Source organism: Carex rostrata, chromosome 21 (assembly GCF_964058835.1).
Source record: "Carex rostrata chromosome 21, lpCarRost1.2, whole genome shotgun sequence".
Taxonomy (NCBI): Eukaryota; Viridiplantae; Streptophyta; class Magnoliopsida; order Poales; family Cyperaceae; genus Carex; species Carex rostrata.
The window spans coordinates 4,205,151-4,277,239 of NC_135938.1; the positions used below are offsets into that span (position 1 = coordinate 4,205,151).

The window sequence follows — 72,089 nt, forward strand, 5'->3', positions numbered from 1 at the left end:
TTGCTCTCATTGGATCCATCTGATTCTTTGCTAATCTATGAAATCCAGTTTGTCTTTAACCCGCTTCACACTAATATACACGAAGCATTGAATGATATGACCACGTGCATAAAGAAAAAAAATACATAGAAATAAATTAATGGTCCCAAATGTGCATGGTTTACGTTTGTTAGGTCCCAATTAGGATCATTTTACAGTGAAAATGATTTTGAAAGTAACAGCAATTAATGTTTCTCCTATTTAAGTCAACAGTTACCTTTGTTCAAGGAAAACTGCACAAGGACATCTAACCTAATTTGGATCATTAGAGGATTGTTTTGTATTAGTACAAATATTACGACGAAAATTTATATTTTGAATTTAAGCAATACAAAAAACCAAAAAAAATTTAAGTACCATAATAAAAAAAAAAAAACCAAAACACCTCCGTTTTGGGGGAATTCTAACTTTACCCAAGCCACAGATTGGCTCTGCGACACCTCTTACGGCCTGTTAAGTGGCTCTGTGGCCTAAAGTTGGAATTCCCCCCCAAAAAAGTGTTTTGGTTTATTTTTATTATGGTATATAAAAAAAAATCCGGTACAAAAAAAGCATACATTTTTGTTACTATTACGTAAGAACGTCTGATCTAATATGATTATTTGAAGGTAAATTTATATCAATACAAAGATTACAAAAATGTTTAGATGACATTTACATTGATATTTATTTATTTCGGATGTAAGCAATGTAAAAAGATCACATACATTTTTCTTAACATTTGTCACAACAAACATATAGAAAATCTCATGCATGAAATTTTAATGAGAAATTTTTATGGCATTAAGAATTCAAACTGTATTCTTTTTTTTTCTTCCAAAAAAAGTGAACTCACTAATTTTTTTTCTTCATTTTATCTAAAATAAGGAATGATTTAACATTTGTCTTTCTTTAAAAATAAATGAGATTCATTATAATTTATATTAGACTTATGCTTCATATAAACTCGCTTATAATAAACAAGATTATTATTAAAATGATTGGAGAAAATAGTCGGTGCCAAATTGTAGGCATCTTGGCAAAATTTATATATGAACAAATAATGTTCCACCAATTGGATAACTCATAACAGAGACTTGACCTCAAGGGGCCAGATAGAGACGCACAAGTGTACAAAATTTTACGCAAAAGTCCAACTAATTACTTGATTTTGTGAACTCTAATAGATCTTAAACAACCTCTATGTAGCGAGTCGTTGATCACTTGCCACTTGTCAGCATAGTAACAAATGAATTATTCAGGTTCGGTCCGGTAATGTCAAAAATCTGTGATTCGAAAATAATTCAGGTAAATTCGGGAATGATTCAAAATTATTCGGATCAGAGATTTCAGTTCTACAAGATAGCAAAAAAAAAATTTATGGGAAAAATTCGTAAAATTTGCGAATTATTCGGGTTTAATTCGGTCAAATTTTGGTCAATTGAATAATTCGGCGTTCGGTTCGGCATCAAAAAAAATTATTTGGATTTAATTCCCGAATCTTGTGACTATGCTTGTCAGTAAGTCACCACACGGATTGAAGCATAACGTCTGGACACAATGAATCAAGATTTAACGACAAAGAACAAGGTACCTTAAGAAAAGGAAGAACCTTAACCTTTCTTGTTCTCAAAGGTCAGTGCGCCTAAAGATGGGGATTCAATTGTTGAAAAGAAAATTTAGGTGAACACTTTTGGCTCCATTTCACATCCCAATCACAAACTTATTCTCGTATCCTCTTCTTATCTTGATTGGGTAAGCTTCTTACCCAAAAGCACACGGATCTAATGTGGCGCATAGTTTATAACATTTTATCTTGCTGTTCACCCCATAAATTGGTTTTGACTTTAATATTATGAGTGAGTCTATGGTACTATGCATATTACGATTTGGCACCGTGCTACAGTTCTATATTCGAGTTTTCAAATCCTAACGGTCAATCCGAACCGTTCATTTTGTTCTCCATATTAATATGTGTTTGGAGACCAAATTTTACATTTTTTGAAATTTTTTTACTATTTTTTTAGATATTTAAAAAATCACTTGATCTGAAAATTCTGGACCATCCAATAACAGTGATTTTCAATCAATTTCAAAAAATAGTAAAAAAATTTCAAAAAATGTAAAATTTGGTCTCCAAACACATATTAATACGGAGAACAAGATGAACGGTTCGGATCGACCGTTAGGATTTGAAAACTCGAATATAGAACCGTAGCACGGTGCTAAATCGTAATATCCATAGTACCATAGACTCACTCTTAATCTTATTATTAACTTCACAGTATATAGGAGAACCAATCTTCAGTCTAATAGAAAAGACAATACTCTCAGGGATAGAATATTCCCAGCCGAGTAATTTTATTTTTGAACCTATTTCAAAATATAAATGTCTGCTTTAAAATTTATGTCAGATTAAAATAGATGATTCGGATCTCATTATATACAGTGAAATATAGATTGCACTGGATTCATCAAATTATTAATCTTTATCCAACTCACTACATAGATGTTTATAGACTATTTGACATTCTTATTAAAAATTAATATACTAAATCTAAAAGTAAATTATCTACATAGATTTTTATAGACTATTTGACATTCTTGTTAATATTAATACAACAAGATATAATAAATATAAAATAAATTATCCATCCCTACGTACATAATATATATTTTATGCGACGATCACATAATTTAACAAAGTCAAACAATTAGGATCATAGTTCATAATTAGGCAAACTAAAAACGATGATGATGTTGCATATCGAGCTGACTAAATAAAAAAAAGGACCAAATTATTGGTCTTGATGGTCGATTTTGCATATAACATTATTTTCTTATAATTCAAACCCTTGTTGTGGTTTGATTATGCGGATAAAACGGCCGATTAATCTACAAACAATCGACATATCAGTCTCGATAATCAATTTGTCATTTAAAAATGAGCGAGGCTATAGTACTTACTATACATAGCACATGTTGATTTGTACTATATATATATTAATATGAACTATTTAACATGATCTATATATGAAAATCTACAGGCAGACTAAATATTATATTTTTTTTATAATTTCATTTTTTGTTTTTAGATAGGTTGATAATCACTGCTTTTGAATGATCTAGAATTAAAAAAAAATCTTCTACCTATCTAAACAAATAGTAAAAAAAATTATAAAGAATGTAAAATTTTATCTACAAATACATTTTTTTGGAAATCATATTGAATAGTTTAGATTGACCATTTGAACTTTGAAAATAAGAATATTGATATATATATTATGGACCAATCTGCTATGTATAGTACCATAGCCTCAGTCTTTAGAGCATCTATATCCCAGCAACTCAAATGAATTTTTAAATAATTGTTAACAACTTTTTAAAAATTAAGGTCTTTTAAGTTTCTAAACTCTTAATTTTAGAGTTTCTATTAAGTCATGTCAACAATAAATTACAAAGAAGAAATAATTTGAGTCAATTATTTGACCTTAATTTGGAGTTTATAAATATTTTTTTAATGTAAGAAACTTTTATGCATAGTTTCTAAATAAGAAAGTTTATCACATCTCTGAAATTGTCATCTCTAATAATATCAGATATGCAGATGCTCTTAATAATCACAAAATAACATTGTATATATGATATAACATAACCTTGTAATAACCTGTCAAATACTGCTAGAATTAAAGCTAGAATCACAAGTCTTATATGTACCAATCAAATGAATTATTTAATTAATTCAGACATTAACATTGTAACAATTATGGGACTTTATTTGGTCCCAATTTAATGAATAGATAATGTTCAATAGGGAAGACCCATTCAAGAAAAGAGGATTAAAAAAACACGCAAGAGGAAAATAAAGACTAAGATTCCACTAGCAGCTAGCCTTATATTGGATAGAGATGAAGAAGTAATTTGATGGTCTATTAATAAATAAAAACAAATATATCATGGTCTAGGTCTCTCTCTAGTTGCGAAAATTCGAATGACATGTTATTCTCAATTCACCATCATGCCAGGTAAGATATTTTTTTAAACATATACTAATTATTTGTTATCTCATCATGGCTAGGGGTGTTCAAATTTAAATAGTTCAGTTTTTTTAGTTCAAATAAATCGGTTCGGTTGATTTTTTAAATTATTTTGGTTTAAATGAATCGGTTCTGGTTTAGACTTCTCAAAACCGACTAAACCGAACTGACCAAATTATATTGTTCAAGTATGGTTTATATTACGTTTGGTTCAATCATTGCTTCCTTTCTTTTATTTTAGTTTAAATATTTTAAAATATCTACATATTTTGTATGGAACTGAACAATTTGTGCATGAACATGTGTAATTTTCATTAATAATGGTACTAATAGATTTATTTCGGTTTGAACCGAATAAACTGAATTTACTTCGGTTTGTTCGATTCGGTTCTTAATCGGTTTATAAATTTAATCGGTTCGGTTTAGTTCAAATTTTGAAAACCAATTTTTTTTTTTTATTTCGGTTTTAATCTAACCGACCGTTTGAACACCCCTAATCATGGCCTAATATCACATATACCAGTAACAAATTTTGAAATTTCTTAAATACGAGACAAGTCAAGAAATATATAACATGGAACTGTAGCGTTTCTTATAAAAGACCAATCATGGAAAATTTCCCAAAAGAGAAGCTCTACACAAACCTTAAACTATACAACATTCTCTCTCAACGGTACGAATTTTCTCTCTCTAGTCTTCTCCGTTATGGGGCTTTTTGGCACGAAGCTAAAACTACAGGACATGAACCGTCTACTGCCGGTTAACCGGTCGTTGTCCTGATTTTAATTATAACCGAAAATGACTTGTTTCTTTCAAAAGATTATTATTGTCATCCAAAAAAAAAAACAACTGTTCAATCCCGGGTTTATACAGAAACAGACAAACTTTACTGTAAAATTACTGTAACGGGTCATAAATGACTTTGTACTTGAGCTTGAACACTTGTACTGTGAGAATCAAGGAATAGGTACGCCCACAGAAGAAAAAACAAATTAGAAAAGAGGGCATCTTTCTGATATTATTATTATTTTTATATATATATAAAAGATGGAGAACAGAGCATCTCATAACAGTAAGGGTCCGGATTCCCTAAAGTAACTCAATTTTTGGTTTTGGATTGGGATCATCCGATTCGAATTCGTCGCTTGAGATCGTCTTGGGATTCATATTCGTTGCTCGAGATGTGTGCGCTCCACTTCAGATGGGTTGTCACGGATTCGAATCGGATGGTTCCGATCTAAAACCCAAAAATTGGGTTAGTTCACTGTATCGAATTCAGTTTCTAATTCGATCTAGATCGTCTTGGGATTCAGATTCGTTGCTCGGGATGTGTGCGCTCCACTTCAGATGGATTATCGCAGATTCGAATCGGATGGTTCCGATCTAAAATCCAAAAATTGAGTTACTTCACTGGATTTGAATTCGGTAACAGTGTGTGTATTGTGTACTATGTGGGTCCTGAATGTTAGGAGACAAAAACACAACGAATTTATCCTATATACCCTTTTAAGTTGCTTAATATAATTACAAAGTTGTAATTATTGTCAAATAAATTTATTACTAAATTAGATATGTTTTTTTTCCCTTGAGTTTATTGGAAGAGCATCATGTAGAAGAGGTGATGATAATTGATAGACAAAGCAAACACAGGGGAAAAAGACATTTGGCCCAATGAAAGAGAGACATGCATTATAATAACTCAAAAATCAGGACATTTTTTATAATAATTTGATTTCATGTCTGTCATCTCTCCTACTAAAAGTTGTGGCATGTGGGTACCTTGAATTGAAAGCTCACTACCTCTTTATCCGGGTTTAGCTCCTCTCTGTTTGGAATTCAGATCCAGTGAAGTAACTCAATTTTTGAGTTTTAGATCGGGATTTTTCGATTTGAATTTGTGACAATCCATCAGAAGTGAAGCGCACTTTCCGAGCAACGAATTGGACGGTCTCGATCCAAACCCCAAAAGTTGGGTTACTTTGGGAGGTTCGGACCCCTCCGATTGTACATAGTCCACTGCAGTCTTAGATGAATCATGGCCGTTTATTTCAGGAAAAAAATCAAATTCGGTGTGATGTTCGATTGGAATTGTTCGATGTGCATCAGAATACTAGAATATGTACGTCCCTGATTTACATGGATGTTAATGATTTTAGTGTGAATCTTAATACTGATTGAACGGTCTGATCGAACATTGGACTGAATTTGATTTGATGATATCCATCGAACCGCCTCTAATTTCTTATATTTGATCATATTTGGTCTTAGCCAATAAAGCTTTTTAGTTTTATAATTAGGCAAAGTTTGTAGTATGCAATCTGTAGATTTTGTAAATGAAAAAAAAAATCTAGTTTTTTAAGGTAATTATTGATTAAGTGTTAGGTGAGAAAGAGGCAACGTGACTCTCATGCATTACTAATATTTTTTTCTTTAATACATTAAACAAATTAGGTGCCCTTTCTTTCAGCTTTAGATATTGTGAAACCTAGGAAATCACATTTTGATTTTGCATTAGGTGATTGAGAAGTTTCCTTTTTGTTATTGACTTCTTGATTTTTATTTTCAGTAGATATTGTATATCTTTCCATCCTGGTTCTTGGTTTTAGATACACTGTTTGTTTGATTATGTATTGGTATATATATCTTCTTCTTTTTTAAAGTTAGTAGCTTTAAGTTTTAACTAACAATTTCATTAATAAGAAAAACAAACTTATAATGAGTCAAATGACTTTTCATACAAAATCTAATCTTTATTCTTACAAAATTTTAAAAAATACTCAAAATAACTCTAATCTTCTAATCTCACTTGTATATACTCATAATTACTCTATTACCTTAAATTCTATCGCTCTCTACGATCGGATCCGCTCTTTAGACCGCCATCGCGCTCCGACGTCCGGATCTACTCATCCGCGCTCTGATCGAGAGGGCATAGAGATTCAATATTCCGAGCTTTAACGATACCTCACTTTCGGCTCCACTCAGCTCCGGTCCCTCCCCTCTCTCTCATTCTTCTCTCCGCTCAAAAAAATAGAGCCGAGAGAGAGAAGGAGCTATGTCAAAGATGAGATACAGAAGAGTGAGAAGAATGAATTAGAAAGAAAAAAGAGAAGTGGAGTCGTATATCTTTTTCTATGAAAGGATTGGCATGTTTGTCACCATACTTTTGCTTTACTTGATAATTAAATTTAAATTGAGAATTTTTCTATATTAAAAATTAAAACATATCCGTGGATGTTTATAAGAAAATAAAATCTATTGTTATTCAAATTTGCTGCTCTCCCTGCTATTCTCTCTATCTCTCTCCTCTTTATCTCTCTATCTTTTCTCTTCACTCTCTCTCCTCCTCTTTTGAAGAGAGAGATAGACACATAAACGAAAAACACGAAGCTGCTATTCTTAGAATAATAGCAGCAGATTCGTATCCGTTTATAAGCACGAACCAAATCATTATATATGACATTTGTTTTGGGTATTTGTTCATGGAAAATATGCAAAATAAAAAAGAAAACGACAAGAAATTAAACAAGGAAAATTACAAATGATAAAGTAGCTGAGATGACAACTGATTTTCATAAGATGAGACTTGTGAGATTTTTCTAATAAATGGAAAAAATATTTCTCATAACACGAGCAATTGATGTGATGTGTGTCCTTAATGAGTCACTTTTTCAAAAGGAAAAAAAAAACATATCACATCATTGGACAGGTTTTGTTGATAGTTACAAATATTAATTATTAAAAAAATTAATTTGACAAGAGTTGGCACCACAATTTATTTCAAGCCTGTCTACGTCTTAAATAATTGGAGGAGGATATTAACGACCTTACTTAAAAGAAGGTTATTAAATTTTTGAGTAAACGTGTTATGAGTGGCATAAGACTTTCTGTGTTACGGTATCATAAATCTATAGTATAAATTTCAAACTTCGATTTAAATAGCTCAATAAATTGGTCATATAATGAACTTGTAAAATATCAATTTTACTATTTTTAATTATTTATGAAATATAACAAAAATGGCCTAAAACATTGGCATTTTCTTTTGTTTTTAAGTCATTTTTATCATCTTTCATAAATCATAAAAAATAGTAAAAAAAATTAAAAAATTTGTATTTTACAAGTTCATTATATAACCAATTTATTGAACTTCTTAGATCAAAATTTAAAGTTTATACGGCCATTTTTATTAATATCCTAAAAACAAAACTTAATTTTAAAAATAACCCTACATTTAATTTTTTTTTAAAATGCCCCAACCGCCAGGCCCACGGGCGGCCCAAAACACAAACGGACCGCCCGTCCCACGGGCGGGTCACAGCACTAGCAGACCGCCCGTGGGACGGGCGGTCTACTGTTCATTTTTTTTTTTTATATTTTTTTTTTATTTAGAGAGATCTCAGTATTTTTATTTAAATAATTTTGTGAAAAAAAGTTTTCTTATTTAGAGTGTATGCCAAAAAATAAAATATTTGATATATTTACGAAGTGATATCATAAATCTTTATAACTTTGATTTTTTTTTTTTGGGTCAACTTTGATTTTATACATATATATACATATACATATCTACATATCTACATATATACATATACATATACATATACATATATACATATATATATATATACATATACATATACATATACATATACATATACATATACATATACATATACACATATACACATATACACATATACACATATACACATATACACATATACACATATAAACATATAAACATGAGGAGGGTTCAAATGAATTCATAGTACTGGTTGATCCGCATGTTTCTGACTTCTATTGTTTTCGAACCCCCATGTTCTAAACAAGAAGCTCTTTTTTTGGTCTGTGATCCAGGTGCTCACCCACATAAAAAAATTGTTTTAGTATATTTAATTTTGTTCACTAACATGTGTCTTTAAGTTACAAATATTTATTTTACTTTCATAATGTTACTTTTTTTTTTCCTGATATGTGGCTTTAGAACTAGCCATGTATTTTTTCTGGGGGAGGTTGTAGAGATCTTTCAAATACTCTCATGAACATCCATTTATGTTGAATTTTGGATGCCACAGAATTTATAAGCATTCTTTAATTTCGGTCAACCTTGTTCATTTTTAACCGATGAAAACAAAGTAATTTGAAAAGAGCATATCTATTCTGATATTATATCCATAGAGCACTATTGTTGGTTTTGTACTCTACTCATACTCCGCATATTTATTTCCGTTTCCAAAGTCTTAATAATTGATTTGAATCGCTCAACATTATATCAATATGAAAATGTGGTTGGAGATCCAATTTTATATTATTTGAAACTTTTTTACTTTTTTTTAGATAGGTACTAAATCACTTGCTTGAATGGTCTAGAACCATCATATAACAATGATTTTATACCTATCTAACAAAAATAGTGAACAAAATCCAATCAAAAAAAAGTTACAATATATCAGTGTATTTTTGTAAATTTCTGATTCAATTAAAACAAAGTTGAAATATCAAAATATTTTATACAAACATAGAGAAAATTGATAAGATCTAACGGTTTCATTTTAATATTTAAGTTTTAAATTTAATAATAAATACATAATAAAAACATAAAAATAAAGATATTTGTACTCTCTCATTGTCATATTAATATTTATAATTTCTTTATTAAAAATGATTTTTTTTTTAATTTCTAATGGATTCACATAATTTTTGCCTGTCATTGAAGATCGCTTATTTTGCGAGACATCAACTAACTTTGTTTTACGACATCACTTCGTAAATATATCAAATATTTTATTTTTTGGCATACACTCTAAAGGAGAAAACTTTTTTTCACAAAATTTTTTAAATCAAAATACTAAGATCTCTCTTAAAAAAAAAAAAAAAATGAACAGTAGACCGCCCGTCCCACGGGCGGTCTGCTAGTGCTGTGACCCGCCCGTGGGACGGGCGGTCCGTTTGTGTTTTGGGCCGCCCGTGGGCCTGGCGGTTGGGGCATTTTTAAAAAAAAATTAAAGGTAGGGTTATTTTTAAAATTAAGTTTTGTTTTTAGGATATTAATAAAAATGGCTGAAGTTTATATGATAAGTTTTTGAAGCTGTAGCACGGAAAGCCTTATGCTATCCATAGCACCTAAGCCTTATTCTTAAGTTTATTATATTTAGGATGTGTTTGGATGTAGTAAGAATAACACTATTCTTTTGAGCTATTCGATATTTGGATGGAGCAAGAATAACACTAACCCATTATCATTTGTTTGTCTTATATGGGTAATTAGCTCACTATTATACTAACCCAATCAAAAATTGAATTAGCTTTTATTCTTGTTCTATTCTTTGTTTCATCTAAACGTACTAAGAAGTTGGGGTTAATATGGTAGAGAGAATAAGACCCTGTTCGGCATATTACTGTTCATGTGGAAAAAAAAAAATTCAGTCACACTGATGTTTTTTTTCTCACGGTAAACAGTAAAAATTAGTTTAAAACTTTTGATTACTATTCCTTAACAGGCTGCGGAACATGACCTAAGTCATATATAAGTCCACAAAGTTAGCTCATTGGTGCTTTAAACGACATGACATGCATGACCTATAAAAATGCTTAAATTGAGATCTCATCTTTTTTTTGAAGGACAGTTGACCAGTAGTCAGCTGACAATATATTAAAATAAAAAAGAATATTTACATAATATTTTTACATACAATCACTTTAATTCAACTCGTAAATGGCACACTAAGCCAAGAAGTGAAGGAACAGATCTGGTCATCTGTGCCCATTATCCCCCTTACTAATCTAATTTAACAATTATTTTTCAAAGGGATCGTTTCTTGTACTGCTTCATCTATAAATTGAGGTCTCATCAAACAGCCAAATTTCTCAACGATAAATTAATTACTGAAGTTATCATTAAGATTCGTGATTCACAATTAAACCACATTATTAAATTGGCTTCATGTCATATGATGCAAGCCACAAATGTTGACAGATCATAAAAAAGACAAATTAAGATTATCTTATGAGATCTGATAATTTAAATAATTCAAAACATATCTGCAAATTTTCATTATATATGCAAACAATAAAAATAAATAGAGGAGGATCAACATACATTTTTTTTTGTGACACCGAATTGTACTCTATATTTTTAAAGTTCAAGCAGTCGATCCAAACCATTCAACACGATGGATATATTAAAATGTACTTGAAGATCAAATTTTACATTTTTTTTACATTTTTTTTTACTATTTATTAAGATGGGTACAAAAATTCAATGGCTTGAAAACAACGATTTTGTAAAATACTTAATAAATAGTCAAATAAAAATAAAAAAATGTAAAATTTGATCTGCAAGCACATTTTAATATATCTATCACTTAGAAAACTTTGAAAATATAGAATGTAATTCGGTGTCATCCTTTTTTGGATGCAAGTGAATCCTCTTCAAATAAATAATGCTCATACGAAGATGTAAGTTCAAAATAATTTAGATGAATTCAATCAGATATAAAAATGATAGCTCGAGTCTTCATATTAACTAAAAAAATATATATATATGCAAGGACAAGGACTTGGTAAGGTATTGCTGTATAAAAAATTAAAAATACATATACCGTACCACGACAAAAGAAAAATGGGATAAACATAAGATAATTTGTTTACCTTTTTTTGGAGCTTATAAAAATTAAAAATCTCCGTACGTAATAAACTAAAAAAGGTTCAAGTGGTCCAATTTTGTATTAGAGAATTAATTATTTGAAGATACACTAATAATCTTGGGCTTATCCTATAGGTTGAGCCGTCTTTATTAAAAGATGCGATCAAACGTTGGACCTCCTAGATTATTAACAATTAATGTAACCCAACATGTTTGATTTATATTATTCCAACGAGGTTAGTTTTGGGCATTATTAGTGGTTTGTGGGGCCTTCTTATAATTTATGGTTTCTTATAGCAATTGAATGGGTACCACAAACAAACACCTAAAAGTATGTAATTATTTTGTGTTTTGTTCTTTTTGGGAAATTTTAAAGTGTTTTACCATGGCCTCCTCTACCGTTTATGTCTTTCTTCTGATGGGTGTTGGACTGAAGTAACGGATCAGTCACGAGTGCCTTCTCCTCTTCAGTGATGGAAGGGCGAGTTGTCTCCCGTCTGTGTACAATAGGTATACCTTCCGTTTTTGGTATAATGTTTGTGTGTTGTTTTGTGATACTTTCTGCTTCTTCTTCTGCCTCTCTTTTTCTATTTCTGCTTAGATGCGACTGTCATGGACTGGTTGATTTAGTTCTCAGTTTGGTTTGATTCAGTACCTGCTCGGCTGATGGGTGACTATTCTGGTCCGATTGATTCAGTTCCCAGTCCAGTTATTCAGTAACTTCTCAACTGTGATATGTGTACAGAGGAAAACATCAAATTGTGTCCACAAGATACGCATACCGCTGTGCGTTTTCAGTTTTATTTAACTGTATGTTTTTGCAGACACTCATTATCTAATCCTATATAACAACTACTTGTACCTTTCTATCAATATAATTACCTACAGCTTTAAACCAAAAAAAAAAAATTAAAGTGTTTTTTTTTTGTTGGTGATTGTTATTTGGAAAGTTTAATCTTGTCATGAGAAGTTGTGCTTGTCAAAATTATGGTTGAATTTAAAGGATGCATTAGATAAAGAAGTTCAATATATGGTTGAATGGAAAATGTATTAAAATTATATATTGTGGAAAACAACAAAATTATCTCATTATTGTAAAATATTTTAGCAAAACTATGATTGGATTTAAAAGGTGGAAGAGTAAAATGTTAGGTGATATAAGATTTATCAATGCCAATAATCTTAGCTTTATTTTAAAAATTAGCAATCTATAAATTAGCCAATGGCAAAAAAAAAACATTAAAGACAAAAATAAATTCAAGCTCGTAGTCATGCAAGAAGGAAAAGTAGGCATCAATGGGCAATTGCGTTCATGGCAATTTTATGGTCATTGTAGAGGCAAAGAAATGAATATATCTTTCGAGGGGTTAAATTACCAATAGTAGTTGTGGTGAACCGGGCAAGGGAGGATGCGATACGATGGAGTAGTTATTGTGGTAAGAGGGGTGTCGGCATGAAGTATGAATGTCTTGGAAGAAGTTCAAGAGCGGGTCATGTTGATGCTATAGCAGATCAAATATTATAATACATTAGAGCCAGTTGTTGTAATCACATTTATTAATACAACCTTAGTAGCAACTACTAAGTTTAAAATAAAAAAATAAAAAACACATAAAAAAGATGCCATATCTTATCAAACCTATCCTTACCCAATGAAAGCTATCTCCATTGAAATATTAATAAAATAAAAACACATTAAATCGTGCTCAGGTTGAGTCTATTTGATCGCTCTAAATTAAACCTAAACTATAATTAGTTTATAGTTTATACAACTAGCCCTTATAATGACAAATAGCATCAAAATTGAATTAATTGAGAGTCTTTCTCAACTCTAACTACAAAAGAAAAACCAATAACAATCAAGTCAAAAAAGGTTTACTTCAGGTTCTGATTGAACAAATAGATTTTTTTTTAATTTAAGTTTCCATATCATTTGCAACTTGTTTTAGAGAATGCTTTCTAGTGGACATGTAGCATTCTACAAACAATTAAATAACAAAGTGGTTGCCTCTTTTGGATGATATAAATATCATTATGCAATAAGCCTTATAAAATTCTCAACATTTTTTTCTAATCCCTGCAAGTTGTTTGCCAGTATCAGGTGATCAGTGCTGGTATCAATTTGTTTAATTCGTGCCAACTAATACTAGGTTCTCTCTCTACGTATTGGGTGACGTGGATTGTTTGCATCCATTAAAAGCGAGTATTATTTTAACGAAAATGAAAATAGAAATTTGTTTACAGAAAAGTCCCGTAAATTTTAGTTTATGCAAAAGTAGTCCATTCATTTTTCTCAAGTCATTTTTTCTCTTAATAAAAAGAAAAACAATTGTTTTACATAAAAGTCCCATAAACTTTAGTTTATGCAAAAGATGTCCATTTATTTTTCTCTCGTCTTTCTTCGTTTCTATTGATGGGATTTTCTCGACATGTTTAAACATCGTATTGTGTATCTGAAAATAAATTATTTTTGGTTTATAACAGGAAGGATCTAAAGCTTAATTAAAGATGACTAAGTCATCTCTATGAATTAAAAACTGGCAACTTTATCCGTTATATTTCATAATTTTTGTAGGTATTTGTATTTTTAGTCCTTATAAAATAAAATTATACTATCATAACTTATTCAGTGTCCTCAATCTTAAATTTTCAATTACATCCCTAGTTTACATACGAGAAAAATAACCAAATATAAAATATAAAGGAAGTTTGTCTAGAAAGGCAAAATAGGTAAATAATTTTCGACCTAGAGAAGCGGGTCAAAACCTAACCTCTACGTTGTGCTTACCTTAATGCTTAGTTACTATATTAAGCAATAATCTGGCATTGATTCTCTCCTGGTCAACTTGTTAGAATGAGATAACTTAACTATAATATATCGTCTCTTCAGGAAAAGCTTGCATTTTTCTTTCTTTTTGGATCTGCGATGATCACGAGATGCAATAAATTAATTTTGTATGCTCAGTTTGCTCTTCTTTAAGATAAAATGATATCCAATGATGGATCAAGTTCATGCGACCAGTTATAAAATATTAATGTTTATAAACTATATATATGTAAATGGTTGCCGTACAGCTGTATCTGGATGAAATATACCTCTTTGTTTCCCCTTGAAATACATGTCTGATATTTGACAGTTATAGATAATCTAGTTTCTTTGGGCCCAATCTTAATAAGTACAGCCCAGTTACAGCCCAGTTATAACGGTTTTGCTTATTCCCAGATAACAAAAATGGACATCTCCAGCCTTATAATTGACGGATGAAAAGCCCAATTTTTATCTGCAGCATTTTAAAAAAAAATTAATTCACACCTATAATAATAATATGAGAAATTTAGATATATACCCATCATAACTTCATCAATTAGATATTTTCCCATCAACACTTCAAAATTAGTTATTCGCCCATTTAAACTTATCAATTTTGGATATATCCCCATTGAATGTTTTAATCAATGAAAAAAACTGATTAATATTATTAAAAAATAATATGACATTTTTGCCCTTCTCTTCAAATCTGATATGACGTTTCCCTTAATATTGATACGCCTGATGACTCTAGTTGAAGAAAAGAGAAATATAATCCTTCTCAGTTTCGTCAGGCCATGTCATCGTTCTCATATTTCATTTCTTGTTTCTCTTTGCTTTTGATTGTCCAATCAATTGATATTCTTGCTTGCTTGATTCTTTGCCTGGGCTTATAACAATATTTAAATCGCACTAATGCATTCTTCAGTTCTGTGTTAAAGGTTTCATTACTAACGTAGGTCTTAATCCACATTACTGGGACTCATGTTTGGAGAAGCAGCTGACAAGGTTTCTTTGCATTAGAGACCAATATTCTGAGGGATTTTCATTGTCCAGCAATCCATTTTGACAACACCCTCTCAAATTGATTGGGTAATCCAATAAATAAGAAAACAAAACGGAATGAATAAGAAGGTATGAGAGGAAAGGGCAAAAATGTCATATTATTTTTTTAATAATATTAATCAGTTTTTTTTATTGATTAAAACATTCAATGGGGATATGCCCAAAATAGATAAGTTTAGATGGGCAAATAACTAATTTTCAAGTGTTGATGGAGAAATATCTAATTGATGAAGTTATGATGGGCATATATCTAAATTTCTCTAATAATATTAAATATTGGAAACTTACAGATATAGGTTAAACGTTGTTATTGACAGTGTTTCACTAACTGTTTTGATTTATCAATGTTTACTTTACGGGTGAACGCTGTCAATTGTAAATTTGTAATGCTTCTTTATTCAAAAATGCCAACGACAGTATTTTTAATATGTTAATTTTTTTTTGATAATTTGGTGTCAAAATTTTGATTTTTTTTAACTACAAATCAAACTAAAAAATATCTAGTCTGCTGACACAATAAAAAGGAGTACTAAAATACTGTCGTGTAAAAGAAGCATCCAGGGATAGGAAACCGTCAAATCGAATGGAATAATAATAATAATATTTCCAAACAATTCGACTTTGAAATTTTCATGAGAAAACACGAGCTATATAATAGTCAAATTATATGAACAGTACAAAAAATAATATAAAAACCTCGTCAAAATATTTCACATAACAGATCGCACGTTGTACGGTCCAGCCGTCCAGGTGATTTGATTGTACTTAATATCAATTGCACGGCTTTCATAAAAAAAAAAAAATTTCTGAAGAAAAACGAGTGAATGGATAGTTTCCTGTGACCAGCTCTGCAAATTAATTCTTAGAAAAATAACGAATAATAATAATAATGACAAGAAAACATTGAAAAGTCATTCAATTGTTCTTAATTGTTATTTTCAAATTTTAGCAATTTTCTCAATTCTTTTGATATGCTTTCTCACTTTTTCTCAATATATAACGGTGATGGTAAGGTACTTGGCTGAACAAGCAACTGAAATCACTAGTCTCCAAATGGAGGCCTCCATTCCAAGCATGAAAAGGAGAAATGCTGAGCCCTTGGTTGAACAGTGCTCCAAAAGGACTTCCAACCTATTAATACTTAAAATAATGTATCACATGAGTCATGATATCATTAAATAAGTGAAAACGATTAAGGATCTAGAAATAAGAAAAAGACTTTGTTAGAAATCCAAGGCAAATTGGAATTAGTTAAAGAAAATCTACTAGAAGTATTGTCATGTTAATAATTGAGCATAGTAATTATGGGAGTTTGTTTCCATAAATCTCCTAAAAAGAAAAAAAAGTGAATTTTCAGGATTTATTTGATTGATGATGGTAGAAAGGCATTCCAAATTATATACTCTGGACGACAATTGCCAAACTAAGTTTTAAGAAATTATGAGAGACTTGAATATTGATTATTGTTGAATTACAGGTGCAAAAATCAGTTCTAGTCGAAAACCCCATTTTTGCCAAATACCATACTTTCAGAGGAACTAAAGCAATAATATGAGCTAACAAAAGAAACGGAGTGAATGTTCCAGTGTAACCCCTGCAAAATGAAATAGCCCATGGCCAATACAATCATCGCATTTTATTAGGTAAATTACGTAGATGGTCCTCAATGGTACTCAAATCGCATTTTGGTCCCTAAATTTCAAAAGTAACTTCTGCTCCATAAAGTTTATAATTTGTGATTTTGTATTAAAATACTGCTATTACAGTCACCAATAAAAACAATGAAAATCCACATTAGCACCCATGTTATGATGACGACCATGATGAAATGAATGTAAATGTTTCTAATTAATTTATGGTAACATCGACATCCATACTAGTATCCATTTAATCGATACATGATGATGCCCTAGATAATAATGTCAGTATATATATCATCAATGTTACTTGTATAACGTGGATTGCATCATTGTCATTTGCATTGCCAAGATGACTGGGGATGGATGAAAACATTGTTTTTTAAAAATGTTATTGACAGAGAACCAAATTGGTACAAAATAGAAACTTAAAAGGATCAAAATGATACTTTTAAACTTTTTAGGACCGGAATGAAGAGCAAGTGGCAGTTAAGGAGTAAGGAATATATATTTAATCTATTCCAAATTAAATTAGCAGGAATTGCTTTCACATTGAAACTACTAAACAGAACGAAAAAAAGACAACTTACAAAGGTTGTATAACGCAGACTCTTGGATTTCATTGAGCAAGAACATTGCAACCTGAGTATGTATAAGAAAGAAAAAATAAACACAAGAAAGCAGAAGCCTTGAAGCTATGTTACATTTCCCAAAAATCAAACCTTGGCACCGTATTGAATTAATCTCAGAGCCTGCTACACCAAAGCCTTCTTGGTTTAGTAAAGTAATTCCTGACGTCTCAACAACAAATGGATATGCAACTGGAGGGGAAATTGGCGATTTCGCCACCTTAATAAATCTATGACCTATAATTGGATTTCATATAGAAAAACAAGTTTTTTTAAATATATCCAATTTCAAATTTTCATATTTATGTCAAGTTCAAAGATTTAAGTAAAAAGAGTAAAATCAGACCTATTAGATTTCTAGTTCATTCTTAGACCCATTTAAATTCCATTTTTAAACTTACTTAGACGTGCATTTATTTATGTGAAACATCACTGGTGTGACCATTTTTGTAATGCAGTGTAAACGACTTGTAAATATTGTTCACACTTCATACTTCCAAAATTTTGAGATATACATGTACCATGTTCAGATAGAATAAGGGCTGCATCTTGGTAAAACACCCCACTCTCCCAAGGGAGATGTGGGTTCGAACCCTGCCAAAGGCAGGAAAAATGTGTGAGTGTGTGGGGCCTATGGGCAATTCTCAAAAAAAAGAATAAGGGCTGCATCTTTTGATCTTTCATTCTATGTATTCATTACTTATTTGTTACTTTCTCAAATTGAGTTTACCTGAATGGGCCTCAAAGATGAGACGGATAGTGACAGCATGAGCCCACTGGATCCCTAAAGCAGCTGTTAGGTGTGATTCACTCCTTTCACTACCGCTAGTACCCTTCTTGTGCCCTTTAATGATACAGAAGAGATTAACGCAAGTTTACAAGGATCTGACACTATTTAAGAATAGAAAGGAAAAATGGGGTCATGTACTAGACTTCTAAAAATTCCATTCTGTACTAGATGGTTTTGTTAGGGTGCAGTGATAAATGCCTCGTCGGTACTTATAACCTACCAGCTGATATGATAACAGCATATAAAAGGAAAGGGAAACATTAGTGAAATTTCATGTGTATTGCCGCTGACCCAAAAACATAGTATATAGAACCGTAACATGTGAAATATCGTGGATAACCCTGGAGACCAAGAAAATAACCATGATGCCTCCTAGTCCAACTATGTCCACGGGATGTTAAATTTATCTTTAATACGACATTCTGAGATTGCTTCTCTTTATTATCTCTTTGTCCGTCTCATTTTCAGATATGCAACATCTGTCTCTTTTGCAAAGAAACATTAAGGAATATGAAGGAAGTACTGCAATTCAAGTTCTTTTTGAGAAGATAAACTTTGTTATTTTCTCATGAAGGTAAAATAGCTCAAATAGTTTTTTCTTTTGCCAGGTCTCTATATAAATTATTATATGGCCGGGGTTCAAATGTGTTATATTCTGGTTTTGCGGGTACACAAGAAAATCCACCAACAATATATGTCAGAGAGGATAGACCTTGGAAAATATAATGAAAGGTATCATCATTGCTATGGCTTCTTACTTGGTTTGTTACCACCACAGGTATCTGTGAGAACTCAGCAATGGACCTATATGAATAAATATCATCATGTAAATATACTGGGATAAAAATAGGGGAAAGTAAATATTGATTTCTGGATGAATTCTCACTTTAGGAATGAGAGGGACCCTCTTAGAGGAGATAGCCTTGAGGAAATGTTACCTTTATCATTATCCCTGCCACATACATTGCACATTAAAAGGCAAAAGGCTAAACACACAGGTTGAATTTTTACAGTAGTGACAAATTTGTAGGACCCACCAGGAGACTAGGGCAGCCATGCTATCTACAATAAGAAGCTTCACCTCATTTTGGAGCAGTGTCAATTTCATCTGTTGCAGGCTACATTTAGAGTTTAGAAAAAAATTAAGCTTTATACGCAATACCAGGATATCAGTACACATGATCAGCAAGCTAGATGATCCACTGTACCAGTTAGTTGAACAATAACAATTCCGAAAGAATGTCCTTTATATTTTTTGTGCGCTCTGATGTTATTTTCTTTTTGAGATAAAAAGATAGTGTATTCTTCCAGTTCTATTTAATGTCCATAAAGGACCTCCCATCCAGGTTTCAAACCCACGATCTCCCATGTGCTCTGATGTTATTGCATGCTTTTTAGTGCTAAAGGTTGTCAAGGAACAGATGCTACTACACTTTCATGAGTACAAAAAGCATAATAAGGAATAACTTATTCAGACCTATCATTAAATTCTGATATTGATGTTGGTCTTACGACTATAATACTTCCAGCCATCTGCAAAACCACAAGATACTAAGGTTTAGGATCAGTATTATTCCATTTTCAGGTGTCAAAACACAAAAAGTCTATGATGTATGGTTAGGTACTACTCTATTTTTAGTATTCACTATCATAATTGATCAGCATTCGAGCCTTTCAGGTTTGGTGCTGTGCTCATATTAGTTGTGAACAAGAAAGGAGCAAGGTTTAGGACAAGCATGTACTACCTGTACCGGTATAAGCCATCCATAATTGTAATATGCTGTTTGCAGTATATACTAAAGGAAAGAAAGGAATAAACCTTTTGTGCAAGGCCTTGTAATCTAAAAATTTGTGGAAAGCTACTCTCACCAATCTCTATCATCCTGCAAAATAAACAAATGATGTACCAATATTTTCCTAAATAATCTTCACAACAATGCGAAGGACCAACATAGTACCTTCTAGAAGAAAATTTAGATTCAGTGTCAATGTATATGACCCGACCATTCAAACCACCATAGCATTCAGGTAAGGCCGCCAACAAAGCAAGCTTGAGACAGAACTACATAAGAATAACAGCATGAGGCTCAAAAACAGATATTATAATAAAATCATCCATGATTTCAGATGTTTTAGAATATGCAGCAATAACTAACATGAGCTTTAACTGGTAGTTAACAAAAGATAACAAAAACCCACTTTTCCTCAATTTAATTCCCATTTGAAACTCATATTGGAGTTAGGAAAAATCATTGTTTTTCCTTTATTTAAGTTGCTTCCTCGTGTTTTCATCTTTCATTTTTTTTTTCCCTTTGCCTCATTTCTCTGAAACCCTAAATTTTCCTCTCGTTTATCAGAAACATTTGATGAATAAATGGATTCTGCAAAGAAAGTGAAACGCCAACTTTGTCCAAGAATAATAATTCTAGACCCACAAAATAAATTTTCCTGCCTATTTAAACCCAGAAGAATTTGCAAAACACGCAAGCGCACACTTGCATAAGTTACTACTTACTTGGGTCTTCCCAATTCCAGAGGGCCCCACCAACTCAGTGAGAGCACCAAAGGGGATGCCACCACACAAGGCATTATCAAGGCCTGGAAGCGATGTGGACAGATAGCCTCCTGATTTCATCTTTTCCTCCATTAATGCCAGTGCCTGAAACAAAATCTCAATTCCCGACTTGCTCAATAAAAACACACACAATTTAGTCTGGCATACTTTCCTCCAAAATGCACACACAAAATTTAGTACATTTGAAACAAGTTAGTAATGCCCATCATCGAATTACACTGTATGTAATATAATACTTTAGTATCTAAACAACTATTCAAGTTAAACAAAATTACTTGCAAAATAACAACGGATTTTCACCCAGAAAAAGCTGCCATTGTTGCTTCCCTAAATTTCTAGAACTACTAATGAGCTGCATAACTATGACCAGTTCCATATTATGTAATGCATAAGCTTACGGTAGAGAAACTTCATAACTCCAATTAAAAAACTCACTCCACAAAAAATAGAGTGGATTTTACTGAGCAAAGCCTCCAACTGATGCTTCCCTAGATCCCTAAAAACCACTAACAGCCCAGGTAAATGATCTCGAGTTCCATCCAGGGTAGGCGTATGGATCTAATTGGCTGCAGGTGAGACCAAAGATTTAAAAAGAACTTAAAATAGGGGATATAGAGAGGGTTCTCACAGTTTGAAATGGAGGGCATGTGGCCTCACTGATGCGAGCCACAGAGGCTCTGACCGATGCAATTTCCATGTCTAAAAGCGCCATGAGATCGAGCTCGGGTAGTGACAGCGCGTCCTGTCATGAGAGAAAGAGTAGGGTTGGACATCTAGGCTATTCTCCGACTTTCTACATAGAAAGAGAGATGACGTTGTAGCAGTGTACCTTGGAAGTGAGGATGTTGCGAGCGGAGAAGACGTGAGAAAGGGAAGGAGGAAGCCCCATCTGGCTGATCAGCTTGTTCGCCATTGTCGCGACCGCGTGCTCTTCCTCGCTCTCCACACTCTCTCTCTTTTCTTCTCTTTTTATTTTCTTTAGCGCCTCCTTTCTCTCTCTTTTTCCCGCCCTGCGTATTAAAAATTCGTGTCCCCTCAGGTTACCTGACTGAGTAGCATTGAATCGGACGGTCCGAAAATGGATTTCCACGCATCTCAAAGCACAAATAATCCTGCCCTCTGTCATCCCGAATCCCGACCGTCTGAGAGTAAATATGACCCGTCCGTTTCAATTGTGTTGAGTCAGGTACCTGGGAGGATACGAATCCGGGTATTAATGTCGAAAAGTAACGCGACTGCCTCCGAATTCGCATCCTCTGTGATATCTCATATTTTGCGTGACTTTTTGGAAAATTTCAACTGTTGCAATACATTTTGCGCGAATCTCAAAGATCAAATAATACTGGCCCCCACGTCATCCCCGAATAGGCACCGGACACGTCGGTCACGTAAAATTTGAGATATCTCAGAGGATACGCACTCACTGCCTCCGGGCTCGCACCTCGCAGTCTAAGAAAAAACAAAAAGTCGATTGCGATTGCACTTCATTGTGGGCTATAATAAAAGGCCCACACGGCTATACCTTCCCTTCCCGGCCCATATGCAAGCTGTACCCACCAAATTCAGCATTATATAGTTCAGTAGTTTGTTTTTAGGAGTGAGGCTATGTTACCTACTGCAGATTGGTATGTATTACGCATTTTGTTTTTCTTTCAAATCATATTGTCATATTATCGAATTAGAACATTAATTTTGAAACCATCCAACTACATAAATAAAATCTCGCATGTGGTGCGGAGGGGACACACAAAATCACCCTCAAATCAAGCTGGAGGAGTTGTGTAATTTTTAATTTAAATGAACGCATTTACAACAGTCCAATCTGAAAGGGATCCCATTGGTACATGATTCTTACTTTAATACAAATCGTTAGTGAGGATTTTTCTCCCTAATTAAAAAAAAAACTACATGAATTAAATTAATGTTCATATAAATAGATTGAAAGATTAAATAGTACCTTCATTATGTAATCTAGCAACTTTTTTATCTTTGTAAAGTGATTGAAGTTCCAACCAACTTTGATCAAATTCTGCTTCGGTTGAAGAATAAACTACTTTGTTCCAGATAGAAATATATCATACTCCTCTTTGAAATTAAAATATTTTCAACAATTCGTCATTAAGTTCTTTTCAATATGCCACACACAGAGAAGATGTATAATAATCAAAAATACCACATTTACTGTATTTATAAATGCTTATTGTCTATTTAACATTCTCTTTCTAGATTCAATGAATCTAAATCTCACAATAACTAAGAAAGTAATCAATAAAAAATCATCTAGATATACATTCTCTTTCTAGATTCAGTGAATCTAAATCTCACAAAATATTATTTAATCTTATTAATTAAGAAAGTAAATCAATCAAATACCTCTAAATATTTTTAATTTTTTTTAAACTAATGTCTTTAAATTGGTTGTAATATTTGTAATGTTTGTTTCATATCTCTAGTTACTTCATGTGAAATGATTTTTTTTAGAAAGTTAGAGGTCGAATTTTCATTTTTGAGTTAAAAATTCATACATTGTTATTCAACTAACATTTTAAAATAAAGACAAAATGCAAAACTTTTCAATTTTATAATTTATAAAGAGCTCCTCATTTTACTTACGAATCTACGACCTCTCATGCAAAGCCGCCGATTTACCCATGTCAATTTAGAAGTGGCAACGAGCTAGCTCGGGACGAGTTAAGTTCAGCTTGTAATCAGCTTATAGTAGAAATTGAATGAGCTGAGAGAGCTGGAATTAAAGAAGCAAGCTAAAATCTTAGCTTGTAATTGGTGATCGGTTTGATCGAGCCAGGAATGAGCTGGCTCATAGTAGCTCACTATAGGCTTTGTTATGGCAGTAGCTCAAAGAAATTAAATAATGAAGTTCAAAATATATATAACAAAATTCACACAAATTAACACAAATTCAAACGAGCGGACTGGCTCGAATTAAGCTAGGCTAAGCTCAACTCGTCAATTCTTTACTAGCCAGGAATGAGCTGACTCGGTAACAACTCAATAGTAACAATCAAGTTGTTACCAACAGAGGAACGGACAAATCCCAAACAAGCTAATCTGTCAAGTAATTATTAAGAAAACTTATATGTTGTAACAAATTAAATAGTTGCTAATCTGTCAAGTAAAATTATAAAATTATAGCAATTATTAAGAAAACTTATTTGTACATATTTATATGATATATCGTTAACAATTTTGTATTCTCACCTAAAATAAATAAATATTTTTACAATATAAGATGGTAGAGTTGACTGGACAGTAAAAGAGTATAGCGCATAAAATTTTTCTTTCGAAATTTATTTTTGAACTTCTTATCATATGTTTAAGCTTACATGTGAAGATAGATTTAACAATTTTTCATTTGACAAATGTTACTTGCTAAACATATTAATATTGCATGAGCCTTCTTTTATGAGGATAAAAATATATACATAGACTAGTTTAACAACAACAGAGTTGACACTTTTTGCGAGGAAAAAAATATATTTATGACGGTACTCCCTCGTGAAAAGTACCGTTGCAAAAAGAAAAAGCTAAACAATAACAGTACTCCGTCACAAAAAGTCATTTTTTTATCCTTGCGAAAAATGTCTCATTCTTGTAGTTTATTCAAAACTAGATTCTATATGGTAAACTTCACTTAAATCTTCATAACTTTGTCAAGTAGAGGAATCAATTAGTAATATTCAATATATAGTTTATAAAACTAATTAAAATTTCGGCTTCTTAATGCTTATCTCTCAGAAGTTTCATCTGCATTTTGATTTGTATCGAAATTTGTAGATCAATTAATTGAAGTACTACTAGAAGTTATCTTTATGTTTAGCCGAAAACTTAATGGTCGTGTATTCTATACAACAAATAAATAATAATAGAATGATAAATAGTAAAGAAAAATAAAAAATATCATTTTATTGTAAATAAAAATCTCATATTGACACGGCATACAAGTTCATCTCATATGTATGCAAAATTCGCACATTAAATATTGAAACTTTAATTCGAAAACTCAATTTTTTTATCCTATATATATATGTTTGCTTAAAATTTCTATATGAGAGTCGCTTACGAAGAAAGTTTGGTCTAGGGTTTGGCCGCCGCTTTATATCCATGACGCCAGTGGCGTAGCCAAGATTTTCATCAGGAGTAGGCAAAATAAATTATTCTGTTTTTTTGCTGCTTCTCGTTCTGCCTCACCGCTCTTTCGCTCCGCTTCTCATGTAGTGTTTTTTTTTTTATCTTTCTGTAAATTAGGTATATGTTTCTTGTTTTGCTATCAATGATGTTTGATGTTGCTTTCTCTCTATCTCTTTCTTTTTCTTTTTCTGACCTCTCTTTCTCCTTCTTCCTATTCTATCTTTCTTTATCTTTATCATTTCTTTTTTGTCTTGTTTATGTTCTTCTTCGTTGTTGTTTTTTATTTTCTTCTGGGAATAAAAAGAGAAAAAAAAAAAAAAAAATCTAAGCATGAAGGCTCCATACCTGGAAGCCTTTATCTCGTTTTGGTTACCACCAGCTTGCTTGTGATGAGAGCAAGAATAAATAAAGGCTCACCACCTAACAATCGTAGCACGACATTACCGTCTCACTTACTATTTCTGAGACAGTACGTACATCTCAACACCTATCAAAGAATGCCCAGTTACACTGATATATGTATGTACCGGTATGAGTTGATTTGTGTATTAGTGTATTGGTATATGTACTGGTATGGACTACTATATGTATTGGCAAGCCTACAGGCTATCTTTTGTTGTAAAAAAAAGTTCCATATATGATATTTGGAAAATTGAGAATTAAACCGAATATATATTTTTTTAATTATGAGTTAAATTATGAGTTATTTACTTATTTTGCTAATGCCTACTTATTATTTTGTTAATAACTTATTTTACCGGTACACCTCTTCAAGCATCTTTGTGATGCGTTTTACAATTATCGTAAATTGCTATTAATTATCTATCATTTATATAACTGCATCTCTGTAGAAAAAAAATACAGGTAAAAGTACCTTAGCCCTTTCTCATTTTAATACACCCCTCACCCCTCAAGTAAAAGAAAATAAATAAAAAAAATTTCTTTCTTTATCCTTTTGCACAGAAATTATATATATATATATATATATTTTTTTTTTTTTCATTTTACCTCAATTCAATTAAATCAACCATTTTATTATTGAATATTGCAGAGTTATCGTTAGTCACTTTCATTGTAGTGTCTTAAGGAGCGACAATCTCATATTGTCTTAGTTATGGTTTCAAATCTTGCACAATAAAAACAGAATACACTTAAAGAGTGCCCCGCACACAATCCAAGTAATATTAATTGATTCAACTTGATTTATTTTATTTTGATTAAATTAGTTAACTATCCCAATTTTTTTTTTTTTAAAAACCCCAATATTAACTCTTGCCATCATGATAGGATTTGAATCATTTTAAATTTTTGAAATTTTATGTTACTCTCTTTAATGATCAAAATCCTCAATTTATAATGAAATGGTTATAAAATTCATTGTACCGTTTTAGCTTGATATTATAGTATCACAATTAGTACATATATTAATTGTACCGTTTAAGTTCTGATTAAGCTCGACTCGTTCAGCACACTTGTAGATTAATTAGTTCTTTTAAATTTTTTAATCTTCAACTATCATAGTGTGATTTTAATTTTTTTTTAATGCATATATATTCTCAATCTCAAACTTGAATAATTTATCTTTTTCTTTTCCTTGGTCCATAAAATGATTAGAAGGAGAGCGGGCATGATGCAAATTTGTCAAGCAAACAGCGGCGTGGGTTTAATTAAAGATAAGAGCTTAAGGCAATCGGTGGGGAATTGGCTTGTGCTTTTCTAAATGCTTTCTTCTTGACTGATTGGTAAAGTTTGCCTTATTTATTTATTTTTTTCAATTTCTTTTCTTTTTTAGGTGGCTTATTACTTTGACTGAATTACTAAGCCATATCAATAAACAATTGTTGACAGGGGCATGTTATTACGATTAGTTGCATATATAGCCACTTCACAAAAGCCGGGCAACTTGTCAGAACGAAAGGCGGAAAGTAATAAAAGAAGCATATTACTCACAAGAGAAAATAGATAAAGTAAAGAAATAATACTAGCTCAAATAAAGGAAGCAATGAGCATTATGCTGAATGACTCAAATATTCATTCTGTTCTACTTCGTATTCTTTTTCATTCACTCACATAAAATATCCTGCATTGCCACCATTCTCTTCACCATTGAAAAAACCACCACCAAAGATATCCAACTGCGAAGGGCCCCCATCTTGACCTTCATTTGGTATTGCTGAATAATCAGGGATACTAGCATTTTCAAGTGGCCAAGCCTGCTGCAGTGGCCCCGTTTCTGAAAATGCACTTGTGGCCTCTTGATAGGCAGCAGTTGGAGGTTGAAGGACCATCGGTTGTTGACAAGACGAAGGAGCCATCTGCTGAAATGGAGCCATCTGCGGAAATGGCGTGTGTAGAGCCCTTTGCTGAATTGGTGTGTGTGGGGCCATCTGCGGAAGTGGCGTGTGTGGGGCCATCTGCTGAAATGGCGTGTGGGTTGTTTGAGGAAATGGTGTAAACTGCTGCTGTGGCATTATCCCTTGATACATATTGCTTGAAGGGAATGGTGTGGGTGCAGTTGGGGGCCCGAATTGGCCCATGGTGTTCCGAAACCCACAAGAGCGTTGGTGTTGGTCTCGCAACTCCACTGTACTAAACCCAAACATGCTGTCATGGTGAAGACACCTTGGGTGATCACACGTGTAACGCATCATTCTTTGCTCATTTAGGAGACTTGGCATTGGGGTCATTTGTTGTTGCTGTGGTGGTGGCAGTTGAAATGCCATTTGTTGTTGCTGTTGCGGTGGTTGTGGAAGTTGAAATGTTATTTGTTGTTGCTGCTGTTGCTGTGGTGGTGGCATTTGAAACGCCATTTGCTGTTGCTGCTGTTGCTGTGGTGGTGGCAGTTGAAACGCCACTTGTTGTTGCTGCTGTTGATGTTGAAGAAGTTGGTGTTGAAACCCGTCCCTTCCATCGTGCGGGCTGCTAGGGTTGCTATTTTCAGATAGAATATAACCTTGGTTCGGGAGCATTCTCAAAAAGTCAGATAGATCCGCATCAGGGTGCTCTCTGGAATACATTTTTGCCTCTTCTTTTAGCACATAATTCCATGCGTGCATCTCCCTAACACTCATCCTGTCTTGGAGGTTCTTCGATTGCTTCACCACGCGTTCTAATTTGCTGAAAGCGGGAGCCATGTGCTTGATTATGGCAATCACTACAGCAGCCTTCCACATTTTCCTCAGATCATGGGGCTTTCTGTAAGGTGGCTGCCCCTGGTCTCTCTCAATTGTGATTTCATCCCACCAGCTCTCATTTCCTGTGGGCCACCATGGAGGCGCCACCTTCTTCTCGAGAGGGAACTTGCGCTGCGGTGGATCACATCGATTCATCAGCGCTGACAGAACAGACGCCAGTGTGGCATCTGAGAACTCCATGAGTGTATCATAATTTTTCCTCGGGGTTTCAGTATTATTTTGTTGGTCAAAAAAAAAGTTTGCTCTCCATATAGTACCTTTCAACAGCAGCCCTACCATTTTGCTTAAATCTCGCTACTTCATCCCACCATTTGCGTAAGCTCGGTGATGATCCCGCTAACACATGGTTATTCTTGAGAAGTATTCCATACACATAGCCTTGCAAATTTGCCTCTTCAGTGGCCCTTTCGAAGCTATTTTCGATGATGCTGAGAGACTTACTCAGTAGCATTTGACAGTTATAGGTATCATTGAGAGGATTGCCAGATTTCTTCTTTTTTCTGTTTTCGAGCTCCTCTTCGGCTTGCTTTTTATCAAACATCTTCTGGTACATGGAGAGCTTTCTCTTGAATTTCTCCACCATTGGTTCTCCAGAGAATGAAGTTTCATCAGAGCTAGTGGAGTCGGTGGAGTAGGTGGAGTCAGTGGAGTAGTCAGAACTATAGCTTTCTGATGATGATAGAGGTGACTCCAACTGAAGATTATAAGGATCAACCGGTGATAAATCATCCTCACTGGTAGCCGACGTGATTCTTTGGCTGGTTGAGCTCTGGCCTGGCAACATAATTCCCTTACCCTTGTCCATCTATGAGGGTAGAAAAATTGTTAGATCACAAATTCTACTCATAAAATAAGCTACTTCCATTTGCAACATAGATTTTTACAGCAGTTTAATTCTAGTATCTGTTTTTTTTTTTTTTTTAAATTTACCTTTTTTCCCCACTCTTTTACAATATCATTGGAATCTTAGGTGACAGAAAGGTTTATTGGCTCCAAATTGTGCTGTTACAGTTCTGCTTTTTTTTCATACCATCTTTCAAAAAAAGAATAAATTAATCAACCACTGTTTTGGAAACAAATCCAGAATTATCGGGTTCGTAACTATTAGTTGCGCAACCAATATTTTTTCGCGTTCAATTGAGATTGATTCAAATGAGTGAGAAGTATAATCATTAGGTGGACCCCACAAGTAATTTGACGGGATCGATATTTAAAAAAAATGTCAATGAAAGTTGCGCACCTAATAGCTGCGTGTTGGTCACTTGGTTGCAAACCTGGTAATTTTTGGATTATTTTTTTCCAATATAGTGGTTGTTCAGTTTTATTTTTTTTAAATATGGTAAAAAAAGAAAAATTAGGGTAGTTCTGTGCTAAAAGTTTCAATTATTGTGAATTCTTAGGAATTTAAAAATGATACCCCCCATAGAAAAAAAAATAAACAAAGCAAAAGAGAAAGGAGCTTACTATGTATCAACTCCAAAAACAACTTTTATTGACTTTCTCGGAGTAAGCTTACTTTTTTTTTCTAACAAAAGAAATAGATAAGGATTTTTACAAAATGATAATGGATATATATTGCTTCTTTTTGTTTATTTATTTATTCTCTTTGTTTCCTTTTAGGAGAAACGATGTGAGCTTTAAGTCTAAAAAAAGTGAATCAAAATATAATTAACATTAATTTCCATTATGAGAAAACCAAATTAGTACAACATACACATGTATAGAATTTGCAATGAGTAATAAAAATCGGTAGATTAATTTATAGTTTCAGTTTGACATGAAAGTCTTGGAGAGGTTTGGGAGATTGGATTTTGTTGTTATAAGAAGGAAAGGCCAATTCTTTTTCAAGCTGCTGTTCTTTTTCCATTCAAAATGCATGTATTTATTCATGAATGGCATTAAACATAACACTAACAAAATGAAAATGGAGGAGATGAGAAATCAAACCTGGAGGTTTAAGATTGAGAAGCCAATGAAACTGCTAGAGCCGTTGGAGATGTCCAAGTCCTTAGAGACTATTGGAGGCTATGAATTTTGTGTGGTAGAGGGGTACCAAACATTGTTTTATATAATAATTCAAAGTCCAATGATAAATGCGTTCATTGCATCATATTATGCTCGCACCTATACGTTGAGAGTTGCTATTTTTACCTAGCAGATATTTTTTTTGTTAGATTAAAGATAAAGGACGCGCCTCTTAGAATTTGCATTAATAAACTATCTCAAATTACATCCCTTGTACTAATGGAAACAACGTCTCCTCCATGAATAATTCCAACTTACAACAAAACAGATAAAAAGGAAAACAAAAACAAACAAAGAAAACGAAACACTACAACCCTGTACACAATTACAATAAAAGAAAAAAAATAACTAGTAGAACAGATTAACATTAGCGACCTTTAGACAAAGGAAAAATTAAAAAAGGCCACTCAGCAGTGGTCATCGGCTACCTCAGTTCAGGGAATTGAGATGAATCATCAGAAAATACTGGTAATGCAGCGGTATTGTTTGCAGATGCCTGTTCCAATGCAATGGCATCTTGAATTTCCTGTAATACCTCTGACATGGTGGGCCGCTCTGTCGAATAGAGGTTAGTGCACCTCACTGCAGTCTCGGCTATTTTCCAAATAGACTGGATATCTTTGTAATTTCCCTCCAGTGATGGGTCAATTATTGCTCGGATGTCTCCCGTCTCATAGTGAAATTTCGCCTGGTATTTAAATAAATGGTGAGATTTTTTAAATATAATTGAAAGTATTAGGTTGTGCAAAAAAATAAAAAGAAGTAAAAATAGACCGACCCAATCTTTGACATGCTTGTATTTTTCTCCTAAACGGGCACCGCATAAAGGGGGCTGTCCTGAGAGTAGCTCGAACAAAATGACGCCAAAACTATAAACGTCACTTTTCTCTGTCAACTGCTGATTCGTGTAGTAGCTTCATGATTAAAAAAATAAGAAATGGAGACAAAGAAGTCAGTACAGAAATGATCTTAGTACCTAACTATTCTTTTCCTATGATTCCTGACAGATCCCTTCTAGAAAATAAAATCAGCATTTGTTATTCTCTATTGTAAATGTGGGCCTAGGGATTGATATCAGGTCTTCATACCAAACAAACTACACCAACATTTTACATTGTATTATTGGTGGCAGGCACGCATGTTTAGAATTTAAAAGTTAACATAAGACTAGAATGTTAAAAATATTCAGTTCTTTATTAATTATTTTATTTAAGATCATTTTGTCATTTTTCAACTTACTCAGGATCCAAGTAGCCAACAGTTCCTCGAACAATAGTGGAAGCATACAAATCATCAGCTACAAGCTTGGAGAGTCCAAAATCGGCAACCTTGGCTCTCATTTTTGTGTCGAGAAGAATATTACTTGTCTTAATATCCCTGTGTATAATTGTAGGTGTGCAGCCTGTGTGCAAGTACTCGATTCCTGTTCATCGATCATCAAATTTCAAATTAAACATTGTGTTTGTTGTCAACAATTATAGCTTAAATAGCTAGAAAACATAACATTTCTCACATTTTATAACTAGAAGATAATTTTAAATATTTGCAAACAATATAGTGCCCGTTAGATTAGTCAAAGAAAATTAGCAATTCAGTCAAACGTTGATTATCATGTCACTACCATTGAGACGTTTACTTTCTAAACCAGAATAAAGATAGAAATTTGACCAAGATGTTCCGGTTGTTTGGTTCTAAGTTTGAATAAATTGGTTACGAAATGATGTACTTCAGCACAAGTAAAAAAGGGGCCATGCAGGAAATTCTAATTCGTTTTACTCTAACTCTATGATCATGGATCATTTAAGTGTTATCAGCATATAATCAAAAAATGAGTTTTAACTTTTAATTATAATAAATGTTTCATTGTTGCGAACAGAGAACACTAATAATTCTAAATTGACAACAAACTCCCAAAAGAGGCATTTATTAATTGATAATAACCTCGTGCAGAATCTTCAGCAATTTCAAGACGTCGGATCCAGCTCAGAGGACTTTTTTCAGCTGTTAATCCTACAAAAATGTAGGTAATATAAGATCTTCTTCGGTCAGACAGAGCAGTACTATAGTAAAACTGGTATTATAGCAACCTACAATGAAAATAGATACAGTAATAACGGACACATACCATGAAGATGCTCCTTGAGAGTACCATTATGCATTAACTCATAGACAAGCATATTCTTCCCTTCTTGGGGACAATACCCAAGAAATGATACAAGGTTGCGGTGATGTATTCTTGAGAGCAGAGATACCTGATAGAAATTTTCAGAGTCGTCGTTTATAATATTATAATACGCCACTTATAAATTATAATATTTGGTATTCCCAGTCAAAATTGAAAATTAAAATTTCATGTTGTCTGCACTATGCCTTGTAGGTAAAGAATTAGTTGTTGTCCTTTTCAAAGAAGGTAAAGTACTCTGCAAAACCTCGTCTAGAAAATGTTTTACTTAAATTTAATGAAGTAAAAAAAGTCTACTACCTCATTGGAAAACTGCTTTCTTCCATGGGCAGATTCATTTGTAAGTACTTTGACCGCAATCTCTTTCTCATCCTTTGTTTTACCATAATAAACCACCCCAAAACCACCAGATCCTATGTTCTTCTCAAAGTTGGATGTTGCTTGCTCAAGTTCCCAGAAAGAGTATCTATGTGCTGTCATACTTGAAAATTCATCAAAGGATAAAGTGCGTGATTTTTCAGGCAGCGTTGGAGGAACTTTAGTGATATCATCTGAAAAAAGAAAACATTTTATATAGCTAGATCTTTTCAAGAATCCTAAACACAAAAGAAAAGTTATCCAGTAGCAATGCCTCAGTTATAAAAAAAATGACCAAACTACTCTCCTTAACTGCACCCTCCACCCCCAAACCCCCTCCCCAAGGAAGGTTATTCTGGCGCTCAGTTACAAATTGAAAAGGAAAACACAGAATTTTTTCTATTTTAGTACATCTTAATATAAAGCTTGTGTTTTCTCGAAACATATGGGCTATTATAAGGTTTTGCAGGGTCAGACCTGAAGTTATAAAAAATAGGGCATAAACAGCTTATCCAATCAATTACCTTCCTTTGAGAAAAACTTGATTCTTTTACGGGATAAGAAACAGCAGCAGGATAGAGCTGCTAGAAGAAAAGCCACTCCAACCATAGAACAAATAATAATTACAAAGTCCTTCTTTGTATTCTTTTCCGCCCTTAAGTAAACATTTGCTGAATAACTAAAATTTAGCAAATGAAAAAGGCTGTTAGCAGAGGAAAATGTTAACTTTATCTTCTATTTTCTCTTTGGAAATTTAGAAGAATGTATGCTTCCTATCAGGAAATAAAAGTTTTTAAGATAGAATATGTACTTGAAAACAATATTTTTATTGAGAAGTGATCGGGGCACAACTCCAGACAGCATATTATTCTGAACATACCTACACATATGAAGATAAGAAGTAATTACATCCTTGCATGATACAAAGTATAAGTAAATAAAATAGCAATTAACAATCCTGAAAGAAAACTAACAGTTCTTGAAGATTAGGCAAGCTTGTCAGAGATGAAGGTATACCCCCAGTCAATTGATTGTTCTCCAAGTGTCTACATGTTGAAGCACGCCAAATTAAAAAACAAAAAATCTCAAATATATGAAAAATCATTAAAGGTTATGCTCTTACATGATTCTAAGATCTATGCATCCGCTGAAATCTGGAATAGTTCCAGTCAGATTATTGCCATCAAGCCATCTAGAACATAAGAATTAATTAATTAATGAAGTAATTGAAGTCCATGTTACAAAAATGAGCAATTTAAAAAGATCAAATGATGGGTGTATAAAATCATACATTTCTATCAAGCGCGGTAATTTTGTTATTTCCTCGGGTATATTCCCTGTCAGATTCCTACCTGACAAAACACTTTTAACCAGCAACTCATCAGAATACCTACAGTAATAACAATTAATAATATTTGGAGACAGCAATTGTGAACCATATTATTTATCATTACATCGAACTAATAGAAGGTTGCGAGTCATCAGTGCATCTGATCCAAGATCGAGGGGTAGGCAGGCAAGGATCACCTCCCTCTTGTGCCCAATCAGCATATGAATAGTGTGATGCAAACGAATCTATTAAAGGTGCTGCAATTATGTTTAAAGAATTAAAAAAAAATTGGTTAATTCATAAACTTGCATAATTTAAAGGATGCATTTAAATAAGCTTTCCATTTTCAGATTGATGATCGCAAGTAATTTTCATAGAATTTGCAAACCAGCCCCTATATTAATGAAACTACAAAAGGCAAAGAAAAACTAATGAGACCAAAGCCCAGACCCTATTTATGTAGGAATGCATTCAATTTGACCACTGACTAAGGTTTACACTTACCATTTACAGACTTCACAAACCTCTAAATTATCCAAAGCTACTCAAAAACAAAGAACACCTTTCAGAATTTCTAAAGGAACTCTTCATTGGTTGATTTCAGTACTTATTTATGTTTAATTTGCTCTACTTGTATATATCCTCTGTTTCTTAATCTTTTTCTTATGAAACCTGCCATTTACCTAAATTAAAAAAATGTTGAGAAAACTTACCATCAGGTGAACCAAGATTTATCGGGAGATATTTGTAAATCTCTATAGCATTCAAGATAGGCCCTTTGGTCGAATCATTCGTCTTCCTAAACTTGAAAGAGAAGGTGAACGGGAGAGAAATGTTATAGTACCCCGGTTCATAAACCCGATACATCCCGGCTGCATTCTCTAGCACATTCACAGTTGGTTTGCTCACATCTGGAACACCTGGGATTACCAGCTTAAACTTTCTGGTATCACTTGGGCCCAGTTCCTCAATTTCTGAAAAGTATGAAAATGCCCAGCCGAAGCCTGGGAAGCCGGGTAGATTGAGACGGTACGATAAAGTATCATTCATGCCAACAACGGCTGTTTGCATCACCTTCTGGGGTGGTTTCTCAGCAGCCGGGCTAATGTCTATTGGTTCGGCTGTTGAGATGTTGGTGGTACCAGGTGCCACATCAACTAGGTAATTTGCTTTTTTTATGGTGTCAGATTGCCAAATTCGGTCATACGGGTCATCTGGATACCTGAAATTGGTGAGATTTTTAAAAAAGAAGATAAAAATCAGTTAGCAAGGCATATCTGTCTGCAAATACCCAATTATGTTGCATGTTTGGAACAATGTCACCAATCCATTTCTGTTGCCAAATAACTCCCTAAGCTGAAATCAAGTTTGTCCTTAAGAAAATCAGGCTAATTGTAGTCAATATTTATAATACACCAACTAAACCGACTTGGGTTGATTTCACTATAGTTTGTAGTTGAATAATAAAAAGGAAAGAAAGAGCTAGCTGAAGATCAGGAAATAAAAATTGTTAGCATATAACAAGGGTTGCTACAAAGGGATTTATTAAGTTATAAACCATAAACATGAGATCTATTAGGTGTTATTTTAAAATTTGGCAAAATTTTGGATGCCCATCTACACCAATATATTTTCTCTACATGATATGATTATGTTTCTCTGTGGAAAAATATTAAAAATCAATCAACATAAAATTGCATGTTGCAACCATACCTAACAGGGTCATCGCTCAGAGCACCGAAATTTATCCTAGCAGAGAGGCTCAAAAATGCCCTCGTCTCAAAATCATTGTAATACAGCGACCCATTAAACTGCCTCAGTTCCAGAGTGGAAATAAATGGCTGACCCGTTGTAGCATTTGACACACAAACACTCACCACAGATGAACTCGCCAAGAAAACTACCTCCCTAATTACAACTGTGCTCATGTCATAAATAACAATCGACGACCAACGGGACGGACCAATCGAGAGATCGAATTTTGGAAATACGTTGCTGTTGTCAAAATTGCCATATAGAAAGGTTGCTCGAAGGAGATATCGGGTACGGGTCGTGACATTTAGTGGGTAGCAGTATTTGTTATTGTCAGCCGGGAAGTATCGCAGAGTGGTGTACTGTTTGCGGGCCTCAGTTGGTACCGATATGTTAGCGGATCGGCCAAAGGGGAACTGTGCGTCAGGTTCCCAATTGAGGCCAAGCTCATCTGTGTACCGATCGTTACCGCCACAATCTATGCTTAGGAAACCTATCATAAATTTGATTTGGGGATCGATCAGATTAATAGGAAATTTAAAATCTAGTGTTATAACCAAATTGAGGCTTAGTTAATTTACAAGTATGCAATATGTAGCAACTGTTAGATAATCTTGCAATTTAGCTCTTCTTTTTGTGAAATAGGACATTTAGGTTATATTGACAACTGGCACCACTGACACAATGTTTATCAAGATAAAGTACTACAAGTGCAGATATATTCTCTATGGTTTAGATAGGAATTGTAACAACTTTTGCATAATGTGAAAACCACTGGTCACCACCAAGCAATTTGATAATAAAAATGATTCTTAAATGACAAATAAATGATAGGTGTACAACCAGTTCATTCTTAAATTGCACCAAATATGATGCATAATCTTCCTAACAGCAATGAATGTGTATCATTGGCTTTAATTTTTCCATTTTTATGAATTTTGGCTTTAATTTATCTAACAATGCATCGCCAGCTTATTTCTCATAATATATCCCTTCCCTATTTTTTAACATTCCTTTTTTAGTATTTTCTTTAACATTTCTAAGCTCACCTAAAGTCTGGTTCAATACTAATCTCCAATAGAAATGATCACAAATTACAGAACCAACAAACTAAGACTTCCCTGGTTACCATTTTCCTAATCAGGCGTATAAACAATGACTAGAAATAAAATGAAAACATCCACGAATGGATTTAGCAGAGATCAAAATCTCACCAGGGGATTGAGCACCGCACCCACTAAACCAACCAATCGTCAAACAAAGCACCAAACCTAAACTGAGAGAAGCCGCCATCTTTGCGCGCGCCTTCCTTTTCAGTGAACTGAGAGCATTTAATTCAGCAAAAGGTCTCTCTTTCTTCCTCTAAATTCACAAAATCGTAAAGGGATCGGTGCAAAGGCTTCAATAATGGAGGTACCTCAGAGTGAGAGAAGAGATAGAAAAGCTTAAAGGACAGAGTTGGAGAGTGGGAAAGCGCGAGCGGACGCCACCTTTTCTTTTTTCTTTTTTCTGTTTCAGAATTTTTTTATATATTTGTATTTTTCTTTCCTTTACAGATTGATTCTGTGAAGACATATCTGTAAATTGGACCCCACGTGCTCCAGCTAAATTCCCGATTGTATGAATAGTATCATCAGTATACTATAATGTAACGAGTCATTTTAACTCTGTAAAACGACTCGTTGTAATGAACTATTCGGTGGGGGCGCCTAGGGAAAATTCACATTCTTGTACTGGAAGTACCTCGAAAAGTAAAAGCGAGTGATAAGTGGTGACCATATCGCAAGATTCGCTTTCGCAACTGTACGTGAAGTCGTGAACTGTAGTAGAATCACGGTCGGTATGATTACCACCAAATGCGATGCCTGTAGTTAAGTACTTTTAATATAGAACTTTGAACGAGTCACCTTCGGAACGATTTAAAAAAATCAACTTTGCCACATGATTAATTTAATTTAACATGGCACCGTTTACTTATCTGGACATGAAATCGTAAATATATACTTCAATAATCGCATGTTTTAGCAGAAAAACAATATTAGGTGCTTGCTTCTAAAAAATTGCATATCAAAATAATAACGCATGCAGTGTCAGATCCAAGATTTTTGTTGGGTAAAAAAATATCGAATCGAATTTAAATAGCTAATTGAACTTAAATCCATTAATTAATTGGATACTCGGTAAAAAAAAAAATGTTTTGACTAATATTTTTCAATGCTCTGACTTATAATTTCTGATGCTTTAACTTATAATTCTAATTACCTCTCAAATGTTCAATCGTTGTTCTCGCTATTCTAAATGTTCAATCCAAACAACATTCCGAATAGCGCTATTCTTAAATAGTAGCTATTCTAGCTATTCTTAACCTACTATTCTCAACAGTAGCTATTCTAGCTATTCTCTAGTGCACCAATATATTATTGGGAGAGCAAATATTCTAGCTATTCACAAATTTACTTATTTTAATACCTTTTCTAAAAGAGCCGTTTTAAATTTCGATAGGGTGCACCAATATATTATTGGGAGAGCAAATATCTACTCTATTTTAAATAATTGTAGATATGCACAGCTAAAAAAAATTTAGTTGCCACTTCAATATTTTGAAATTCTAATATTACCATTGTTTTCTCCAATCTACGCACTAATTTGATTATTTTTTCAGATGAGAATTTTATTCTTCAATTCGATTGTGAGAATTTTAACATTTATTGAGACACGCAGATAATAATTATTGATACAACAAATAATAATTATTGATTATTAATCACTTTTCACCGCACTAATAATCACTTTTCTACGCACTAATAATCACTTTTCACCGCACTAATTTGATTATTAATATTGTGGTTTTTTAACAACAAAATAATAATTATTGATACAACGACTCATCGGAATAACATGGTTGCGACCCGTTACATGTATCAAATGTTGTGAAGCACATAGGAGAGAAGCTTTAGAATTCGTATCCTCTGAGATATCTTAAATTTTGCGTGACTTTATGGAAAATCCCAACCGTTTAACTACGTTCTGCATGAATCTCAAAGCACGCATAATACTGACATCCTACACAGGGGCGGATTCAGGATTTTCGGCAGGGAGGGGCAAAAAAATATCGAATCGGATTTAAATAGCTTATCGGATTTAAACTCATTAACTAATTGAGTACTCGATAAAAAAATAATGTTTTGACTTATTTTTTCAACACCTTGACTTATAATTTCTTATCCTATAACTTATAATTAATATTATCAATCATAATTCAAGAAATTTATTTTGATTTTAACACTAAATTTAACCCGAATTACAACTCAAACACCCAAAGAGGGGCAAAAAAATTTCCAGGGAGGGGCAGAGTCGATCGGTACCAATAAATCACCACTAAAACTCGAAATCCAAGGAGGGGCGACTGACCCCCTTGTGCTACAGTAGATCCGCCCCTGATCCTACATCACCCCTGAATAGGCACCGGACACGTCGGTCACGCAAAAGTTGAGATATCTCAGGGAAGGAGATCACTTGTCCCCTCAATCACTGTCGAGTGAGACCGGTCATTGTTAAAGGAGATTGATTACTGTTAATTTTTAAACTCGGAGTTCACCAACAGTGACTCTAGAGACAAAAATTTCCTGCCCCCAGAGGACTGATAATTCGGTTCCATATCTCAGAGGATTAGAGGTTGAATAATACCCTTAACGGGTATACCCGCCCGTACCCGCCGCCTAGGGTACCCGTGCCCGAGCCCGGGTATGGGTCGGGTACTCGGGTACGCGGGTACGGGCAAAAATCGGACCGGACCCGTTATTTTAGACCAATACCCGAGTTTACCCTACCCGAGTTAACCCGTACCCGACTAAACCCGTACCCGACTACCCGAGTACCCATACCTGTATACCCGAGTACTGTTCATCACAGTTCAAAATTCAAAAAATTTGATTTTTTCCCCCCAAACCGGTGCCATCCCATCCGGACCCGACCGGCCGGACCCACCCGGACCGGACCGGACCGACCGGATGGGACGGTTTTTTTTTTTTTTCTGTTTCTGTTTCTGTTTACTGTTTTCTGTTACTGTTACTGTTACTGTTATTCTTTAAAAATTAAAAATTTAAATTTTATCCCTCCAACCAAAATTTCTATAAATACCCCTCTTCCTCCCTTCATTTTTACATCTCCATCTCAATTCTCATTCTCTCATTCTCTTATTCTTTTAATCTAAATTTCTATAATTCTCAAATTTTAAATTTATTGTTAAAAAAATATATAGTTGTACATTTAATTCCTTCTACAAATAAGCAAACGGAATTACGAAGGTATCGAAATTACGAAGTTCGGGACCTTCCGCAAGATTTTTCCGCGAGATTTAAAGGTTATATTTATTTCATGTTAGATTAATTTATTTTTGTAGAGTAAATTAAGTTTATGTAGATTTATTGGATGTTAAGTAATTAGATATTTAGATTTGTTAGATTTATTTTATGTTAGATTTGTTAAGTAATTAGATTTATTAGATTTATTAAATATGTTAGATTTATTTAGTTTATGTAAGATTTGTTAGATGTAAAGTAATTAAATTTGTTTCTGTTTTTTAATTTCTGTTTTTTTGTTTCTGTTTTTTAATTTCTGTTTTTTAATTTCTGTTTTTTAGATTTATTTTTGTAAATGTTAGATTTATTTTTGAAAATGTTAGATTTATTTTGAATAGGTTAGATTTATTTTCTGTTTTTTAATTTCTGTTTTTTAATTTCTGTTTTTTTGTTTCTGTTTTTTAATTTCTGTTTTTTTGTTTCTGTTTTTTAATTTCTGTTTTTTAATTTCTGTTTTTTAGATTTCTGTTTTTTAGATTTATTTTTGTAAATGTTAGATTTATTTTGAATAGGTTAGATTTATTTTTGAAAATGTTACATTTATTTTGAATAGGTTAGATTTAATTTCTGTTTTTTTATTTCTGTTTTTTTTATTTCTGTTTTTTTATTTGTGTTTTTCATTTTTGTTTTTTAATTTTTGTTTTTTAGATTTATTCTTGTAAATGTTAGATTTATTTTGAATAGGTTAGATTTATTTTTGAAAATGTTAGATTTATTTTGAATAGGTTAGATTTATTTTTGTAAATGTTAGATTTATTTTTGAAAATGTTAGATTCATTTTGAATAGGTTAGATTTATTTTCTGTTTTTTAATTTCTGTTTTTTAATTTCTGTTTTTTTGTTTCTGTTTTTTAATTTCTGTTTTTTTGTTTTTGTTTTTTAATTTCTGTTTTTTTAGTTCTGTTTTTTTATTTCTGTTTTTTTATTTCTGTTTTTTAGATTTCTGTTTTTTAATTTCTGTTTTTTTAGTTCTGTTTTTTAATTTCTGTTTTTTTATTTTTGTTTTGTAGATTTATTTTTGTAAATGTTAGATTTATTTTGAATAGGTTAGATTTATTTTTGAAAATGTTAGATTTATTTTGAATAGGTTAGATTTATTTTTGAAAATGTTAGATTTATTTTGAATAGGTTAGATTTATTTTTGTAAATGTTAGATTTATTTTGAATTGGTTAGATTTATTTTTGAAAATGTTAGATTTATTTTGAATAGGTTAGATTTATTTTTGTAAATGTTAGATTTATTTTGAACATGTTAGATTTATTTTTGTAAATGTTAGATTTATTTTTGAAAATGTCAGATTTATTTTGAATAGGTTAGATTTATTTTCTGTTTTTTAATTTCTGTTTTTTAATTTCTGTTTTTTTGTTTCTGTTTTTTAATTTCTGTTTTTTTTTTCTGTTTTTTAATTTCTGTTTTTTTGTTTCTGTTTTTTAATTTCTGTTTTTTTAGTTCTGTTTTTTAATTTCTGTTTTTTAATTTCTGTTTTGTAGATTTATTTTTGTAAATGTTAGATTTATTTTGAATAGGTTAGATTTATTTTTGAAAATGTTAGATTTATTTTGAATAGGTTAGATTTATTTTTGTAAATGTTAGATTTATTTTGAATTGGTTAGATTTATTTTTGAAAATGTTAGATTTATTTTGAATAGGTTAGATCTATTTTTGTAAATGTTAGATTTATTTTGAATAGGTTAGATTTATTTTTGAAAATGTTAGATTTATTTTGAATAGGTTAGATTTATTTTTGTAAATGTTAGATCTATTTTTGAAAATGTTAGATTTATTTTGAATAGGTTAGATTTATTTTCTGTTTTTTAATTTCTGTTTTTTTAGTTCTGTTTTTTGTTTCTGTTTTTTAATTTCTGTTTTTTAATTTCTGTTTTGTAGATTTATTTTTGTAAATGTTAGATTTATTTTGAATAGGTTAGATTTATTTTTGAAAATGTTAGATTTATTTTGAATAGGTTAGATTTATTTTTGAAAATGTTAGATTTATTTTGAATAGGTTAGATTTATTTTTGTAAATGTTAGATTTATTTTGAATTGGTTAGATTTATTTTTGAAAATGTTAGATTTATTTTGAATAGGTTAGATTTATTTTTGTAAATGTTAGATTTATTTTGAACATGTTAGATTTATTTTTGTAAATGTTAGATTTATTTTTGAAAATGTCAGATTTATTTTGAATAGGTTAGATTTATTTTCTGTTTTTTAATTTCTGTTTTTTAATTTCTGTTTTTTTGTTTCTGTTTTTTAATTTCTGTTTTTTTTTCTGTTTTTTAATTTCTGTTTTTTTGTTTCTGTTTTTTAATTTCTGTTTTTTTAGTTCTGTTTTTTAATTTCTGTTTTTTAATTTCTGTTTTGTAGATTTATTTTTGTAAATGTTAGATTTATTTTGAATAGGTTAGATTTATTTTTGAAAATGTTAGATTTATTTTGAATAGGTTAGATTTATTTTTGTAAATGTTAGATTTATTTTGAATTGGTTAGATTTATTTTTGAAAATGTTAGATTTATTTTGAATAGGTTAGATCTATTTTTGTAAATGTTAGATTTATTTTGAATAGGTTAGATTTATTTTTGAAAATGTTAGATTTATTTTGAATAGGTTAGATTTATTTTTGTAAATGTTAGATCTATTTTTGAAAATGTTAGATTTATTTTGAATAGGTTAGATTTATTTTCTGTTTTTTAATTTCTGTTTTTTTAGTTCTGTTTTTTGTTTCTGTTTTTTAATTTCTGTTTTTTTGTTTCTGTTTTTTAATTTCTGTTTTTTTAGTTCTGTTTTTTTATTTCTGTTTTTCTATTTCTGTTTTTTAGATTTCTGTTTTTTAATTTCTGTTTTTTTAGTTCTGTTTTTTTAGTTCTGTTTTTTTATTTCTGTTTTTTTAGTTCTGTTTTTTTAGTTCTGTTTTTTTATTTCTGTTTTTTTAGTTCTGTTTTTTAATTTCTGTTTTTTTATTTCTGTTTTTTAGATTTCTGTTTTTTAATTTCTGTTTTTTTAGTTCTGTTTTTTTATTTCTGTTTTAGAATTTCTGTTTTTTTATTTCTGTTTTTTAATTTCTGTTTTTTAATTTCTGTTTTTTTGTTTCTATTTTTTGAATAGGTTTAAAATATGACAACTCCTCCTCGGGACGGGGAAGAAGATTTTGCCTCGAGATTGTCGGCCTCATTTTTTGGCCCCGATATGCCACGATCTCATTATCCACAAAATTATCCACCTAATTATCTTGATAGTTCTTCCTCCCAAATGCCACCACCTAATTATCCACAAAATTATCCACACAATTATCCACAAAATTATCAAAGAAGGGACCAAATGCTAGATTTAAATTATCAACAACCCCCACAAATGAGTACACCGCCACCGTATTATACTTCAAACGATCCAAACGTATTCATTCCACAAGAATCACTTCAACCGACACCATCGTATACATATGGAGGCATGAGCTCTTCTGTAGCATCGAGTCAATTCACTGACACTGCCCCTTCGACAGCTGAACCTGAAATTCAAGAAGAAGTTGTCGCTCCTTCGACAAGTAGACCCCCAGAAGCACCAACAGAAAAGAAGAGTAAAAGAGAAAGAGCTCCTCCCGAATACAATCAACCGTGGGCGAGATTTTATGAGATTACCAAAGATGAAAGAGGTATTATGAAATATCTAGATTGTCTGGTAAAAAATTGCAATAGACATTTTGAGTATAAAGGAGGTAGTGGTATGAGCAGCTTTAAAAGACATTCCGAAATGCATGAAAAAAAGCATGAGGAACCAAGTGCAGATGCTCAACCGAAAATAATCCAAACCCTTATTAACGCGGATGGTACCAGAACCAACCCAAAATTCGATGAATCAAAAATGCTTAGTGAATTGGCTCGGTACATTACCCACAAAGAACAACCAATAAGTATGGGTAGTTGCATGAGTTTTTCCCGGTTATGCATTCGGGGGTTAGGCCAACCAATGTACAAGAGGATGCATCATAAAAAGATGGTTGGTGAAATAAAAAAAACAATTTCTCTCTAAGAAAGATGACCTCAAAGCTCTATTTGCATACCAAAATAATAAGGTCTCGATTACATCCGATATATGGACTGCCGGTAAACATGGACTTGGGTACTCTTGTGTTACCGGGCATTGGATCGATGATCATTGGTTATTACAAAAAATGATATTAAGTTTTGGAGTGCTAGATTCCCCGCACACTGCAAATGTAATTTTCAAATACATTATTTCCGTTTTAGAAGAATATAACCTTAAGAGGGATATGGCTAACAAGGTTTTTTCTATCTCATTCGATAATGCGAGCAACAACATAGCTTCCATTGAGATTTTTAAATGGTCACTAAACCCGATCATGAATGGTGAAATGTTTCACCAAAAGTGTGCGTGCCACATACTTAACCTCGTCTTGAAGGCGGGTCTTAAAACAGAAGCCGTAAAACTATTGATAATTAAATTTAAAAATGCTCTCAACCACATTGTTTCGAGCCAAGAAAGAAAACAAACGTTTGGGGCTCTGTGTGCCAAATATAGATTGGATAAGTTGAAAGTACCTTGGGATATAGATACCCGTTGGAACTCTACTTATAGGTTGTTGAACCGATGCATTCCTTACAAAGCTGTCATAGGGGAGTTTTTGAGAAGCTCCACCCCCGAGGCACTACAATTGGAACTCACCGATGGAGAATGGGAGCAACTACAAAGGCTATGCAATTTCCTTCAAACCTTTTTTACAGCAACCGTACAACTATCCTGCTCATACTCACCGACGTCATTTCAGTTGCTCAGACATCTCTATGACATCTCTAAGGTGTATTGTCATTTGGAACAAGCTGAAATCCACGATAAATCTCTCACACCAATCGTAGATGCCATGAAACAAAAGTTTCTCAAATATTGGGAAGATGTACCGCTCGTCGCGATTATCGCGAACTGCCTCAACCCGGCATACAAGAAGTTTTACACGATCAAAGTAGTTCAAAGGTACAAAGATAATCTACGTTTAGACAGTACCAGGGTGGAGGCATACGTGGATTCGAAATTCGAAGAGATGTTTAACATATACAACTCAAGAATGAGTGCCAACCAAAACCCGTCTTCGTCCCGTGCCACCCCTAGGTATGAATATAAATATACATGTATTTTTTAATCTTTATTATTTATAATATATACATTATTTGTCCACTAACTTTTTTAAATTTTTTAATAGTTTCACTTCCAGGAGCACTAGCAGTGGTGGTTTATTAGCAGATTTTCAGTCGGAGATCGAACCACAAACAACAAGCGAGCTAGTGACCTATGTATCGATGATGAACGAAAGTGAACATGGACTTGACGTCATGGCATGGTGGAGGAGGCATCAAAGGGCCTTTCCAACACTGGCGATGATGGCCCGCGATGTATTTGCCGTGCCCGTGTCAACCGTCCCTTCCGAAAGTTGTTTCAGTTCGGCGAACAGGATCCTCTCCGATAAACGTAGTAAGTTGGGTCCACATGTCTTTGAAAGACTTGTGTGCTTGAAAGATTGGATTCAAGCTGAAGAGCGCAGGCAACATGTGCCTGAAGCATCATCATCCAAAGTCGACACTGAAGAAAGCGGTACCGAGGCGCAGCACCAGGCTAATTCGGATTCAGACGGTGCGGAAGAGAGCGAAGAATGGTATAGGAATGAGAACTTCTAGATAGGTAGTGTCGGTATAAATTTCTAACCTCTTTTAGTCTTTATTGTTATTTTTTAAATTATAAATTTCTAAATATTTCAATTAGTTTTTAAATTATTCATTTTAAAGAAGAATTACTAACAAAAAAAAAGTTAGAACTCCGCCTATGTTTTTTTACATAGCCGGTCCCAAGCCCGGAATAAAGGAGGAGGGTAACTTCTATTGTTTTAAAAATTTTGAGATATAAATAAATTATGAAACTATATAATTAGAACGATAATTTAAAAATAAAATAAAATGACTCGTGTAAAGAAATAAATAAATACATTTGTACTTAGGCGACTAAACAAACAAATTTTGGCAAGAATAATTTATATATATAAGTTACAAATTTTAATTATTTAGGAATTATAAAGATGTGACTTGATAATTTTATGTATATATACACACACTATTTGATATTGAATTATTCATATTTTAAAAGTCGAATTATAAACACGTAATAACATTTAAACGACATTGTTAAAAAAAAAAAAAAAAAAAAAAAAAACCAGAAAAAAAAAACAGCAAAAAAACAAAAAAAAAACCAACAAAAAAACCAACAAAAAAAAAACAGCAAAAAAACATCAACAAAAAACCAACAAAAAAACCCAAAAAAAAACAGCAAAAAAAAACAAAACAAAAAAAAACCATCAGAAAAACCGGCAAAAAAAAAAACAAAAAAAAACAGCAAAAAAAAAAAAAAAAAACCCGTACCCGCCTTACCCGTCAAGTTACACGGGTAAGGGTATAGGGCGGGTAGGGTATGGTTTTTGAAAACTATACCCGCCATACCCGTACCCGAATACCCTTATACCCGAGTATACCCGTACCCGAGTCATATCCGTACCCGAGTCGGGTATACCCGGGGTACCCGTACCCGCCCGAGTATAAATACTCTACAGAGGATACGCACTCGAAGTTTTAACCTTTACTATTTGCACATGATATTGCTTTTTCTTGTGTGGGCCCTATCAAATGGAGAGCTTTCTTTTGTTGACGTTGATATTTATTGTGTGGGCCTTGTTAAATTGAGAGCTTCCTTTTGTTTTTTTTACTAAAACTACAGAGAAAACACGTCCAAAAAAAATCATAGGACAAGAGTACCGACAAGAAAACTCGATCATTAAAATAATTACAAGGAAACTCAATTTTTTTTGGGTGAAAGCCGGTAAGCAATTGTATTGATAAAAAGAAAGTACAAATTAAGTAGTTGTTGCATGAAATTAGACAATAAATGTCTTTGATAACATACTTTCAAATAAAATTAAAAATGCACAGAGGTATGTGTATCACGTGGATACAAATTTGATCATCATTGCTTGATTAGAGTGATAGGAGCCCAGTGATAATTTCCTCTGTGAGCATATCACAGCTGAGAAGGCACTGAATTGAAACCGGATCGAGAACTGAATCGACTAGATTAGGACAGTTACCCATCAGCCGAGAAGGCACTGAATTAAACCAGACTGGAAATTGAATCAACCGATCTATGACATACACCTCTAAGCAGAAAGAGAGGAAGAGAGGCAAAAGAAGAAGCAGAAAACAACATAAAACAACACACAAACATCAAACCTACTATATACAGATAGGAGACTACTCGCTCTTCCATCACTGAAGTGGAGAAGACACACACGACTGATATGTTACTTCAATCTGACACCCATCAAGAGAAGAATAGAAGCGGCAGAGGTGGCCACAATTTTTTTCTTTCCTAATCACCTCGAGTTGCCTTCCTTTTCTCATCGCTTTTTTTTATTTTTGGTTACCATTTTTTTTAACTCAATTATTAAATTAGATAAATAAGTGGTGCGGAAATCGAATTTGTGTATAATTTAGTGCGTCATACCAATCTGCTCACAGTCCCAAATTAGTGTGCAAATTAGTCTGATATTTGTGGTGTTTATTTAATTTAAAATAAACAATGGCAATGTGAAAATTTTGAAATATTGAGATAGTAACTATAATTTTTTTTTAAGGAAAACCACAAAGATTTAATTAAAAAGGACAAAACTAAGTTCATATCATGTGGGATGATAATACGAGAAAGATGGTACTCAATAGTGTCCTTTTAGTTTACTTTTTAAAAGAGCTCTTTAATAACACTAATTCAGAGGCATTAGCCGAATACTTTCTATCTCAAATAATTTTCTTGATAATTAGAGCCAGAATCTCGTTTTTTTTTTCGACTTCTCTGAATAATCATCTTGTGTTTTAATAAGCAGTTAAAACGTGCTATGAGATTTGTAGCAGCAAGATTTAAACTTCACAGACAAAATTGTTCACAGAATTAGTTAAATAAATTAACAAAATTTCTAATCTGAAAAATAACAAGACAAATTATTTGTTTAAAACCTAGAAAAACCATAGGTACGCGCAAATTATTTGTTTAAAATAACAAGACAAATTTCTATCATCTGATATCTCAAACTTTGCGTGACTTTATGAAAAATCCCAACCGTTTAAATTCGTTCTACACGAATCTCAAAGCACATATGATACTGATCCCTATGTCACCCCCGAATAGGCACCGAACACGTCGGTCACGCAAAAATTGAGATATCTCAGAAGATACACGCTCTAGTCTAGTCCCCAGTCCCCACCTGTCATTTATCAGGAATTATAAAATCCGGACATACAGAAATAGAAAGAGTGCCCCGTTTGTATCAAATATAGTAAGATCAGACTCATTGAGTCCGATTCATAGATTTTTTTATTTTAGAAAACCACATATAAAATTTGCAAAAAATAAAAAATTTATGGATCGGACTCTATGAATGCGATCCATAAAATGGTTGATTTTTTTTGTGGCACAAAACCCTCTGTATTTAAGGATACAAAAGGTTTTCTGCTGCAAAAAATAAATCAGAAAATTTATGGATTGGACTCCATGAGTGCGATCCATAAAATAGTTGATTTTTTGTGGCACAAAATCCTCTGTATTTAAGGATACAAAAGATTTTTTGCCGCAGAAAATCAATTAGAAAATTTATGAATCAGACTCAATGATTCAGATCCATAAAGTGGTTGATTTTTTGCGGCACAAAAACCTTTGTATCCGTAGAACATAATTGGTTACATAGAGTATTGTGCCGCAGAAAATCAACTCCTTTATGGATCGGAATCATTGAGTCCAATTCATAAATTTTTATTTTCCCCTCTACCACAGTTAAAAAAAAAAAATCTATAAATCAAATTTAATAAGTTAAATCTTACTATATTTGATACAAATGAGATATTTATGTACGTCCGAATTTTATAATTTCTATCGATATAAAATTTTCCATTTATCATGGTGGACTTTATGATAATGTCAGAGAAGCGAGTGACAGCGGTACAGGCACAATTTAACGAATTCGTATCCTCTGAGATACCTCAAACTTTGCGTGACTTTATGGATAATTCCAACCATTTAAATAAGTTTTGCACGAATCTCGAAGCACACATAATACTGACCCTCTACATCACCCCGAATAGGCACCAGACACGTCGGTCACGCAAAAGTTGAGATATATCAGAGGATACGTATTCCAATTTAACACTCATATGAAGGAGGAGGGGAGAAGGGGAGCTCGCGTCCCTAGGCGATTGGGGAGGCGATTTTGGCAAATCTGAAAAACCACAAAAAAACCTCAAAAAATCAAGAAAAATCCAAATCTCTGTTGTAGTTGTAGATCGAGAAGGAATACCTCGATCCATTCCTCTCTCTCGATTCCGTTCTCAGCCCCGTTCTTGTGCAAGATTAGAGACACGAAGAGACTCGATTACCACCATAGATTCCGATCTCCAATCCGTCTTCTCCTCCTCTCAAACTTCGAATTTCAGGTGACCGCTAGTAGGCAATTCAACAGGAGACTGAAGGAAAAACAAAAATCAACACAAAATGGCTAATCCGTTTGAGCCACTGGCGGATCTCAAACCATCTCTCTGCGCAATCTCACACGCTGTGGCAACTATAGTGGAGAAGATCCAGAGGCCATCTCAACAGCTGTACAAGCAGCCACCACTTCACCCAGTCAAATCGGAGGATCCAGTGAAAGTTTTCTGGAGGAAATCCAATTCTCAAGGTGAGCAACAGTGTAGACTTGTTCGAACTGAGATTGTGAGGTCTAAAATAGAGGAACTTAGGCGCTTATCTTCTCCCTCACAACCCTTCTGTTTCAGATGCGGCGATTGCGGGCATCGGGCATTAGATTGTTGTAATGCGGTCTTATGCTATGCTTGTAATAGGTTAGGTCATCGATCGTCGCAGTGCCGTGCGGTGATTGAGAGACCCCCGCACAGCCCACCAAAACTTGTTATGACAGAACAACCTCAGCCAAAAGCATTCATACCCCCTGACGTCGGAGCCGGGTCACAGCAGTCCATACCCATTTACTATGCGGTCTCAATCGTGGATTCAATCAAAAGGCTAGAGACGGAGTTAGCTGAGATTAAGCAAGAGTTGGCGCTGATGAAACAGAGAAGCACTGAACCAGATTACCAGGAACCTCACAAAGAATCTGGTATCGCTTTAACAGATCCTCCAACTGTTGAGATTTCTTGTGCAAGACCTGCTGATAAAGGTACGAATACGAACTGTCGGACAGTCCCTGCTCAGTGGGTAGAGGGGGATGTGAGTAAAGATGTAGTACCATTAACCCCAGTGGATCAGGGTTCTTGGTTAAGTCAGATTGCTAGAACCAACATCAAGAAAGCCCAATTGGGTTCCGTAGATTTGAACAGAGTGGCACTTCCTAGGGATACAAGAATCAAATTCCAACGGGATCAGAGTTCTTGGTTAAGTCCTATTGCTAGAACCAACATCAAGAAAGCCAACTCAGGTTCCACAGATATGCATCGAGTGGCACTTCCTAGGGAAACAAGCAAATTCAAACGAGCCGCATCAAAAGATAGAGAGAGCAGAGGTGTGAGGTTGAAGCCTGCGGAGATAGCAGCTATACACCTTGCGTTATTACTTGCCGTGGCTACATATAATACAAATTGCTTTACTGTTTGCCGTGTTTAGATGCGAGTAGTGCGAGAGATATACTAGAGGTGCATTCATTTGTGTAGTATAGTAGAGTTCTTTCTTGAATGGAGACATTAGGTAGAATTCTGTGTTTTTGACATAAGAGTTGGGTGACAAAGAGTTGTCTAATACAGAGGGTTTTTTTTTTCTTTTTTTCTCTTCTTTGTAAATTGTAATAATATTTGTTTCAGTCAATGAAACGGACATTTTTGCCTTTTTTCAAAAAAAAAAAAATTTAACACTCATATATGAAAAGAGAAGGATAATCTTGAAGGCTGGAAGCACAATAAATATAAAGTAATTGGGTCCCGCACAATCAGTAAACATTATCAGAATCAGACATTGATGAATTTTTTTTAGAAATCATAAATTAAAAAAAAAAGATTTTACCAAATCAATTTGATTGTTTTAGTTTTTACAAAAACCACAAGAACCTTGATACTATTTTGATCCAAAGTATTTTTTTTTTCTCGTACTGAATTGTCATTTCGGTCAGAGGTGTTTTCACAAGTTTTACCCCAATAGCTGCATTATTTTTTTCAAAATATGTTAAAATGGCTCGGATTGAAATGACAATTCAGTCTAAAAAAAATACTTCGGACAGAAATGACATCCTAGTTTTATTGGTTTTTATAAAAAATAAAGTAATTAAGTTGGTTTGATAATTTATTTATTTATTTATAATTTCTAAAAAAAATCGACATTGATTCGTTAAAACTCCAATTCAACAGTTTACTAGTTAACTCGGTGAAATTCTCATAGTACCATTGTTTTCTCCAATCTACACACTAATTTGATTATTTTTTCTGATGAGAATTTTATTCTTCAATTCGATTGTGAGAATTTTAACATTTTATTGAGACATGCAGATACCTTAATATTGATGAGTCACATTGGTGTCACATTGGTGGTTTTTTAACTACGAATATTAATTTATTGATGAGTCACATTGGTGTCATATGACACTAACTTCAAAATTGATTGAATAGACTTTAGACGACTAATTCAAACCATTTAAACCGATTTACTTTATGAGCGATGCGTTTACATGTAATTTTTTTATATTTTCAAGTTATTTTAGTATCAAAACAAGCGGTAAAAATATTAAAAAATAAATGTATTAAATTTAACTTAAAAACTCACACATTTGACCGGTTGACTTGATACTAAATAAATTCGTAAAATTGTAAATTTTGCACTAAACGTATAACTAATGAAGTTGATCATTTTGAACGGTTTGGATTCAACGTTTGAAGTCGATTCAATAAGTTTTGAAATTAGTATTACATAGACTGAAATGACACTGATATTATAATAACCAGACTCTTTATTAATACAACAACTCATTGGAATAACATGGTTGTCACCCGTTACATGCGTTAATTATTGTGAAGTACATAGGAGAGAAGTTTTAACCTTTATTATTTGCACATGATGTTGCTTTTTCTTGTGTAGGGCCTATGAAATTGAGACTTGAGAGCTTTCTCTTGTTGATGTTGATTTTTCTTGTGGAATGTAAGCAACAAAAAAAAAAAATCTTGTGGAATGTGGGCCCTATTAAATTGAGAGCTTTCTTTTGTTTTTTTGCTAAAACTAGATAGAAAACACGTCCAAGAAAAATTACATGACAAGAGTACCGACAAGAAAACTCAATCATTAAAATAATTACAAGGATTAGATCGGTTCTCACGAGTATACCTATTTATTTAATGACTTCATTTTTACTTTCTAAGTAGATTATTTAGAATTGAGCAAATGTGTCAAAATTTTTTGTGGAGAAAAATGCAAGGGCAGCGGGGTTCACCTTATCAATTGAGAAGTATTATGCTTTTTTAGGTCTTATGGTGGACTGAGTATTCCAAACCTAACTTTGAGAAATATAGCATTGCTTTTAAGGTGGTGGTGAAAAGTCTATTGTGAAAAGGACAATTTTTGGACTGCAATTGTGTCGGTTGTGAGAGGACTAAGTCATTCTTCTGGGGGTCTTGCGTTATGGAGGGCAAACGGATCATTTTTTTGGAATCAATTAGTAAAAATAAAACCATTGTTTCACTTTTGTGCTTGATGGGAGGTGGGTGATAGAAGGTCAGTATCTTTTTGCTTTGATTTATGGAATGAGCCGCCAATCAGAGCAATAAAAAATGATGGATCGTGACCTTCACTTCAATCAATCTCATTACGTGATATGATCACGCGATGGCCTAGAGTATTCCCATTTCCAAACCATGAAATACCAGAATTCACTAATCAAGTGGATCGACTAATATGGTGCTGGAGCCGAGATGGTATATATTCTTCTAACTCAGTATACAAGGTTATGGCAATAGGTGGATTGCTTAGATGGAGATACATGGAGATTTGGTGCAGCTATGCACCTCCCAAGGTTAAATTCTTTACTTTTTTATGCCTCCATAAAAAATTATTAACCCATGATACCATGAGTACAAGAGAAATGAACTGTCAATTGGAGTGTGCAGTATGTCAAGATTATCCCCTAGAAACGGCGTTCCATATTCTATTCCAGTGCAGGTAAGCATCCAGTGTTTGGAGTTGTATGGGACTACTCATTTCTCATGCTGATTCATTGGATGATACATGAGATAAATCATGGGTTGCATATAAAAGGGTGGTGAAAGAGGGGAAGAGGATTTGGATAACAAGGGTTATGGCGGTGTTGTGGAATATTTGGAAACAAAGGAATGATATCATATTCAGAGGGAAGAAGGTGCATCCAGTGGTACTTACAGTTAGAATTCAAGCAGAGATGGAATAGTGGTTAGCTAGTTGTAAGTGAGGTCGGGATGTAGTGGGCTCTGTTGTGTAGGCTACTGAGGTTTTTTTCTTTCTGTAGGAGATGGTGCTTTGATGTATTAAGCAAATATAATTGTAATTTGGTAGCTGTTACCAAAGTTTCAAAAAAAAAAAAAAAAAAATAATTACAAGGAAACTCAATTATTATATTAGAGAAATAAGTGGTGCGCAAATCGAATTTGTGCATAATTTAGTGCGTCATACCAATCTGTGCACGCTCCCAAATTAGTGCACAAATTAGTCTGATGTTTATGATGTTTATTTAATTTTAAAAAAATAATGGCAATGCCAAAAATTTGAAATATTGAGACAGTAACTGTAATTTTTTTTATGAAAAAAATTAAAATAAAATAAAATAAAACTAAGTTCATGATATGATAATAATACGAGAAAGATGCTACTCGATAGTGTCCTTTTATTTTACTTTTTAAAACTGGCTAAAATTTTCTAAAGAGCCCTTTAATAACACTCAGAGCCATTAGCCGAATACTTTTCTATCTCAAATAATTTTGTTGATAATTTGAGTCAGAATCTCGTATTTTTTTTACTTTTCTAAATAATCATCCTGTGTTTTAATAAGATTTAAACTTCACAGACAAAATTGTTCACCGAATTAGTTAAATAAATTAACAAATATCTGAAAAATAACAAAACAAAATATTTGTTTAAAAAACCATAGCAAGGACCCACGACCCATATTCATTGGACCGCACAGTACATTAGTAAATGGGGGCACACGTGCGCTGTGTATGAATTCACATCCTCTCTAATACCTGATAAGGGAATCTTTTACAATTACTAGATCTGAACCGTTCTTTTTAACTTGACACGAATCTCAAAGCCCAAAAATACTGCCACTATTGAGGTCGGCCTTTCTGTTCTATAGTGGAAGTAATTGGGTCCCGCACAATCAGTAAACATTTTCAGAATCAGACACTGATGATTTTTTTTAAGAAATCATAAATAAATAAATAAATAAAAGATTTTACTAAACTAATTTGATTGTTTTGATTTTTACAAAAATCACGAGAACGGAGATGCTATTTTGGTCCAAAGTGTTTTTTTTTTCTCGTATCGAATTGTCATTTTGGTCTGAGGTGTTTTCACAGGTTTTACTCCAACATCTGCATCATTTTTTTTTGAAATATGTGAAAATGGCTCGGACCAAAATGAAAATTTGGTCCGAAATAACATCTCAGTTCTTGTGATTTTTACAAAAACCAAAATAATCAAGTTGATTTGGTAATTTTTTTTTATTTATGATTTCTAAAAAGATTTCGACATTGATTCGTTAAAACTCCAATTCAACGGTTTACTAGTTAACTCAGTGATTCAACCGGTTCAATCATTGATTTCTTAAAACATATATAACTCATATCAAAAGTCAAACTGGTTATATACTTTTTACATCTTCTAATAGAAAATAATGAAAGTACCCATCAGGTAAAATAAAACATGTAATTCTTACAAACTCTAACAAAGAGTGTCATATTAAAAAAGCATAGAGAAAATAGAAAAATAATAACATATAAATATTTTGATTATCTAGTACACTTGACAGTTGACGTATAATATATCGCAAAGTAGTCTCACACATTTATAGTAGCCTTAATACGAAATAAAAATTTAATATTTCTAATAGCGAAAAAAATTAACCAACAATAAATTAAAATGCTAAAATTTCGAAATCTAATAGTAATTAAAATATCAGTTGGTAATTGAAAACATCATGATATATATTATTGTTAGAATTTTCATGTCTTAGATCCTCTCCTAATGTTTTTCTACCGATTTTTTTATATATATCCAAAAATTAAATCAAATTACAAAAAATAACCGAAGCACTGTTGAATTTCGATTATTACCCAATCCGGTTATCCAATAACCGGATTTGATAGAAATGTCCGGTTACCCACTCCCCGGACTCAAAATGCACAAATCCGGTTAATGGTTAACCGGATTTGTGCATTTTGCCTTTTTTTGTATTAAAATATTAGAAATATTGAATATATTTCTTTAAAAATAGATAGAATACAATATAATTTGATTTATTAGAAAGACTGCAACAAATAACCCGGATCAATATTTTTCAGATCGGATTTTTCGCGGCTGTAAGAAAAATTAATATATTTCTTTATGTGTTATTGGAAAAAAATAAAAATAATTAGATTCTGAGTTATTGATCCCGGTTCAAAAGTCACTTCTAGGTAATCCAGAAAATATTGCGACCTTTCTAGTACATTTAATTTATAAAAAGTTGTATCTATTTTGAGAATTCTTTTTGAAAAACAATAATTAAATAAATTAAAGTTTTTGATTTTTTTCAAAAATAGATACAACTTTTTAATAATTAAATGTACTAGAAGGATCACAATATTTTCTGAATTACCTAGAAGTAACTTTTGAACCGGGATCAATAACTCAGAATCTAATTATTTTTATTTTTTCCAATAACAGATAAAGAAATATATTAATTTTTCTTACAGCCGCGAAAAATCCGATCTGAAAAATATTGATCCGGGTTATTTGTTGCAGTCTTTCTAATAAATCAAATTATATTGTATTCTATCTATTTTCAAAGAGATATATTCAATATTTCTAATATTTTAATACAAAAAAAAATTCTGTTTTCAAAAAAAAGAAAAAGAAAAAAGAAAAGGCAAAATGCACAAATCCGGTTAACCATTAACCGGATTTGTGCATTTTGAGTCCGGGGAGTGGGTAACTGGACATTTCTATCAAATCCGGTTATTGGATAACCGGATTGGGTAATAATCGAAATTCAATGGTGCTTCGGTTATTTTTTGTAATTTGATTTAATTTTTGGATATATATAAAAAAATCGGGTTTTTCTAGCCTCGACACTTTATTTCCTTGCTTTTGGACTCTTTCTCTGACTAAATAATTCACACGAAGATCTAAGGAGTGATGCAATTTTGAAGAATTAAAAATGCCGAATGATTACAGATTAGAGCCATTAAACATTTTTTATTTTTAGAAATTAAAAAAACAATTTGTCATAGTGCACTCCTGAATTGAATCAGTAGTCTCCTCAAGTGTCAAAATGATTGAGTTTTTGAATCAAATAATTAATTTGTTCACCCCTTTCTTTGATTTTGGATGTCACCAGTCATGTAAAGGCGTGACAGAGAGCAGACCAAAACATTGATTCGGTTACACTCTATTTGGACCGAATAAATAGTTCAATCTTTATTACTTTTGGAAAAAAAGAACATCGACAAATTAATTCTTTCATTTGTAAAACAAAAATTGGCCATTAAATCATTAAACGTACTACATAGCAGTGTAGTAATATTCGGTTGCAATCCGAATAGAAAATCTATATTCGGTCCGAATATGCGGTTTAGAATATATTAAAAGTGTTAAAAATACCAGTTTAAAGTATATTAATAGTGGTAATAACACCAGTTTAGAGTATATTAACAGTGGTTTATAACACATATTACCAAAATATTTGTTTATATATATATACGAATTATCGTTTAAAATCTACGTATAAAAATTCGTATATACAGTTGCATACTGCACACTGCTTTTCTCATGCTGTACATAAATCGAATATTAAAGGGAAAACACTGCTATTAGTGCTATATGGTGGGATGTATATTATTTTGTTGCGACAGAATTAATCATGCATTCTGCAAATTGCAGTTGCCGAGGCAAGATAACCGCTAGCTGAAGGATACTGGCGTAATTGCACAACCCTAAATTCAAATCCCCCACTTCTGGAGTGCGTAACCTCTGAGATATCTCTTATTTTGCGTGACCGACGTGTTCGGTGCCTATTCGGGGACAGCGCGGGGGCCAGTATTATTTGAGACTTAAGATTCGTGCATAACGTCTTTTAACGGTTGTGATATTCCAAATGTCACGCAGAATATGAGATATCTCAGAGGATGCGAATTCCCGCTTCTGTCCTTTAATAAAAAATAATTTATTGCTTTTTTTCGCTATTTGTACCCCCTTTGTTCCCTTCCTTATACAAACATCACGTTCCAACCGTCCGCCGCCTCTATCTGGGCTCTCAACACTTGAAATTTCGAGCGTGAATATATCGACCCCACCGTTTCTAAGATTTCTCCCATTTCCTTCCTAGTTTACCGTTTTCCCCAGCCCCGCTCCTCTCCCTCCCTCTCTCTCTCTCTCTCTCTCTCTGATTATCTCGCAAATCGATTTCCAGCGAGGGAGCTCGCCTGTTATGGAGAAGCTTGGTCTGATCGATGTTTCATTAGAGGACGATTTCCTCGTATCTCCTGGAAACGAGGGTTTCGTTGGTAAATTTTTCTTGATTTTCTTCTTGGTTTTTTCCTAGATCCTTTTAGACCTTCTAGATATTTTGTAAAGGATAGTTCTCCAATCGTTAAGGTACGGTTCGATTTCTAAAAGCTGTTTGTACCGATTATAATCCGGTCTATTGGTACCGTACCCAAATTGTGTAGAGTCGTCTTAATTTTGGGATCAATTTTTGGTGAAATTATAGGGTAAAAATAATTTTACACTTTTGGTACAGCAAAGCTTGTTTGCTACTAAATTACTAATTCCGTTCCCACTGGTTAACCCTTCTGGAGAGAGAAGCCTGATTAGATTAAATATAAACAAAATGTTTGATGTCTCAATGAGATAGAAGGGGTCTATCTTTCAAAATTGATACAGTGGTTTTGCAACAGATCAATTTGTTGGGTTTACCATGTAATTTGTACATTTACTTGTTGCCTTCTAGAACAGGATTTAACCTGTCTTTAGCATCTGCTGTTTAACTCGTATCCTGTGTCCCATGGTTCTTATCCTTTGCACAAATGCATCTAAAATTTTACAGCATAAGGATTGTCTTTGGCACTGACACCCTTTAAAACATTTATCCCTTTGTTTTGGCACAGAATTGTTTGATTTCTATTAGATATGGAGATCAGAAATGTTGTCTCGGCGAGATCTCTCTCACCTGAAACAAGTATAACATAATTTATTTGGTTGTTTTGGATATTAGAAGAAGGTGCTTATTTAATACACCTCTTAGTTATAGATCAACCATCAAATAGGATCCTTTATTCCTAAACTTACATAAGCACAAGTTCCTCTTTGTAATTTCATTATTTCAATGCCTATTTATAATCTTCTCATTAAAAAAAATGTTTCATGTATACTTTGCAAACTTCTCCTTTAAGCTATTCAAAAGTTACATAAGCACAACGCACTAATAAAATCTTACTTTCAGATCCTACAGCCATGATTGAACAGCCTGAATGCTCCCAGCAGTTGGGGAGTGCTACTAAAGAAGAAGAGGCGAGGAAGAAAATTACTAGCTTAAATGAAGAAATCCCTGAGCTTTGTCAATCTCCACAGCGTAAGAGTTCAAAGTCTGGCATCAACCTGCGCAAGAGCTTGGCATGGGACAGTGCTTTCTTTACATGTGAAGGTACAACAGACAGTACCGTTTTTTTGGGGGGGGCTTCTTTTGTTGTCGTGTTTATTTTGGATTTAGGGAAAAAATGGTGCGTAAAGGAAGGCTTGTTTTAGACCTTACTTTCAATTTATTATGCCCAGTAAAATGTACAAACCAGTTTCTTTGAAATTTTTACAAAGCACCAAAAATCTAATTATTGCCATGTTCTACACCAGTACTGTGTTAATACTGGTCTCAAGTGGTGCACTACCAATAACTGGTAAAGGCGGTAGAATTTACTGTTGGACAGGTACTTGAGTTTGTTACCGTATCAACCATCTGGTGATGTGATCCTGAGGTAATAAATATTGTTGTTGCCAGTTTCTACTGAGACAAATTTTTTTTTTTTTTAAACTTTTGTCCAATCACAGACATGAAAAAGAAATTTGTAAATTTTATATCAATTATTTCCAAATAGGTGTTCTTAATACAGAGGAGTTGGCAACAATAAATACTACTTGCAGCCAAAACGAGAAACCGTCTTTGGCTGGCATTCCAGAAGAGGTTAGAACATCAGGTGAGTCAACTACTACCTTGGATACTGACAACTGGACTCTTGAAAGTCTCGAATCAGAATTATTCGACAATGTAAGGGCCTCTATACAAAAGTCCCTTGGCTTTTCTGAGAAGGACCCCAGCCCAACCAGTGGCAGTTCGGAGAAGAACAGAAAGAAGGCGGGATCCAATCCATCTCGCTTAGGCTGTAAGTCGTGTTGATAGATTACATATTAAATGTTCTGTACTTTTTGCCCATCTTTGTTTATCTTTTGGTATTTATTGTGCAGAACCCAAATTCTTACATGTGAATAACTCTAGGCATCTTTAGGTATTATGAAAATAACATTGTACAACAGCAAACAAGGTTTACTCAAAACCAAAATGAAACAAGTTTCTTTATTGTGTTAACTCATATATATCTTCTAAATGAAGCAAGCTCTGTCGATTACGTGCAAGCTTGACAGCATGTGGAGATGCCTAATTCGTTGCCACATAGACTAGTTGTTGGGTGCCATTCAAACTTAAATCTTGAAAATGTTGGGCTTCGCCATTTGCAAAAATAATATTTTACTAGAAAGGATTATCTTTGATTACTCTTTTTTCTAATTCCATTTGCTTTATGTTATCAGCCAAGGAGAAGGTTGCAAGAGCATCTCAGAATAAGGTATGGAAGACATGAATGCAGTCCTGTTTTTGTTTTGTTTGTTATGTGTTAATATTTTTCTGTTTATTGATTATTTGTTTGCAAATATTTTTAGATGAAGGGACCAACAGGAGATAAAAAGACTGCGTGTTTGCCCCCCAAACAGCCCCAGAACAGTTGGAAGAGAGCTTCACTTGATTCAAAAATCATGGTATGTAGTATGTATTTAAGTACTCGAGAGGATATTCTTGAGAATTTCCTGTTATTTTGTAATTAAACCAGTAGATACAGGCCTCTCTTTTTTTGCCAAAGTATTACTGCATATTACAATTATAAACAAAAGTACAGTTGATATCATAAATTATCTAAGAACCCTGTAATTATTCAAGATAAACTTCTTCTTTATGTCTAAGTTGGAAATACATATCCTGAATATCTTCAGAGTTCAGACAATTTTTCGCATAACTCAGTATTGGATTGCTTCTCCACCTCCATACTAAATGTCATTAAAATGGCAAATATATACGGACAAAGTATCTGGGGTAGAAACATATAAAGACCTGATGATGAATGGATTTTGTATATAAGAAAACCATTGATTTCTGTTATCTTTCATGCAATGCTTGATTTTGATTGGATAATTTTTGTGATTTCTTATGCAAAAAGGCTGTTGATGGTGGTGGTGTACAATCAAAGACAGCATCTGCAAATGCACCAAGAATGTTACCAAAACCCACTCTTCCTAGAACCCTAACTAAGACAACTGCGCCTCCAGTCAGTATCCAGAAACGAAGTAGCACAGGTTTGTTCTTTTCTTGTTGGAAATATTCTTCAAAAATCCATTCTGTGCCAAGAATTTGCATGTAGTAAACTTTGAGATCAACTTTAGTTGTCAGAATCATGCCGAAGACATTGCATTACATTTTGTACAAGTGTGTATTGTTAGCACAATTATCCTTTACCTGAAGAGATCTGCAGTTTTCCTTTTTTTAAGGCATGTTAATTACCTATGGTTAATTACAGACCACATGCCTGTCTACTGCAACTAATTATTCAGAGCTGTATTTGGGTTTATGATTTTTTGCAGGAAGTGCGCTTACCAGAAAACCGGTTTCTCAGTCATCTCAAGCCCCGAGCATCTCTATTTCTCGTTCCATGACAGGCCCACCAAGGTGTGCCCCAAGTGCCTCTTCTGGCACAAGTAAAAAGACGCCATCAGTTGTGGTTTCTAAGTCATCTCAAGCCCCAGGCATCTCTGTTTCTCGTTCTATGATGGGCCCACCAAGGTGTGCCCCAAGTGCCTCTTCTGGCACAAGTAAAAAGACGCCGTCAGTTGCCTCCCCAAACCCTAAAGTCAAATCCCCCATATGTACTACAAATAAACGAGTTGCAGCCACCAGGACCCCGACACAGGCATCAACCAAAAGCAAAATTGGGAAAAGCAAACCAAACCTGTTACAGCTACCAAGCATCTCTCCGAGAAGTTCAATTGACAGCATAAGATCAACCAACACAACTGACAGTGTCGACCGCGGATCTCCAGTCTCCTTATCGGGATTGAATTTGGCAAAGGACCTTGCACATGGTAGTCTTTCTAGAAGCAACAGTAGCTCTAGCATTGCTTCTCAAGAGAGAAGTTTCAAGCCGTCTGGGCTTAGAATGCCATCAATCAAGCTTGGTTACTTTGACGGAGTAAATTTCCTTCCTAAACACAATTATATTGAACAGTGAATTTTTCCATTGATTGTCTAACTTCAAGTTTATGGTATTTCAGGGGAAACCTTTAGTAAATACACCTAGTTTGCAGAAGAACGAGTTCTTTGCCGCCCCGCAAATTAATGCAACCAATACAAACACAGCAAAACCTGCATCGAGCACCGTCATAGAAGATCCTGGTGTAACTTCTCAGAGAAAGAATTGTGTTGAGAAGGAGAACATGACCCCTATGAACCCAAGTGAGAGCAGCAAGATAGAAGTAAATTTGCTAGAAGAGAAGATATCTTCTCTTTCTCTTTCGCAAGTATGAAAGAGAACCAAACTTGTTGGTTGCTGGAGTTATTATATTTGTGATGCTTTTTTTGCTAGTTTAAAGATGTACAAGTCTAGGTAAATATTGGCGGGAGATAAATCTAGGTTGGGTATTAGGAAGTTGCGTTGATTCAAAATTTCTTTGTTCAAAAGATTGAACCCAAAATCTGCAAGTTTAGATTGTATTAGAGTGAGTCTGAAAAAGTAATAATTGCTCCGCTGTTATCAAACCGAACTAGATAGTAGGGCCCACCTTTCAGTCGGATAGTTTAGATTGCATGAGACGTATGTATCGTTAATTTGTTAACGTGGTGCGAATAGTTCTTGTCGGTTCGGTTTTAGCATGAATAGTTCTTGATTCATTTTTAAGATGAGTGGTTTTTGTTTCAGTTTATGATGAACAGTTACCGGTTCACAATTTGGAGCAGCATTATTTCAAATTGGTCAACTGAAATATAGGCAGTGTTCGGGATAAGAGGGTGAGGCTTAAATATTTAAGCTCTACTAAGGAATACATGTTCAGCAAATACAAAGGATTAAGAATATAAGCTTAAGTGTGAATAAAAAATTATTATAGTATTACAAAAGAAGTGAAATATATTGTCCATCATATGATTGTTACATAAGAAGACAATTAATTCTGTTTTTTTCAATGTAATTCCAATCCACAAATAGAATAATACTAATTAATCAAAGAAGTATATTACTGTACCAGCACATATTCAATGGAAATTTTCATTAATTTTGTAATCAGAAAAAATGGGCATTGATGTTGTACCACTGGCACAGTAACAGTACCTATTCATCAACATTTTTAACAAGTATATATAACGGTCACATAAGAGAGTAAATTAACTGAATTTAAATGTTCGACACAATTACAAATAATTAGTGTTCGACTCATATTACACTGGAATTGAAAAACAAAATCACCAAGTATGATATTAGGACACAAGTCCTTAGAAGGCCCTAAAGAGATCCGTGTTCTAAGGAAGGGAAAAGCTGAACTTAAAGATTTGAGTTTAAGAAAGGCTAAAGAAAAGCTCTTAAGTCTGTCTAAGACACATCTGTTCGACCTGTTTAAGATCTTAAGAAAAGCAAATGAGATTAAATCCATCCTACCGAACATCTATTATAGAGTCCGGCTAGTATGACATTGGTGTCATATGACACCGACTACAAAATTGATTGGATAGACTTCAAATGACTAATTCAAACCGATTTACTTTATGAGCGATACGTTTACATGCAAAAAATTTATATTTTCAAGTTATTTTAATATCAAATCAAGCAGTCAAAAATGTTGAAAAATAAATGTATTAAAATTAACTTAAAAACTCACATATTTGATCGCTTGACTTAATACTAAATAAATTTGAAAAATTATAGATTTTGCATGTAATGCACAATTAATGAAATATATGGGTTTGAATGGTTCTGATCCACCGTTTGAAGCCAATTCGATAGGTTTTAGAGTTGGTGTTATATTGACTAAAATAACATTGATGTCATAATAGCCAGACTCAGTATTATAGGCTTGCATATAAAAGAATTGTGTCTCTGACATCATCATATCTTGTCTTTAAATGGTGAATATTTTTTTCGGCCTTAAACGAGCAAGAATATTGATTAGGTGCACGTTACCGGTGAAGAACAAAGAGTACTTCAGGGGCCAACTCGAGGATCAAATTAATACTTTTCTTTGAAAGCATTCTTACCAAAATAATTAAATTTTGCAACTTCACTTTCGGATGACAAATACCAGCGGTTCATCTTGATTTACATATTGGATGCATTCATATCAAAATAATTAGAACTCACACATATTCAATTTTAAAAAATAATATCTAAAAAATATTGGAATGTAACAAGATTTTTATTAAAAAAAATAATTAACTAAAATCTGTTGGCCTTTGGAGGCCTCAACTTGTCTGTTTGATTAGATTTGCAAAACATATATAATTGCATTTTACAGTTTTCCTTCTTGAGACAATGTGTATGTTCATGACAACTGAAGATTTAATAAATACACATCGAGAATGAATTAATGAACTACAATATAATATCGAGGATGTAGTCATGAAGCATAAGATATTGAATAGCAAAAACATTAACTCAAGATTAAGGACAATCAATATGTAAAATTGGTAAAATAAGCTTGAGACTGACCTAACTGAGGCTTACCATTGCAACGGTCCAGGAACCGTTGCAATGGAATAAATAAATTCACAGAATGTGCTGCGCTGGTATAAATCGATCAGAACCGGCACTGAACGGTTGGCAAGTCAGAGACTTATGTTATGGGGACCGTTATAACGGTCCTCTACTGTTGCAATCCAAACCAGTTCAAATTACCCTACCGTTGTAACGGTCCCTGAACCGTTGCAATGGTCACTACCAGATACTTCCTTTTTATCAACTCTCTATAAATAGAAGTTATACCAAGGTTTGGATTGACACTCTAGCCGCCTCCAACTTCAATATTTCATATTTTCAAATCTAAAAAAAACCGTTGTTGCTTGTGCACTTAAACTTCAATACTCACAATCAATCTCAAGTTTATTCAATCAATTCAACAACTCCTAGAGTGATCCTACGTGATCAAATCAATTACTACTTCGAGCCTTGTGCTCACCTTGCAATCGTTGAGTCCTCGCGAATCGGATTGTCTTTCTTTGAACCTTTAGTGCTCGTGTTCGGGCCGTGTGACTTTCCAGAAGATTGTAAGGGCTCACCGGTTCCACCTTGTAATCATTTCTTATTAGGTAAAGAAATGCGCACCATCTCGAAGGTCGTGGACCCCGGAGACATAGGCATTAGTGCCGAACTTCATAAACAACTCTCGTGTCAAGTGCCTTTAAACTCTACTATTTACTTTATTTATTTTATATTTTAATTTAGAACAAAGTTATTCTAAGTTTCGTCAAGAATAACTTTACGACACACTAGAACTTTATAATTTAAATTAAAAATTTAAAAATGTCTTATTCACCCCCAACAAAATTAACTTTAATTTTTCTGATTTTGTTTATCTTGCACAAAACGATATCTAAAAAAAAATGACGTATTGGGCTATTGGCACCCAACTTGTGTCGGCAATTGTGGTCACCAATTTCATAAGTTGTCGAGATAAAAAATATAATTATAGATGTATTATTTATTGCTACATATGTTGGATATAAAAATATGATATTCCTTCTAAAAACTTTTGGTCGCCAATAAAAAGAGATAAAAGTGAACTGAGAAATTTCAAATCACTCGAAAAAGAACTAACGAAATTTTAGAATCAGATCAAATGCTTTTTTTGTAGGAGGTCGCAGACCAAATATTCTATATATGGGAGGTTACATGTTCAAAATTCGAAGATAATTCTTTATAGATATAAATAATAGCTTGACCTTCAATCTTCAATCAGTTCTTAAAACTAGTATCTAAAAATTGTTAGGATGTAAACAATACATGATAGTCTACCAAGAATACTACTTGTCCCTCGTATCTCTATACGAGCTATAGCATCACTGGGCCCCTTGGTAGAGTTAGATTATCTGCATGCAGTATAATTACAAGAGTAATTATATTTGATAATCTACTCAAGATCAAGAAAAGATACAGTTAACAAGGATGACACATATCTACCTTAAAACTGATCTGATAGCTATGAGACAGAAGAACTGACACAAGTAAATTGTTTACTGGATCGTGATATTGTACAGTACAGCATCATCTGTGTAATTGGATGGTCATGATGTGTTGCCAGACGCCACCCATGACTAACAGAAGTTAAAACAGTTTTAACTCTGTTTACCAACATAACACAGATCCTATTGGGTCACACCATATAGGAGCTACTCGGAGAATCTTACTGATTAATTATAAATTGATTATAATTAATATTAAGATGGTTATAATTAATTATACGTGATATAATTAAATTATAAATGTCATTTAGAATGACAAGCAGAAACAACGGTTAATTTATAAACGTACACGTTACGTTGTATAAAAGTTACCGAACAACAACCGAAAAGAAATATAATTGTATATGACAATTATATATATTTGATTTGGATTTTAATTTGTTAATTATGGATTTGAATTATGGGTTTAAAAGCCCAAAATAATCAAAGCCTTAATTAAAATTAAAGGCCCAAAGTCAAAGCCCAAAATCAAAGCCTTTTACTATTCATGCCTTAATGGGCCAAGGGCAAAATGGTCATTTCACACCTATGCCACCTTGCATGACACCTTAGGGGTGTAGAAACATGGAGAAGAGTGTGGAAGGGTGTGAAAGGGGTATTTTGGTCTTTTCACATATTAAAGGATGAGGTGTCAAGGGCTTTTGGTAAATAGATTTGTTTTGAGGGGTATTTTGGTCTTTTGCGAACCTCCTCAAAACACTATAAATAGAGGGGTGAGGGTAGAGAGAAAATTTGCTAATTCACATGTTAATCTGATTACTTTGTTAATCGGTTTTTCTCTCTTCCCTGATTTCGGTTATTACGAGATTCGGAAAAATATATTTTTGCAAACTCTGCGGTATTTCGTGTTTTGCTTTTTAAGTGAAACTGAATAACTTGGAGTCTTAAATATATTTAATCTGTCCCTATTTCGGTGAATAGTGTTTCTGCAGAATTCTGCGGTTTACGGTATTTCTGGCAGAAGAAGTAAATCGCTCTCCGGTTAGTCCTGGTGGATAACCAATAGAGGTATCACACGTGTGATACTGCGAGTCGATTCCATCCCTGGTGAGGCTCTACTCGCTCGGTCTGCATTCCAACTGAGATTTGGAATCAAGGTATAAATTGTTATATTAATCTATTTAATTTGTAAATAGATTTAATGCTTTAGGAAATCAATTATGGAGTAGATCTGTAAATAGGATTAAACGAATCTTCTTGATTCATTTAATCCGTAGCTTAAGTTAGATGTAAAAATTTTTGTTTTACTCTTTCCGTAGCTTAAGCTAATTAAATGGGTTTGAACCGTTCCTCGAAACCCAACAGTGGTATCAGAGCGCAAGGCTCTCCCGCTGATTGATTTTCTAAAGTTATAACTTATGCAAATAAGGTGCATATACCGCGTATTGGTTTAAATTCTTACATTTGCAGCACAAGTCCAAAACCGATTAGAAATGAGATTTTCTTGGTTCGGTTTTACCGACTAAGAAAGTTAAATTAGATTTAAGCTTTCTTTATGCTTTCTTATGAAATGTAAATGTTTACATTTCTTGGATCGGTTTTCCGACCGAGAAAGATAAAATAGGATTTTATGCTTTCTTTATGTTTTCGTTTTTCAAAACTTTTGATTGCGTTAAAGTTCATCGAAGAATGTGATGAAGCAATAAAGTACCTTAGTAAGAGCTGTCATTTCCACACCGTAAAAGAGATGGTTCTATCTAGGAAAGATTGAGTCTAAGCGGTCCTCGTGACCCCGATCTTTCCTGGGAGCCCCTTTTACACGTCCTAATGGCTGGCCGAAAAGGAACTTTGTCACGTTACCAAATTGCTTTAACGCTTTTGAAATGGCAAAATTTAGTGTAAATCTTTCGCCTTTTCGAAAACCTTCGGAAAAATAAAGTTCATCGAAGAATGTGATGAAGCAATAAAGTACCTTAGTAAGAACTGTCATTTCCACACCGTAAAAGAGATGGTTCTGTCTAGGAAAGATTGAGTCTAAGCGGTCCTCGTGACCCCAATCTTTCCTGGGGGGCCCTTTTACATGTCCTAATGACTGGCCCAAAAGGAACTTTGTCATGTTACCAAATTGCTTTATGGACCGAAAAGAATATCTGTTTTAAAAACATGTAAACTGTTTATATGCTTTAAACGGTATAGAATAAAGAACTGAGCATAGCTGCAAAATAAAGAATTAGGAACTGATAAATAAATATACCTGACTTGGTCCCGTATATAAGTAAATTAGATTTACTGCTTTGATATGAATTGAATAAATTAGATTTATTGCTTTCAAAGGAACCGTGAAAGAACGTGATGTCAAAGAAAGATTTGTGAAGGAACTCACCGTTGTCTTTCTGGCAGACGACTTTCACGTGTCCGTAAGAATGTCCAAAGTCAGTTGCAAGAACTGACTGCTTAACAAAAGCTAAGCGTATCAAAGAGGTACTGATAAGAACAAAAACTAATGGAGATCACATTTCGTATTCAAGACTTCCTTTCCACGACTGCTTAATGAAGCATATGAAAGAGGTCGTTATAAAGATACGAATAAAATCACATTTAGTCATTCTTACATATGCTGAGAAAAGAAAGTAATGGGGATCATATTCGATATTTTAGACTTCCTTTCCACGACTACTTAATGAAGCATATGAAAGAGGTCGCTATAAAAATATGAATAGAATCACATTAGTCGTTCTTTCTGACATAAGCTAAGAAAAGAAATGGAGATCACATTCGGTATTCAAGACTTCCTTTCTATAATTGCTTAATGAAGCATATGAAAGAAGTCGCTATAAAGATACGAATAGAATCACATTAGTCGTTCTTTTTCACATACCCCTTTGGAGATTGCTGGCACTGTTAAGCATAAACACCAACCCATTAAATATTAAGTAGTATGCCCTTCCTACTCTATCCTCCTCAAACCATTGTTCATTGGTTGATGATTAAACTACTCAGTAGACATCGCCTTTTACCTTTGGTGGTCGAGGGTTATGTCCGACATATCAAACCAAATAGAGTGAGGTTACTTACCAATGATTTCCAAAACAGTTTTGGGCTTGGGGCAAAGTTTTCGTTAAATACACGTGATGTTTTAACGAAACCAAGAATCGCAAAGAGATGTGATTAGCATGTTTGCTTACCTAAGATAACTGATAGCCATGATATGCATACACTGCCTTGGTTATTAGTGAAAATAGGGATCTTGGTCCTACTGCAAAACGGGAATAGAACAAATTTGTAGTGGGAGTTTTATCATTAGAATAAAACATTACATGAACAAAGCTAAAATCTTTACTTTTAACGTTGTAGTAATATGGCTAAAGAAACGTCCTTCTCTCTATGCTCCCTGCTCGAAAAACAAACACGTGAGAAAAGGGAATATATCCGAAGTACACCGGTCCCTGCTAAAATAGTAGAGAGCAGCTCTGTCAGTACTCACACGCTTCGTATGACAAGCGATGATGAGAAACTGGAAAAACTTAATTGTCCGTGGAGCCACGAGTTGGCCACGGAAGTTATCCTGAACTCATTTCCTCCCAGCTATTCGGAGTTCATTGTGAACTCCCATAAGCAAGAGTTGGATAAGAGCTTGCAGGAGCCCCAAGGGATGCTGAGGATCACTGATAAAGACATTAAGAATAGCTCTCATGTCCTCATGATCCAAGAAGGTGGGAGGAAAATAAAGAAAGCCCCAAAGAAGGTGGCTCTGAAGTACAAAGGCAAAGGGAAGTTGGTTCTAGGAACGAACTCTCCCAAGATAAAAGTTTCTGCTAACTTTGACTGCTATTTCAGCAATAGCAAAAGTCATTGGAAGAGAGACTGCCTGAAGGATCTGGAAGTTCTGAAATCTGGGCGAGTCTCAGAAATTTCAGTTTCTGGTATCAATGTTATTGAAGTTAACGTTGCAACCTCTATTAATGACTGGGTACTGGATACCGGATCATGTGCTCATATTTGTTCAAATATGCAAGCACTGAAAAATAGGAGGAAGCTACATAACAAGGAGATACAACTCCAAGTTGGAAACGGAGCACGAGTTGCAGCCGTAACAGCTGGTAATATAGAGTTGTGTCTACCCAGCGGGCTTGTAATGGAACTAGAAAATGTATATTTTTTTCCTAGCATTTCTAGAAACATCATTTCAATCTCATGTTTAGAGATGAATGGTTTCTCTTTTGTAATAAAGGACAATAGATGTTCTATATACAAAGATGAATTATATTATGGATCTTCATATATGATGAATGGTCTTTATATACTGGAAATGGACAAACTCATGTTTAACATCAATAACAAACGACTCAAAACATCACATGAAAGCACGACTTACATGTGGCATTGTCGCCTTGGTCATATAAATGAGAAACGCATCAAGAAGTTACATAAAAATGGACTTCTTGGTAAATTTGATTTAGAATCAATTGACACATGCGAATCTTGTATACGAGGAAAAATGACCAAAGCGCCTTTCTCCAAAAAGGGCGAAAGGGCAAGTGACTTATTAGGTCTAATACACACGGATGTATGTGGACCTATGAGTACTTGTACAAGAAATGATTTTTCTTACTTTATCACATTTACTGATGATTACAGTAGATACGGTTATGTCTACTTGATGAGACATAAGTCTGAATCCTTTAACAAGTTCAAAGAATTCAAGACTGAAGTAGAAAATCAATTGAACAAAAGTATTAAGGCTCTACGTTCTGACCGTGGAGGCGAATACTTGAGTTTTGAGTTTAAAGAGTACTTAAAGGAATGTGGGATAGTCTCACAGCTCACACCTCCGGGGACACCACAATGGAATGGTGTTTCTGAGAGACGGAATCGAACTCTACTAGATATGGTTCGTTCCATGATGAGTGAAGCCACTCTGCCGAAATCCTTCTGGGGGCACGCACTAGAAACTGCTGCACGAACAATAAACATGGTTCCATCCAAGTCAGTAGAAAAGACTCCATACGAGTTATGGTTTGGGAAACTCCCAAATATGTCTTATCTTAAAATATGGGGTTGCGAAGTATTTGTCAAACGTCCGACGTCTGGCAAACTTGATCCCAAAGCTGACAAATGCTTTTTCGTAGGGTATCCTAAGGAAACGAAAGGATATTACTTCTATTACCAATCCGAGAACAAGATAGTTGTTGCTCGACATGGTATATTTTTGGAGAACGAGTTTCTCGCAAAAGGAAGTAGTGGGAGTAATGTAATACTTGAAGAAATTCAAGATACATCACACAATACAATATCTGAACCAGATCATATTAACCCACCTCTTGATACTTCGGCTGATGAGCATCTGGAAGTACCAAATCCACAAGTAGCTGTGGATGAGGTTCTAGTCCCGAGCTCAAGTACTTCAACGCAAGTTGAAGTAGAACTGGATCCGCAGACAGTTGTGGATCAAGTTCAACAACCCGAAGAACGAGTACTACGTAGGTCAACAAGAGTAGTCCATGCACCTGAAAGGTACTTGGGACTGCACGAGATCTCAGCCTATGACACTGAAGATCCTTTGACCTATGCGGAAGCATTGGATAGGCCCGACTCTGATAAATGGCTGGAGGCCATGAGATCCGAAATACAGTCCATGTATGACAACACGGTCTGGAACCTAGTTGTACCACCTGATGGGATAAAACCCATAGCTAACAAGTGGGTTTTCAAAATGAAAACAGACATGGATGGTA

The 72,089-nt window shown here is 33.5% G+C and overlaps 3 protein-coding genes across 4 annotated transcripts; 1 reads left to right on the forward strand and 2 right to left on the reverse strand.

Annotated features, from left to right (window-relative positions):
* Positions 1-16,593: 16,593 nt before the first annotated feature.
* Positions 16,594-22,139, reverse strand: RAD51B (DNA repair (Rad51) family protein). 2 transcript variants are annotated; one of them, XM_078323378.1, is made up of 13 exons: positions 22,038-22,139; positions 21,837-21,950; positions 21,149-21,292; positions 20,592-20,695; positions 20,453-20,516; positions 20,111-20,166; positions 19,671-19,751; positions 19,520-19,585; positions 19,346-19,437; positions 18,574-18,687; positions 17,937-18,080; positions 17,805-17,856; positions 16,594-16,708 (listed from the first exon to the last, which is right to left on the reverse strand). In XM_078323378.1, exons 1-12 carry the CDS (start codon positions 22,119-22,121, stop codon positions 17,834-17,836), a joined length of 1,086 nt encoding a protein of 361 aa, XP_078179504.1. In that variant the 5' UTR covers positions 22,122-22,139; the 3' UTR covers positions 16,594-16,708; positions 17,805-17,833. The 2 variants fall into 2 exon arrangements, 1 of the variants encoding a protein (XP_078179504.1); XR_013518040.1 differs by lacking the exons at positions 16,594-16,708; positions 17,805-17,856 and having other exon boundaries at positions 17,941-18,080; positions 18,574-18,734.
* An 8,651-nt stretch (positions 22,140-30,790) lies between these two features.
* On the reverse strand, positions 30,791-37,703 carry LOC144573569 (putative LRR receptor-like serine/threonine-protein kinase At1g67720). The gene is made up of 15 exons (XM_078323348.1): positions 37,412-37,703; positions 36,159-36,690; positions 35,159-35,667; positions 34,570-34,702; positions 34,407-34,478; positions 34,239-34,307; positions 34,090-34,161; positions 33,927-33,995; positions 33,640-33,794; positions 33,059-33,309; positions 32,702-32,828; positions 32,518-32,586; positions 31,816-31,999; positions 31,355-31,490; positions 30,791-31,264 (listed from the first exon to the last, which is right to left on the reverse strand). Exons 1-15 carry the CDS (start codon positions 37,488-37,490, stop codon positions 31,001-31,003), a joined length of 2,721 nt encoding a protein of 906 aa, XP_078179474.1. The 5' UTR covers positions 37,491-37,703; the 3' UTR covers positions 30,791-31,000.
* Positions 37,704-58,195: 20,492 nt separating this feature from the next.
* On the forward strand, positions 58,196-62,927 carry LOC144573571 (uncharacterized). Its single transcript, XM_078323350.1, has 8 exons — positions 58,196-58,381; positions 59,320-59,520; positions 59,966-60,250; positions 60,675-60,709; positions 60,804-60,899; positions 61,355-61,490; positions 61,776-62,380; positions 62,463-62,927. Exons 1-8 carry the CDS (start codon positions 58,306-58,308, stop codon positions 62,712-62,714), a joined length of 1,686 nt encoding a protein of 561 aa, XP_078179476.1. The 5' UTR covers positions 58,196-58,305; the 3' UTR covers positions 62,715-62,927.
* The last annotated feature ends 9,162 nt before the right edge of the window (positions 62,928-72,089 follow it).

Bases quoted from the DNA above. Each gene is read 5' to 3' on its own strand.
- LOC144573569 (XM_078323348.1), bottom strand. From the start codon at position 37,490: ATGGCGGCTTCTCTCAGTTTAGGTTTGGTGCTTTGTTTGACGATTGGT. The intron at 34,162-34,238 runs GTAAGAGCATAA...TTCAACATGTAG, and splicing joins TGCATAGATCTTAGAATCAT to ACACTTGGAGAACAATCAAT. The intron at 31,265-31,354 runs GTCGGTCTATTT...TTTAAATACCAG, and splicing joins ACAAGCATGTCAAAGATTGG to GCGAAATTTCACTATGAGAC.
- RAD51B (XM_078323378.1), bottom strand. From the start codon at position 22,121: ATGGCGAACAAGCTGATCAGCCAGATGGGGCTTCCTCCTTCCCTTTCT. The intron at 21,951-22,037 runs GTACACTGCTAC...CTCTCATGACAG, and splicing joins GCAACATCCTCACTTCCAAG to GACGCGCTGTCACTACCCGA. The intron at 20,517-20,591 runs GTACTATGTTGG...TTTATTTTGCAG, and splicing joins TCTAAATTTTCTTCTAGAAG to GATGATAGAGATTGGTGAGA.
- LOC144573571 (XM_078323350.1), top strand. From the start codon at position 58,306: ATGGAGAAGCTTGGTCTGATCGATGTTTCATTAGAGGACGATTTCCTC. The intron at 59,521-59,965 runs GTACAACAGACA...ATTTCCAAATAG, and splicing joins TGCTTTCTTTACATGTGAAG to GTGTTCTTAATACAGAGGAG. The intron at 60,251-60,674 runs GTAAGTCGTGTT...TTATGTTATCAG, and splicing joins CAATCCATCTCGCTTAGGCT to CCAAGGAGAAGGTTGCAAGA.